This window comes from Phaethon aethereus (genome assembly GCF_964289735.1).
Source record: "Phaethon aethereus genome assembly, chromosome: 2".
NCBI classification, from domain to species: domain Eukaryota; kingdom Metazoa; phylum Chordata; class Aves; order Phaethontiformes; family Phaethontidae; genus Phaethon; species Phaethon aethereus.
Window position 1 is genome coordinate 74,812,700 of NC_138582.1, and position 72,089 is coordinate 74,884,788.

General features: G+C 41.8%; 1 protein-coding gene across 1 annotated transcript; it reads right to left on the reverse strand.

The window, feature by feature from the left end:
• Nucleotides 1-15,936: 15,936 nt before the first annotated feature.
• Nucleotides 15,937-47,465, reverse strand: INO80C (INO80 complex subunit C; the record flags this gene model as incomplete). Its single annotated transcript, XM_082015273.1, has 5 exons — nt 15,937-16,068; nt 21,920-21,987; nt 23,704-23,815; nt 26,724-26,834; nt 47,331-47,465. 5 exons carry the CDS (start codon nt 47,463-47,465, stop codon nt 15,937-15,939), a joined length of 558 nt encoding a protein of 185 aa, XP_081871399.1.
• Nucleotides 47,466-72,089: the final 24,624 nt, after the last annotated feature.

Below are 72,089 nucleotides of genomic sequence, written 5' to 3' on the forward strand. Positions count from 1 at the left end.
TCAAATACCAGTATGAAGAAAAAAAGGGTTAAACACATAGCCCCATTAGACACAAGAAGGTCTCCTTGCAAATTGTTTTATTCTTTGGCAGATATTTATTTAGGCTGGTTCCAGCAAATGATAACATATTTTCTGCTTTGGTGCCCAGTAAATGTATTTTGCTAATAGTTTCCATTCATATTACACTTTGTATTGTCACTGAATTCATTGCACAGATAATGTGTGCTCTTACTAGTTTCTTCTTCTGTCACAATTTTTAAAGAGTTTAATTTATGTAATCTATTACCTGGTAGGCCAAGGAGATTTTGTTTGGGGTTTTAACCAAATCCTCATTTAAAAATGTATAATTTTTCATGATGTAATATTCTAGGATGACCATATAGAACATTGTAGAGGTGGTGATGGAGGGTTTGAAACCAATGTAGGGTGTTTAAACTTCCAGTTGCATGTATATTACACAGTATTTAAGTTGTCTGACCCCCCCATGAAGATTACCTGTGTAAGTAGCAGAGGCAGCCAGGATTCAGCTTTTGTTATTCAATCTCTTTTCAACCCATGAAGTACTCTCAAACAGCTGGTTACATAAGTTGAGGTTTGGCGAGGTTATATTTTTTTCAGTACTTGACTCTCTGCACTGCATATTTTGTCGTTTTTGCCTCACTTTCTGAGGGGTTGCATGTATCATCCTTATTGCTGAAGTTCTGCAGCAGCATGTATATATTGAAGAACAGATATATTAGAATTGTAAATATGTTTTCACGATTAAAAATACAGAGCAAAGAGAGGCTAAAGTAAGAGCCCAATGTACATTTTTAAGTATGCTTATGCAAGTTTAAATAAGTGAAACATAGACTTTTAAACATTAGCTGCACTTGCTGACCTTGTCACAGTATTACTATCGATAGTCAGCACTCAGAGCCAACTACCATTTAAAGACCGGTAACAAGAGTACTGTGTTTCTAGGGGTTCTATTAAAATGAACTGCTCCTTATCTGTTCTGTGAAGTTAAAGAAAACTTTACCGCATACAGCAGTGCTAGCTGTTTATGTACATGCTGCAGAACTTTTCAAATATTTTGAAACCTGTGTGTTATCTGTGTGAAAGCCATTTATATTACATCAAGGTTAAGAAACAACACATTCACCAGTCATAAATGCAGAGTGCAGGCCTTAACATTCAGAATATAGGTGGGTTTTTTCTTTTTTTTTTTTTTGTGACTGGTGGATTTAGACATAACACTTATACTAATGGAAGTTGTGAGTTTAAATATCCTAGGGAGTCTCTAGCATGAGAAGTCACAGAGCTTATGTTACAAAATGAAATATAAAGTTGCCTCAAGCCACAGACAGCAAGCAGTTCGTTTTGATAAGGTTTCTGGAACAGGCTGACAGTTTAGTTCATTGTGACATTGCTATTGCTTGAATTTGGGCATTAATCTTGTTATCTAGTGGATACATCTTAAAATGTGTTTTAAAACTTGTTAGCCTGAGAAGCAGGGTATAGCAAAGTAGGATAAGGGGTTGTGGAGGAGCAAAAGAGGTCCTCTGCCTAAAAGCACATGGTACGTCTCCCCTCCCTCAAGCATTAAACACAAGTTCTTCAGTAACGAAACACTGAGGACAGAAACCTCAGGAGAAAACAGTGTGCCTGGCACAGGCCCCCTGTTTGGCTTTTTCACCAGTTTGGAGGCTTCTCTCTGGGCACAACATCAAAGGGCCTCAACTGCTTCCATCTCATCGTGGTTCTTTGTGGTGGCAAAAAGTGGGTGATACAGGAGGACTTTTAGCTAGGTGAGGCCTGAAGTTCCCAGGAACCGAGAAGATCCCCAGGCTCCTGGACCATCTTGTGCCCTTTACATTCCTGGAGTGCTGTACTTAGCCGGCCACACCATGGTACAGAGCAGACATGACCCATTCATCAAACCAGTAAATATGTGAAATAATATGAGGTACATGCCATATGAAAGTAAGCATCTCTGTGAACCTTCAAGTTGGCATTTGGATTTAAAAGCAATAAACTGAGCCAAACTGAGACCTGTGCATAAAAAAACTCAAAGCACACATGCACATGGCAGGACTCGGAGTAGATGGGCTGAGTAAAACTTCATCTAGACAGGCCTATCTGCAAGTGGAGAAAGAACGCAGGTATTTTAAAGTCTGGACTGCACATGTACAGCCTTATATGAGGTACTTTCTTTTGCAAGAGGAGAGAAGATTGCTGAATCTTCTACATTTGCCTCTCTCCCTATATCCCCTTTCAACGCCTTTTTGATTTTGTTCCTATAGCCCTGGCCTTTGCAGGAATCTGGTTAGGGAATAGAAACCATATTAACATGGGTGACCAGTCACACAGCATATTTGAATCCAGAACAAAAATACTTAGAGATATTTGTACTGTTCAGCAACCCATAGGCAAAAATTGCTTTCACTGAACCTCTTCTCTACATGGTTATAAGAAAAGACTGTAAAAATGTTATCCATTTGTGGTCAGAACAAGTATCAAGTACAATAAATTACTTTTACTGAATACTTCTGTAACTGTAGTTGGCAGTGAATTTGCTTTAACCTCAGAAGAGCGTTGCAAATGAAATCTTTAGCAGAGATGCAAACCAATTGTGCAATACTGGGCTTTCTGTTCCTCACGCCATCGTCTTGCTCACAACCCCAGGTTCACTATGCCTACCGAGACATATATTCTATTGGGGCAGCAGAAAATTTAAGCAGCTTCTAACTGCAGAAGCCAGCATAGCAGCTGAGCTATTTGGGATGAGAGCACCATGCAACAACCGCAGTTCCAGCAGGATTTGGCTCAGGGATCGTGTGGGAAGCCTTTCCACTGCCAGACCAGTGATGAAAAGGAGAGGGGGGGTGAGGGTGACACGAGCTTCAAGCTGTGAATCACCACTTGGGTTGGCCCGGGAGCCCGCGGACGGAAAGGGGAGGGAAGCGACCACTGAATCTGAGCTCCATGGACTTGCCTCCCCGCTAGGAAGAGCTGCGCCTTTTCTTCCCTCTCTGAGATATGCCTTCTCAAACGGCCTACGCCGCCATTAATCGGAGTATCTCCCTCCCGCATCCTAATCAAACAGTGCTGGCACTGCAGAGTCGGTGGTAAGAGCGACTTCTGACATGCTGGCCAAGTCAGGCAGCGGGTTGCTCGCCTCAGGCCTGGCAGGGCGAGGTCTCCATCTAATTTTATTCAGCATAAAATGATTAATGGCAACAAAGCACATGCAGACTGTCCTGAAAAGGAAGGAGCTCCTATCATTGAGAGAGCTTGACTCTCGGGGGGGGGGGGGTTTCCCCCTCAAATACATTTAAAGCATTGACTCTTTCTCTCTTTTTGCTCTCTGGAGCAAAATACCACCAGGTGAAAGATATCAGTGAACACCTTAAAATGTGTGTTACATCAAAAATCAACAAGGGATTAAAAGAACAGCTAAGGAAAAGGAGTTTAAAATCAAAACTGCACGCGTCCCGAGATGTCCCTCATTGTGGCGAGTACATCTTTCCAGCCAGCTGCTTTGGAAGTGATTTCCCACTGCACAGGACAGGTACCCATCCAGCTCTGCGCCAGGCCCAAACGTCCTGCAGCTGGAGTCAGCCGGGTGCGGGGTTTTGGCCGACTCTGCAGTGGAAACGCACATCAGCCACAAAGTGACTTTGAAGTCTGGGTCATGGTTTTCCCCAAATGGGGTACGCGGGGGAGATTTTACCTCTCCCTGTTGTTGGGACCTGGGCTGATTTGTCAAGGAACGCCAGGGAGCTGCACACGCACTCATGGAGTGAACTTTAACAGAGTTTAATTCCAGCGAGGGGCCTGCTTTTCACCCCGTTTCCTGGTCCCTAGGGAAACAAGCGGGGAAAGCAGGACCCTTTGCGGCAGGCTTGACCCCGAGTCGCAGCAGACGGAGCCACCTGTGTCTGTGTCACTGTGCCCGCGTCCAAGGCAAACAGCTCGCTTCCTGGAGTCCCCGGCCGGAGGGGGACGTCGCAGTGTGTCACCGCTTGGAGCGGAAAGCGGACAGTGCCGTGGGGAGCACAGGCAGTGACTGGCTGGCATGCAGGCATTGATCCTGTGAGCTCATGGCAGCAGATGGCTCGTGCCTGGACTTGATGGCAGGAGAGAGGCAGGGAAGCGGGGCGCTGGGGGTGGGGGGGCGGCAGTTTTTTCCCCGGAAACCTATCTGTCTGGCAGATATCAAGCCCAGCATCTGTCTGTCCTGTGAAGTTCAGATAGACGCATTACACCGCTGATTCAGCCCCTGAGCTCCCCAGCTGCTTGGCTGGGGGTGGGTTTGGCGGATAGTCCTGCCTGAGGCTGTTGCAAAAGTTAAAAAGTTATTTTCTCAGCTCTTCTCTTTTCCCCACCCGCTGCCGAAGCACCAAACCTCTGGTTCCTTCCTCAGAAATTAACTAAAGCTTTGCTCCGCTAAAGCTTGGCCATCATGGGGAAAAAAAGGTATAAAAATATAATGATAGATATACGAAGATGGATTTTCTCTCTACAAAATTGGATGGCAGTCACGATTCCTCCCTTTTTTTGTGTGCACACACATTTCCTCTGTGGTGGGGTTCCCATCGCTGCAGTTTTAGGCTGGGGCTGGGCTGGGCCAGCCGGCGGCAGATGAGCTGTCTGGGATGGGAGCTGGCCGTTGCGTCCCCGTTGTATGGAGAGGGAGGGAAGGGGATGACACGCCTCTCTACTTGTCTAAGGCAGCGTATGGGTGGTGATAGATAATGATAAGGCACGCCGAAGAAGTGTCTTAAGTCTTTTCATCACCACTATGGCATGTGCGAAATAGTGGCTTTAATGAGCTACACTGGCCCTGGGTGGAAGGGATGAGGTTTTGCAGTACTTCTGCCTACCCCCTGTTCACCCAACGGGGCTCCCCGCAGGATAACTGGTTTTCAAGGTGTATGAACAGAGATGCCACCACCTTCCTCCAAAGCTCAGTAGCTGGTTGATCGCTTTTTTAGCGTGAGTGTTCAGAAAAATGTTCTTAAACCATGGTGTCTCCAGAGGTTTGTGGTAAGAAAACAATGTTAATTTGCCCAGTCTAGAAGCAGAAAGATGAAAAAAGAGTAAAATACACTGTGCTCTTTGTTCTAAATACCCAGAACTAGTGTCCTTGTTAGAAGCGACATAAATGGCTTTAATGGGGTTTTTCCCCTTATTTATGGAGCAATGCAGTATTGCTGCCACAGCACTGGTGCACTGTGCAGAACAGTCCACCTATTTTCACTTTTTAATGAGCAGTGACTCTAAATTACTGTAGATACTGCATTGGGTGTGCACTCATGTTTTATTGCATTTTCCAAAGGGGAGTGTGTCATATCAGCTTCTAGAAAAGTTCAGGATAGCTGCCTGTGTCATGGAAAAATAAGACTTGATTAACAGAGGATGTAGGAAGCCAAAGTAAATACTAGAAATGTGCAAAGCAGGTAAGGTGGTGTAGATTAGTATCTATGAAGGGATGTGCACATCTGAGAACTTGACATGATTGATTTTACATTGAAAGGGAAGTCATTGTGTTAGTCCATTTTCAGTTGGAGGTCCCTGCTGATGGCATTGGAGCTATTTCTGTGTCCCACTCAACTCAAAATCTCAAATATCATGAAGATTTAGACCTGCATTCAGATCTTTCTTGACTTGCCAATATGGAAGGAGGAGTAATGAGAGAGAAAAAGTGAAACTTTAAAAAGCGTGCCTGTCAGCAAAACGCACCGGTGTGCACACACAGCACCTCTTGGTTGAACCACATACCCAGTGTTTAAAAAAAAAAAAAAAAAATCCCTCCCCATGAAAGGTAGAGGTGATGGTAGCTGGATAACAGGACTGGCTAAAAGGCAGGAGGAGTGCCTTGCAAGCCTGTGAGTCTTGCCTCCGAGCTGCTCTTACCCCTTTTTGTGTTGTTAGTGGGCTGACACACAGCTGCAATAAACATATTGCTGACAAAGCAGCAGGTGAAAAGCTACAGTTATTTAAATCAGTCCCTGAGACACATCCAGTTAACTCAGTTATGCAGAAAGCGTGAATTATCATGTTCTTACTCTGTCATTTGAAGACAAATGTTTTACGGCACAAACCCCATCATTATGTGTACCTATAAAAAAAAAGGGTGGTGTTTTTTTTTTACAGCAATCATGAGACTTTTCGACTTGCTAGGAGGTGGGTCCAACTTGTGGTTAAATCCTGCAGACGATAGTCTTGCTGATCTCAGGATTTTCCAAAGATTAAAACACAGATGTCTGGATTTCTCAAAACCCCATGAAACTTCAAAAACATTAGACCCATTTCACTCTTCCCCAGATATCCGAGATGGCCATAAAACACTTGAGCATCCTGGCAAAATTTCCTGTAATAGACAATCTGTTGAATAGCTTTTAGTGGCTTATTAGCAATTTTGGGGTTTATATTTTAGCAAATGAAATCAAAGTTTATCCCTTAGCTGTTGCTTAACTACAATAAATTATTTATAAGGGGCACCCCCATGTGTGTGCAGGTACAAGAGTTTTTCCCAGTTGTGCTATTTTTATAACAGAGTGCCATTCAAAATGCATACATGAGGGGGGAGTCCTCTATAGAGAGAGAGAGCTATAAAGTCTGAGCCAAGCAAAACAAAGAAATGGCCCAGTAAATCCTGGTGCTCCTGTGACGGTGATTCCCGTGCCATCCCCAGCGCTGCTCACGGGTCTTGCTTCCTACAGGAGCCCGAGGCCAAGACATGGAGGTCGGAACGCTGTGCGGCCCTGGATGTGGGCTCGATGAGAACTGGTGTTAGCTGAATCAAATGGATGTCATTACCCAGAGATAAGCCTGAAGTGATTCTTAAGTTCCTGGCAAAATCTTTCCAATGCATATATTTACAGTAAGGGTTTGTACATATATTTACATTCAGGGTTTGTAGATAAAGTTACAGTGTGGCAAATATACCTAAGCTAGACAAGTTGGCAGGAAAGAGACAGTATTAAGAACAGAAGTGCCCGCATGCCTGCTTGAGTGAAATCTGGAAGGCCTCGGTGTGTATATGCGTCTTTTTCATTTACTTGTTTTACGTTTCTCAAGTGGTAACTGTGAGCCTTGGGTAGCCATACAGTTCGAGAAACAGAAATACGGTTGCTGATGGAAAACACTGTGTGTATTAGGATAGCTGGCTGGCTCCATGGCAAGTCATTTTTGATTTTCTGGTGAACTCATTCCATTTTAAGCTTTCCTTCAATGGCCCTTTTGACAGAAGGACTGCTGAAGAGGATGCTTCTGGGTTTGGCCCACCCTGGGATTTTGATTATCCTTTGCAGAAGGCTGCCTTTTTGGCAACATGGGCCATTAGCTTTCCTCTTGTGGTTTCAGCTTTCCTTCTTGCTTTTCCACTGGGGATTTTTCTTCTGTTTTCAGTAAGCAGTCTCTGCAAATCTCCAGGTGAATTCTACTGATTTTATGTAAACCCCTTCCTTTGATTAACTTGGTTATTTATTTTTCAGTCCTCATTTTTAAGATGAATGTCACAGGGCTGTGGTTGTTTGAGGGGTTTTGGTTGGTTGATTGTTGGGTTTTTTGGAGCAGGGAGGGGAAGTGGGAGGTGGAGGAAATCACATCTCCCAGGGAAGGTGCTGTTACTAATTATGCCTCGGAGGTTATTTCTTGGTGGCTCAGATATAATTACTACTTGATCAAACTTGTATGTACTATTTAGGACAAAATAAAGCCTCTCCTTTCTGTATGACACAAAAACTAAGGTGTTACTTCAAATATTCATTTTTAGGGGGTCAGGAAACTGCATCTGTAATTCTTACATATCCTACAGCCCCAACCTTCTTCCCACAGAAGCCACCTCTGCAGCCTGCCTCCTACCAAAACCTTGCCACCTACACCCAGTACAGAGGTGCAAAGGAGGACTTTTAGGACACCTGTTACTGCTGGATTCTGGTTATGTGTTTTGAGAACTGCTTAGAAATGTATGTTGTAGGACAGGATTTTTAACCTTGTCCAGTATCTTGGATTGAGCTTGTGACCTAAGTCTGGAAAAGCTGGAGGTAGAGAATAGTGTTCAATAGGTCATGAAAGTAATAGAGACGTGACCTGAAAGGCAGAGGAGTTCTGGGAGAATGACAAGAGGGTCCCTGTCAGCCCTTGATTTTTTTTTTTTCCACGGATGCTCATGCTTTCACCACTTCAGATCCAGTACTGGTAACAATACCAGGTACCTTCTGGTGACAAGCAGTGCATGCTATGCGAGCCACTCAGATGACACGGGTGTTGAGTCAAAATCCACCAAGTTGGTAAGACTCATTCCTAAGTCTTCAGAAAGGAGCAGATCTCCAAAAGGGATCCAGGCTGAGTTTAGACAGTCTATGCCCAAACCTGCAGTCCTCCGTATCCTCACACAGCTGCTGACTGGATCCTGGATGGTTACCCAGACATCTGAAGCTCTGCCTTTGAGCGTGCTCAGAGACATGTCAGCCTTGACAGAGCCGAGCAGCTCGGTGCCAGCCTCCTGCCCACAGCAGATGCAGCACCCTTCCAGATCGCACTCTGCAAAAAGGCTATTGTGGGCTATTGCCTTCGTTTGAAATACAGCCAGTACGAGGATGCTGCTGCAGTTCCTGCTCTCCTTATCCAGCCGCCCAGGGGTGAGGATGCTCCCTCCCCACTCTTTGATACGGGCTCAGTCTCCTCTTTCACCCAACAGATTCAAAGCACCTCTCCCATCCTCTGGAGAGCGTCCAAACTACCAGGGCTGTGTAACTGTTTTGCAGTGGGTGCAATCCCATGATTTGTAGAGTTGGAGGGATTAATTGAGAGACTGTTATGTGCAGTGAGCAGAGCATGTGTGTGAAAGGTGGAAGAGCAGGGTTCTGCTGCTTGTTCCAAAAATCATCCACATGACCGATGCATATTTTTTATGAAAGATACAAACAGACCTTGGGAGAGGCTCCGGAGAAGTCTGCGTGTCCCTGTGGGTCTGTATACAGGAAATGTACAGGAAGAATGGCTTTTGCATCCTCTGTCCCTGTGTGATCCTTCAGAAGGACTTCTCAAGGTCAACAGAGAATTTGGCTTCCATTATTAGGTAAATTATAAGAACATGGAGCCAGCCGCTGAAATAAACTGTTTGCAGATGGGGTTCCACAGTGAGGTTCGACGTGCCATTTCCCAAGCGTTCAGGAAGCATGGGACCAAACCAGGGTACTGGCATGGAACATCTCATGCTTTGCTAAAATGGTGGTAATAATTCTCTATTTACAAAGCTCATGGGAAGGGCTCACACAACACTTGAAAGCAGTTGATGGCATTTATTTCTTAGCTCTCTGATTTTGTACAGCCTGGTACAAGAGATGAAGCATGACAAACAAACAAATTCTTGGTTGTTAGAGACCAAAAATATTTGGTTGATTGTGCTTTGCCATCAGCTTCAGTAACAAAAGCCCATTTAATATGAAGAGAACAAGGCTTGTGCCTATTAGCTGCTGTCACTTGTGCACATGAGACTGATGACAGCCATTGACTCCACATCACCAGCTATGACATACCTTCCAGAAAGGCACAATTTGAAGTAGTGAGTTATGCTCTATTTGTGTTCTTTATTCCAAATATAAAACCACCATAATGCCATATATGTTATTTCAGAGGATTAAGGATCACCTACAGAGTATTTTACAAACGATTTCTCTTTGGCGTAGCCTTATATTGTCAGGGCAATTGCTTCTGCATTCCCAGTTCCAGTCCTCTCACCTCACTCTTAGCCCAGCTCTTGTTGAAATTCCTGAGATTTCCTCTTTTCTTAAGGTTGTTACCAGACCCCGCACTGCTTCTGTTGTCCTCCATGCAAGAACTGCTATTCAGGCACGCTCCTAGGGGCTGCTGGCTTTTTCCAGTTGTTTCAAAGTGGGTGCCTGCATTTTGGTCATGAGCTAGAAGGCAGACTCACACCGTGAGATCGCCTGCACGTGTTCATCCCCACCACGTCTGCCTAGCCACCTGATGAAGGATGCAGTTGCAGCAACACAGGGCAGGGAAGGCACACACCGTACAGCCAGCCCTCCACTGTCTCCCTAAGCAGCCATGGCCTGAAGGTTTCATGCAATTAACCGCTCTAATTGCCTGGGTGGAGTTCAGACCGCAGGAGCACTCCTCCGTGTGGGTGGGGTCACTCCTTCATGCCCTTCTGTGAGCACGCAGGGGCCACCAGCATCCAAGTTATCTAAGCTGGAAGATGAGAGAGGATTTGAGCCAACAGACAATTATATTAAAAGATCCCTAATTGTGTCCCTTCTGTGTCGTCTTGACTCATTAGTCGTGAAGCTAATGACTTGACACACAGTATGTAGGCAATGTGTGTGCGTTTAGGGTGTCCTTTTAGAGGCATCTCCTCCTCTAGAGAAGGAGAAACAAGAGAAGCTGTCTTGTAAATCTGTTGTCCCTTGGGATATAAATGGGATCACAGCCAAAACTCAGACATTCCCTGTTACCCTTGCTTACCCAGTGCCCAATGCCCACCAAATATTGACCAAGCAGACCAGGCCTGCATCTCTGCTCTTGAGGGTTTACTGCTGTAGCTTTATCAGAGCTATATGGAGGCACTGAATGTGCATGGATACCAATTTATTTTGGTAGGATGAGACAGGAAACGCTTTCTTCCCATGCATGGATAGGCAGCTGTCTTGAGAAATTCCAAAACCTGATGCTGAGAACTTGCTTGTGTGTGACCTGTGCCGAAACAGAAGTACCCACGCAAGGGGCACCTATTCTCCCTTAACACAAACTATGTTTTGGATTCAAGACTCACAGAGAAAAGGGACAGTGTTCACATGTGCTGTGCGTGGTTAGCGGCTTGTAAATGATTTCTTCACTTGAGAGGAGTAATTTTTGCATCCCAGATGTGGGACATTGGAGAAGACTTCAGATGGTCCATGAACCAGATGCAGTTTTCTGTGGTGCTGTGCTGGGTGTACCGGGGTCAACTAAGAGAGCCACAGCAGTCAGCATGCGGGCACCTGACGGGAACTCTTGCCCAGAGGAGAACATGCTGGCAAACAGGAACCACAGCCGGCCCCAAAACCAACTTATTGTCTAGTCCACTAGTGCTACGATCTTTATGTAGAGAATATTGATTTTAGGCTGCGGTGTCAGGAAAAGCGGTGCTCTGTACTTAACACATGTGATCTCCTAGGTTATAAACCGTGTGCAATTACACAAGCACTACTTACCAGTAGTTTGAACAGTGTTTGTTAGTTGCTGTTGTTGTTGTTATCTCTCCCAAGAGATTACTGCTATTACTGTCTGTAGGTTGTCATTTACAGTAGTGTAATCATCTGAAAAGATTGGATTTGTCAAGCTTCTCAGATAACAGACAACCAAGTCAAGCAATACTTACAGATAGCAAATGGATTTAAACAAAAAGGTTTTGTTACTTGAAGCTGTATTATTTTACGATGTGTCATCATAATGACAAAATACATAATAATGATAAAATACAAAGGGATTTTTAAATTCTAATATTAGTGGTATCAGCACCTTAATGTGACTTTAGTGTTCAGTAACGATACAGATACCGCTCTTCTTGTTTAAAAGAGCACTAAGTCAGGGTTTTTTTCCCAGAACCTGACATAAAGTCTGTGAAACTCGTCTTCTCTGAAGAAAGAAATACTTTGTGAGATTTTGTCTCAAGTACATAAACCACGTACATTGTTAGAGATTATAAGAGGCCTTAAAAACCACTGGTAAATTTTCTAGTAATAAATTATTGTTGTATTAATTTATTAAAGATGACTTAGTCCTTCAGGAAAAAGATTGTAATCATGCAGGGATTTTGAGCATTTTTCTTACAGAGTGGACTTACAAAACCTTTTTAACCTTACACTAGTTAATTTTTACTTTGATATTCTTCACCAGTAAAAAGCTCTCCACTTTGCTTACCTGCATTTCCTTGTGCTTTGGTGGGGTTTGACACTTGCAGGCCTCTGTCAAAGGAGGTCAAGGCACATCTCCCTGCATGTGCCTGCTACTCCTGTCCTCCATGGAAGCCCAAATATAGCAACTCCATAGGGATGCAGAACGCTATGATGGGAGAAAGCAGGTTAATACAGGAAAGCGAAATGCAGGGGATCCGAAATGAGCTGGCCCAAGGCCTTTCTGAATTGAATTTTGCTGCTTTCCAGAACATGGGGCCAAGGCCATTCCCAGCACAGATGCAGCAGAGGGAAGGGCTGGGGCAGGAAGTCTCCCCAGGCACCGACCTGGTGTAGGAAGCAGCAGAGAGTCATCAAGGCGAGCGCCCTGGAGCTCCAGCACCCTGCTCTCCCACCCGCTAGCGAGGGTGCGAAGGATGGAGGCGGCAGCCGCGGCTGCCGAGAGCTTCACTCCTCTCACAGCCCTCGGCACACGCCTTCTCTCGGGAGCAGCTGGCCCTACGGCCCCCCGCAACACGGCCCTGTCCCGGCCGCGGCACGGCGCAGCACCGGGGCTTTGGCCGTACTGGGCGCTTCAGCCTCGGCAGTTTTGCTGCCCCGGGGCCGACGGCCACAGAGGCAATTGCCTGCTTTGTCGGGGCCTTCGAGAGCAAGTAGATCCACCCAAAGCATGAGGTAAATGCAAGCTACTGTAGCCTTTAAAAAAGCCCAGAAAACCCCACAGTAAACGGGAGGCCATCCCCCATCTCCAGTGTTTGCTGGAGCAACAGCCCGTGGGGGCAGGTAGCTGCAGCGGAAAAGAGGAGCTTGAACTCTGGTGAACAACCTCCTTCTTTCTGAGGGATAGGACAGACGAGGCAAGGAAAATACGCTTTCCACCCACCAGAAAGACTAAGGTGAAAAGCGTTGCCAGTTGGACTGTACCTTGCGAGTTGCTGGACAAGCTCACTTCCCAGTAACATCAGTGGGATTTCTGTGGGAGCTTAGCAACTGGGGTGCTGCAAGCTGTTACAGGGGTAATGGAGGGGGTGACAGGGGAACGTATTAATGTAAATGCATGTGAGGCTGAAGCTGTCCGTGGTCTGTAGTAAGTAACGCATCCAGGTGATACTTCACAGGTAGTAACGATTGTACTTGAACAAATTAGTCCTTACCCTGGCTGCTGGCTTTCTGCTTTGCAGATGTGGCAGTACCATTGCTCAAAATACATTCTCCCCAAGTCTGAAATGGTATTTGCTGCTGCTTCTCTTTTCTTCTTTTTTGTCTTCTTTCTAGTTTAGATTCGTTATTTATCTAGGTAACGCTCCGTAAGTCCTTTTAAATATAAATGTACTCCTCAATTTTCACCACTTCTAGAGCTGGCAATAGCTCTTCACTTATCCATATTTTCTCTGACATGCAGCAAGGTAGGTGTTGCTCAGTTCTCTCACAGAAGGCATTGATGAGAACAGCAGGTCCACGTGCTGTTCCCAAAAAGAAACTAGTTGGACTGAACGACATTGTACATGTTGTCTGCTAGATCTTTTCTGTCCTCAGCTTCCTGCTAAAACAAATTCGTTTTGACTGTTCCACATAGTAAAATGTTGTTGATCAATGTAATGCTGAATGGTGCTGGTGGCTGACTCGCCACTCTTGGCTTGACTACTGCAGAGTAAAAGCGAGGTACTACCAACTATAAAAAAAGGGCCTGCAGCTAACAAAGCAAGAAACAAGGAAAGAAAAGGGAATCTAGCAGCCATCATATGGACAGAAAACATTGAGAGAAGAGTCACTAATGTTTTGCCAAATCTAAGCTGTATTTATTTTACTGATGCTGATCGATTCAGTAGGACATGGAGGTTTTGAAAATGGAATGCATAAACACTGCGTGGTAGAAATTAGGCGAGAAGCAACATCTTAATACATGGCACAGGAGTGCGTGGAGCATCTCTGATGGTGAGGGAGCCTGGGTTCCTAAACAGTCATTCCCAAAGAATGTTAAAAATATTTGTGGCAGAGTACAAGCTGGTGAAATATGATTTTCTGAGCTGCTGTCTGCTTATTTAAAGCATAAATGATCTTACAGCATTTCTGTGTGTTTTCTTTTCATATCAATGTTAAGCTTATCTTAGAAACACATCTTCAGTACATGAAGTGAGTTAAAAACATCCATTCTAAAACTCGGCTGCAAAGAGAATGTGACTTGGATGCTTACTGGTGCAAAGAGAGATATCCTGTCTTTTTTTTGTTCTGTGATACAGTTGTAGCATTATCTGGTATCCAGGGCTCTGAAGGATCTATTGTAAGCATGTCAAAGACTTTTTAAATTACTTTGTTTTTGTAAATATTAGATCACAAAAACTGAGGAATGAGTCCCACAGACTTTCATTAAACAATGTGTCCCATTATTGTTTTTCCTGTTCTGGAGTTGAAATTAAACTCTGCATATTTATTCTTTCAATGAAAAAAAAATCTGTTTTAATAATTATCATGTCTACAGAAAAGTGTATTCAAGGTGCAGCTTAGACACTAACTAGTCACCACTGTGTACTGCTTGTGCAGTTGGGAGACAAGAGGTAACTTGCACAAGATCCTGATGTCCATGATGGAGCTTGGGTGAGACAGGACTGCTGTCCCATGATCAGCGTCTCACTTCCTTAGTGACCTGGGCAGTCCAGGACTAACAAGCTATGGGACAAGTCTTCCACGTGGCGGTTTTGCACACACGAAGGGTGCGTTCCCACAGCAAGTGGTAACTCACCTAGCCGCCTTTCTGGCTAACACTCACTGGTTCAGAGAGATAAGGGAGGTAAGTGTCACAGCTACAGGGCAGCTGGTGGAGTATGGGTGTGAAGGCTGTGTGGTTGGAGGCTAGGAATGGCTGAGCCTGAACTTGGAGCCCAGATTAAAACATGACAAGAGTCTAAGGCTGGGACAAAGATGCAGAAGTGGGAAGACAACAAATCAGCAGCTTGCCATAAGAAAGAGGGTGAAAAGAAAGAATGGGCAGAAAACCCCCTTGCCCCTAGACTTAGTTTCAGGAAATCATGGTCATTCTGATGTTGGCATGTACTTTTCATCCCCCTCCAGCAAGAGTCCAAACTCTCCTTCAGTCCCCTTCCTCTAAAGGGTGACAACGTACAGTTGCTATCCGTTATTCTTCTGGTACCTCATGGTGCAACGGTCAGCGTCCTGACCTAGAAGGACTTGCCTTGCTGAAGACCATCTGGGTGTCAGAACATCACTGGACAATGGAATTCCTGCTTTATTTAGCATAATTTTTAAAAAGTTTGGGAAATTAGTACAAAAAAGTACTAATTAGTACTAATATTGTACCAACTAGCAAAGGTAGAAGAATAGTCAGGTTGTGAAATGAACTACTCAAAAACTACAGTGTCATGATTAAGAGTTACCTAGTGATTTGATTTGATCCTGTTATGCATATTAATAAGGATATTTTAAGAACAAGTTTTAGTCCAACTTTATTTATGCTGACAGTTCTTCAATGCAAATACTTGTGTGAAGCTGTTCATTTCCACAGTGCTTAGTATCATAAACAGTCATCACAATAGCAGCACGTGCTAGGTATTTTAACTTCATTTTACAGGTTGAACAAACTTCTTCATAGCCAAGTGGGAAGCGCATCTGCAAAGCAGATTTAGAAGCTGGGATATCTTGGTACCTTTTCCTTAATTCAAATGACTCTTTCTTCTGAGCCAGAGCAGTACATAAAATATATAGGGTGGAGATGAAATTCTGTCTCTACAGAAATTAATATAACTCAGACATTATGGTGCAGATCCGTATTCTAAGGTCTAAGTTATTCTGTTCACCAAACCAAATTGCTTACAAATTGGCAAACTAACAAATATCAGCATTTATCAAAATTAAATCCATATGTTCTTCAAATCCATGTATCACCAACTACTTCCAGATGTAAATATCCATGGAGAGTTTTAAGGAACCTCAGTCCCGCAGTCAGTTTCCATCTTGATTCTCAAAATTAGCACTGTTTGCAAGAGATATACAACAATATTTGGTCTTTTCAGGAAACAATACTTGTTGCTTTCCTTAGAGCCAGGTATCCTGTAACCACATCTGAAGGGAGCATCCGAATATAGGCAAATTCTTCAATAGTACTAAATCTCAGCTTGCTCTGGGGATCTGTGTAATTTGCCTGAAAAAGAAACAATATCAGAGACACTATTCAAAGAATATCTCAAAACAGAACACTAAAAAAAAAGTGTCTAGTTACAAGACCACAAAATAGTGAGTTTCTTTTCCCTGTAACAGCACTGCTGTTCTACCATGTGACCAAAAGTCTGTACCTTTTCTCTCTCCTTGTGTCAGAACTTATGAGAAGTTAACAGACCCCTATAAAATCACATTAGAAATGCATTAACGGAGGGCTAAAATAGTTTCATAGAAAATACAGTGCAAAAGGAATTCCTCAACTCTCTAAACTCACCCTAGCAACTCTGTGCCTTGTGCAGTCTCTCACAAGGCAGCTCTCCAAAGAGTCAGGCTGCTGCCAATAAATTACCCACAAAGAGGCTGAATTATGGGTGCTGTGATAGCTTTGGACTGATTTTCTCTTCCTGCATACAACTTAGCTTTTAATTTACTTTAAAGAGGTTGTGAAAGCAAGGGAGTCTCAGCTTATGGCTCTGTGACTGAACTGATAAGAAGTTTGAACTCAGCATTGTGCTTTGCTATGGATGCCTGCTTTCAGAATAGCCTGGCCAGCTAACCCCGGGCTACGCTCGTATCCTCTGCTGTATTTGGACCCTGGGTGCCTGGGAGCGGTGCCAGTTTCCTTCCATCCTCTCCCCTTCCCTGTTGCTACAGAAACCTTGAGCTTGGATGAGCTCAGGAGGCAGCATGGGAGGCTGGGCTGGAAGAAGGCAGGCTTTAGGGGATCGCCTCTCCACCTGCAGCCTCCAGGACAATCACCACCCATTCAGCACTGGATTACCAAGTGCCCGAAAGTGTCTCCTGTACCTTTCTTTAAGAGGAGATGGTGGCAGGCTCCAAGTCACAGGCACTTGAGATCCCTTAAGGCATTGCTACTTAAAAAGAAAAGGCCAGGAAGAGCTGAGGCATTCCCCCCGCATCCAGACTGTTGAAGCGTAGAGCCTTCTACCATTTTTATGCTGGAAAGGTTCTGTTGACCATAGTAACAATCCTGTTAATCATCTGGCTTGATAAGACTTAGAAGAAAATTAAGTGTTATTTGTAGCTTGTTTCTTTACAAAGAAATGCTACAAGGTTAATTAAATGTAGTCTGCTAACAACCAAGCCATCAATTCATTTTCAAACAAATGGCAAAGTTAGGACATCAGGAGTAAATTTATACCTGCTGTAACCTTGAAGTTACCACTTCATGGCTGCAGCAGGTATAAATTTATTTTTATTTCACACTTTAAATCTGGCCTCATGTATCTAAGAAAAAGCTAACCAAGTAGACTCCTTTTCAAATGTGCATCATTCTGTAATAAACTAGCCAAGCAATATCTGCAATTTGTGTTGCGTATCAATCTACGTTAAAAATATTATGGCAGTTCTTCACCATTCTCATACTGTGTATTGGGCTGTACTGTTTGCACTCACTAATGCATGTTAACTAGCATGTAGTGAGTTTCAGTCATTTATGCCATGACTTCAGTCTGAAAACAAACTTTACCACTACTTCAGCAATAATTAAAACACATTAGAAAAGTGAAGTAAGGTGGTTTTGAAAAGAAAAAACTGTCATGTTTAGAAATGAAGTCAAAGGCCACAGATACATGCTCCACAAATACAATAAATCAGTTATCTCAGTCTATAGTAACAAGGCTGATCCATTTTCAGAAAAGGAAGAGAAATATAAACATTTGAAGGTTTGTCTGTTTTTTTTTTTTTAATCTGCTTTACAATAAATGACTTCGTTTTGCATTTTAATATATCTAAATACTCATCTTGCAAGTTTGGAAGTAATAGTTTTATTTTGCAGTGTCAATAGAGTAGATAATAGCTTTTGAATTCTAGGCTGCCTTACAAATATAAATTAGCTGCTCTGCTTAGACCATTGGTAAATTTAATTCCATTTGTGTTACAGAATCACAGAATCACAGAATCACTAGGTTGGAAAGGACCTTTAAGATCATCAAGTCCAACCATTAATCCAGCACCACCATGTCCCCTAAACCATGTCCTGAAGCGCCACATCCACACGTTTTTTGAACACTTCCAGGGATGGCGACTCCACCACCTCCCTGGGCAGCCTGTTCCAATGCCTGACCACCCTCTCAGTGAAGAAATTTTTCCTAATATCCAATCTAAACCTCCCCTGGCGCAACTTGAGGCCATTTCCTCTTGTCCTATCACTAGTTACTTGGGAGAAGAGACCAACACCCTCGTCGCCACAACCCCCTTTCAGGTAGTTGTAGAGAGCGATAAGGTCTCCCCTCAGCCTCCTCTTCTCCAGACTAAACAACCCCAGTTCCCTCAGCCGCTCCTCATAAGACTTGTGCTCCAGACCCCTCACCAGCTTCGTTGCCCTTCTCTGGACACGTTCCAGCACCTCAACATCCTTCTTGTAGTGAGGGGCCCAAAACTGAACACAGTATTCAAGGTGCGGCCTCACCAGTGCCGAGTACAGGGCCACGATCACTTCCCTACTCCTGCTGGCCACACTATTGCTGATACAGGCCAGGACGCTGTTGGCCTTCTTGGCCACCTGGGCACACTGCTGGCTCATATTCAGCCGGCTGTCAACCAGCACCCCCAGGTCCCTTTCCGCCGGGCTGCTCTCCAGCCATTCCTCCCCAAGCCTGTAGCATTGCATGGGGTTGTTGTGGCCGAAGTGCAGGACCCTGCACTTGGCCTTATTAAACCTCATACAGTTGGCCTCTGCCCATCAATCCAGCCTGTCCAGATCCCTCTGCAGAGCCCTCCTACCCTCCAGCAGATCAACACTCCCACTCAGCTTGGTGTCATCTGCAAACTTACTGAGGGAGCACTCAATTCCCTCATCCAGATCATCAATAACGATATTGAATAAGACCGGCCCCAGAACCGAGCCCTGGGGAACACCACTCGTGACCGGCCGCCAGCCAGATTTAACGCCGTTCACCACAAGTCTCTGGGCTCGGCCATCCAGCCAGTTCCTCACCCAGCGAAGAGTAAACCCGTCTAAGCCAAAGCTTACACACAGAAAGAAAAGAGGATCAGTAGAATTTAACTGTGACAGTTAATACAACTGCAGGTATACTGATGAGAGTGTTTTTTTAATACGCTTCTCTTTTTTTGTACCTGCTAGACCATTTAATTCTTCCCTAAATAGGTAATGCTAAGGAATTTTTTTTACTTTTTTTTTTTCCTCCATGGGAAATCCAGAATTCCCATTTCAAATATAATCTTACACAAATGCTTTCAGATTTTACACAGAAAATAGACATTTTTCTTAGACTAGATTTCTAAAATATTCTATTACCCCACATATCTTCCTACTAGGAAATGATCTTGAAAATAAATTTAGTGCTTCTTATGAAACATTTCTGGCTTAGCAATTTAAAGGACACACTGCCTCAGTTATCTTAATAAAAAAGATTTTTTTAAGCATGTTATTTTTATCATAGTCTGGAGAAACCTTGCAGGCCAGGTAAAATAGGAAACTTGACTCACTATGCAATTAGAGGATGTAAAATAAAGAAAAAAAAGTGGAAAGACAAAAAAAGAAACAAAAGCTGCACTGAATGGATTCATATAGAAAGAGTATTTATACTGAGCTAGAATAGTTAGATCACTGATGGAAAGGAGGAGGAGGCAAAGAAACACGAAGGAACTGAAAGGCAGACTCTTATTTCCTATGGCTAAACTGACCCTTAGCTGGTAGGGACATGGTCTTCACTCTCATCTATAACCTGCCTCATCATCTTGCTATAGGTGCAATGACCGAATAGTTTTGAAATGCATCAAAGGCCACTGCTGGAAATGATTACTTGGTTCCTTGGAGTTGGGGCAGTGGAAGGGACTTATGCCCTTATGCCTCCTGCCCCACATAAGCCCCTCACAGGTCAGAGATGTTACTGCAACGCTAATAGCACCTGATGTGAATGCTACCGATACTTCCAAGGCAACTCTAAGGGGAGAGGATAGGAAACAGATGACCACCATTAAGTGACCCAGTATGGAATTTTTGTTGTCTTGGTGATATCTCTCATTATTATTTCATAGGTCCACCTATCCCCCCTTCCTCCATCCACTGCATCGTTATATAGAGTAGGGGTACTTACGCAAAGTTCCTTATTCAACTGACATCTACTCCTTGTCTGAAAACAAGTTGCTGTTACATGAAAACAATACTCTTACTAAGAGTACAAGACTGCAAGTCTGCGTGGCTGGAGGGAATTATTTCCCCTGGGTTTGTGAGCTGTCCCTTCCATTCGCTGGCTGCCGGTTCATCTGCGAGGGAGGTGTTGCTTTCCCATTCCCTCTTGAACACCAGGGGTTTTCAGCCTCGATCTGAGCAACCCACTCCATTTCCAAATCGTGCTCAATGGCACAGGCTGGAAACATGCCACCTCCTCGGTGCCTTATTTAAATGTGTTACTTAAAAACTTAAAAAGTCAAAGAAAACATATGCTGCCAAATCAAGAACTCAAATGTTAGGATGTGCAGCATTACAGTTGGTGCTGTAGCTATTCTTTGATCGCTTGCACTGTGTATCCACTTTAAGGCAGTCCTTAATTAAGTGCTCACTCATTTTTTCCCAGCAGAGACTTTCACGTAATTCAGTGTACAGAATGCAAAGTGCTGTGTTAAACCTGCATCAACATAACAAATGTGTATATTTACAGGCAACTCTCTGAGTTGATATCAAGCCTATGAGGTGACCTAGTGCCTTATGGATGAGAAACAGATTAAACTGGGGGGACACAGAAATTCTGTCTTAAGGCTATTTGATGTTACAAAGTTTTCATTATTGTAGTTATATAGTGTAACCATTACTTAACCCTTTTTATAGTCCAAAAGATAACATTCTCATTCATTTCAATTGTAATAAATGCATAGGCTTCTGCAAAATAAATCACTGGGAGCTGAAGGTGAAAAGTGAAAGGATATGCTGTTGCTAACACCTGTTTTGTTTTAAGTAAAATTATTCATGTCACGTAGGAACAGTGTCAGCAGCAGATACAAAATTTTTGTTGGGCAGAATTCAATGACTACTCCTGTTTTGTGCCAGCAGAATCTTTGGGGAATTCAGGTGCCAAATTGTAACTACTGAGACTTTTTGGAGCATGTGCAAACCATATCTAAGTCAAATGTGGGGTTTTTTTTTCTTTTCTTTTCCTTTTCTTTTGCTTTTTTCTTTAACAAAACCATGTAAAAGAGCCCATCTGTGACAAACAGGCTATACATCTGCCAAACTCCAACTTCCAGCTCTGAAGCATGGGGGTATTTGAAATTCTCAAAGTCTGTGCCAAGTGCCTGTCTCAGGCCAATTTGTTTGAGGGAAAGTTTGAGAGTAATGATAACAAGATTTTTTTTTTTTTTAACCTGGGCCAAGCAGTATAATTTTGCCTAATCTCATTCTTGGAAATTGCTGGGCCATCTTTTTGAAACTTCCTCTAAAAGATATAATGAAATAAATCAGGCAAACACTCAGTATGGAAAGTTTCAGTCTGTGTGGTTAAAGCTTGGCACAGTTAGGAGTCATGGAGACTGTGGGCTACCAGCTTTCACTGTAACAACCTAAAGAATCCGAAATGATGGTGACCAGTGCAGACTCTATAGCTGGGAGCGTGGTGTGACAGGAGCCACCTGGCAGGACAAGGTATTTAATCTGTCCTGATGTCTATTAACAACCCAAGGATTTTGTGATGTAGGGAAGGTATTTGAGGTCTGGCCCTAAACCATTGGACAACTTTTAAGTGCAAAGCTGAACAGGAACCTCAGCAAGTACATCCTTTACAAAAGTATGCACCAGCTTTATTTCACTGTAGAAAGTGAGGTACCAATTTTGAAGAGAAAAATAAAATACTTACCGGAAGTCCTGAAATGTCCGAATATTTCTTGGCAGGCTTAAAGGAAGGAGGAGCATCAATACTAAAATCTAGAGAGAAACAAAGGGATAAATTCAGTGTGCTATGTATATTTTAAAATGCAAACTCAGAATGTAAATAGGTAACAATACTTCTTTAAAATTCTGCCTTTACTTTCTGAGGTCTCTGTTAACTAGCAGCACTAAGGCAAAGAAATATGAAGCAGAATTACCTCTGAAAACATTTAGCCTGTTAGCACTGCAAATGACAGCCCGATTCTGCTCACCAATCTGAGTTCAGTAAGCAAAACTGCCCTCCCTAAAAGGAAAAATGTGAGCTATTTAAAATGTGTTGATTTCTTCCAAGTCTTAATGACGTCCCTTGCAGTCAGTTATTTGCAAACAATAGCCATTGTCGTATGCGTGCTGTACGTTAAGACCACAAAACACTGTTCAAGATTGCAGCTCTGAAATACTATAATCCAGAAAAGCAAAGTAATCTTTTAAATCAGTTAAATCTTTAAGCATGTACCACTTTAAGGCCAGTCAATGACCTAGAAAATTGTCTGAATGTTTAACTTAAATGATGGAAATTCCTGTTCTTTGGTGCCCTTTAGATAGCAACTCTCATTCATAAACATTTTTAAGATACAGTTGGTATGTTTAAGTAGTTAAATCACAGGGTTTTGATGTTTACAAAAGTTTCTTGTACCTGACTCATTTCTTTCCTCCTCCTGATCTCCCTTGCACCTCATTCAGGTGCTATGATCATTTCAAATGTTCCATCCATATCAAATTTCTAACTCATCATCTCATAATTCAAAAGACACTAATGCCAAAGACAGCTGGTTTTAAATATGCAACTGAATTTCTTTTCCCCCTTCTTAAAAAAATCCTGTAAATTTACTGTTGCAAATGGAACGTAATAGAAATAGCAACATCAGCAGATTGTCAGTTACAATAGCCAGGAACACACAGCAGTCTGCATTTTTCTTTAACAGTTGCGTCTAAAACACTTCAAAAAATGGCAAGCTATTTTTGGATAAAGCACCAAGTCTGACAAAAAGTACATGCATATGCTCACTTGCAAGATGCCTCCACTTGCTTAAGTAAAATCTGAGGATCACATTCTGCCTCCAGCTATGTTCAGTAGTATCCTACTTTATGAATAGACTTGAACTATATCTAGATTAAGACCACTGCTGTAACTCTGCTCCTGTAGATGTACACCAGCTAGCTGCAATCAGGATTGCCAATAGGGTAGTTTCAGCTGTGCTGAACTAAACAGGGGACGTAGGATTTAAATCTCTCAAGAATCTAGGATAAGGAGCTGGATAGGAAGCTTGGGCTGAGGTCTAAGCTACTGCAGGTATGTGGCTTAGCAGAATCTATTTGAAAATAGATCAAATATAGCTAATCAAGCAGCAGCTACCTGTCAGAATGCATTTGGGCATATGCAGGGGAGGAGGCTCCTCAGCAGTGAAGAGATGACAAAAACCTGGTGGGAATAAGGAGTTTCTGACCTGGTTCAGACAAATATATTTCCTTTATTAAACTCTCTCCCCAGATGTATTTGAATTTTGTCACAATACTCCAAATTTTTTTGCTTCCCCCTACTTCCCACTTAGGACTGGTGAGTGTGATTGGACTAGTCTTAAATGTACAACTGGACCCTGTTCAAGTAGGATACTGCACACACTGATGAAATAATTTAGGTTTGTTTTAAAGAAAGTTATTTGTGTGGATTTTATTTTTTATAAATACATGCAAAGCATCTAAGCAGCTTACAGCTAGGATCATTTAGTTGCCATGGCAATGCCCTTTCAGAAGCAAGAATTTGTTTTAGGTTCTTCCAAGTTCTGTTCTTCTTGCCAGCTGCTGCTCCACCAATGCCGGAGTGCTAGAATTAAAAATACGGTGTTTAGAGTAAAAATAAATAAAGAATACTATTTCAGAGCGTGACACTTCTATTTCATAGTCTGTCTGATACGTCTCATCTTGTCATGAACCATTTGTTATCCTCACTTATTTCATCAGCAGGCTAATAAACTGCGCACTTTAATCTTGGCTGCAAGAAAAACAAAGCTTTTTGGACTATGTCAAAGCTACTACGTTTAGAATTAACTGAAGGAAATGGAAATCTGCCTTTTACATGGAAATAGAAAATCAATGTGGTTAGGTTTATCCTGAGATTACAGGATTCTGTATGTACTTCCCATCGTATTAGTACTTACTACTATGAAGTTTTGTCTAAAATTGTGATTACACAGCTAAATTTTCTCTCTCCTTTTTACGGCATATTACAGGTACAGCTCTAGCTCTTGTAAATTATCCGTGACTGTAGAAAACACAACTGATCTTTCAAAATGTAATGAATACTATGAGTAGCTTTCTGGAAATTTTATTTTTCTTTCAAAGGATAGAAGACAGAAGAATAGAAAAAGAGTAATAGGTAGAATGTTGGCTGCCAAGACAATTTTGCATTTTGAAAGGTACACTAATGGAAGGCTTGCCACAGGTACTGCAACAGTAGTTTCAGTTATCAAATGGGATTGCTACGGAGTAATTTATTTATGTCCCTCCAGAGACAGAAGCTGCACAACATACCGTACTACTTCTAAATGATCAAAGGACATAGATTTACAGCTTTACTTCAGAAAAGAAAATGTTCTTACAATTGGGGAGTTGTTGTTATCTCTGTTAATAATTACTACCTGCCACATAGGTCTCATCAAAACTCAGCAAAGTTCTGCAAACACACTTCTTCTGTGATCGGTTTATAAATTAGCCTGTTAAATTGCAGAGAATGATAGGAGGAAGGATTCAATGAGAAACTTTTTTCTGTAGACATAAGATATATTCAGAAAGGATGCTTGTAAGCTGATGATGTATCAGGTTTTGGCAATGGATACCCAATATAGGAAGTACATGCTCTGAGAATAACACCTTAGTAATCTAGAGATCATGGTAAAATAGAGACTGCTGTGAGATGAAAATAGATGTACTACCACATTACTAATTCAAACTCATGACATGAAATTTCCCCCAAATCATTGCATAATGATTTTTTTTTCAGTAGTCTGGTTTCTCAAAAGCAACTATTGAGTTTATATGAACTTATGCCTCAGCCCTCACATACCTGCAATCAAAAGGCAATGACTGCCAAGCACAAATGAACAAAGCTACCTCTGCACTAGTGAAGTTCAGGGAAAGCTGGAGCTGGGACAGGTGGAGCTATTCATTGCTCTACACAACTGACAGAAGGTCTTCTTCCCCTTCCCCATTGCCAAGGGATGCAAAATCCATTCAGGAAGTTTAGAAAAAGGTAATTTCTTCCTTCTTCTCTGCTTTTAAGTTTACCCTCTGCAGTAAGCTAATAGTTCAAACTTGGGCATATTTATGAGAGAGAGACATTATTTGATTTTCTTCCTTTTAAGGCAAATTAGGCTGGAAAGATGCAAAAAGCAATCCAAATAGTTACTACCAGTTCATACTGACAAAAAGCTAGTTAAAACTCAATACATTTCTTCTCAAATGAGTTACTGTATTGGGGAGGACAATTTCATGTTTTTATTATAACTGCCTATTATTTCTGCAGCAGTTGCCAAAGGCCCTGTAAATTTATTATTATTTCAAGCATGCAGACATTAGTATTGCCTTGTTGGAAGAGGTGACATCCCCCTAAGAACTGAAAGATCAGCACAAGGCCTCACGGCTATTTAGGTCCTATATGGAAGCTATATGGAATGCCTCTGGGCACAAATGGAGCTTTTGCAATAAGCCCCATTTCTCAAAAGACGCTGGTGCTCACTGGAGGATTAGAGTGAGCAAAATATACAGTCATTTGAACACCCCTCTCATGACAGAAGTCATCCACAAAGCCGACATAGAGCAACTGGCAACTCAGAGATTAATTTTAGGCTCCTTGCCAAACTTGTGCTTAGTGAGCTGTGTGATGCCCGATTACTCAGGTTTTATGCTGTGAGGTATTGTATCTTATTCATACAGAACGAAATCTGGGATAAAATCCTTCTTTCTAAGTACTGGCTTAGGACCAGCAATCTGAGAAGTTTGCCCGTCTAGAAAGCCAATGAGTTGGCCCTGGCACAGCAAGATAAAAAGATATTAAAAACAAACCTAGCAGTGACAGCATTACTAGCTCTAGTCTTCCTTCACCTTCTCCCCCAATTTAAACCTCCGAGTGTTTTAGCAGCCTGTATTTCGTCAGCTGTCAGAGTTTACATGACTTCTGAATGCCGGCAGGCCAAGCTTCTGGGGAGCACAGAGCGTTTGCTTCTAAATCTAGCAATTACCGGAAGAACAGACACCACGGGTCTGTTAAGAGTTTCAGGGACTGGGAGAGGAGCAAAATGCCAGTTGCTAATGACTCTCTGGCTGATTTCTAGTTCAATTATTTTGCAGCCTGCCTTGTCTAGGAACTGGGAGATGGGATTCCTACATTCACAGAGGTATAAATTATTCCTCTCTAGCTGTGGTAGTTTGTGAGATACCACGTCATAAAACTTGTGCACTTACCTTGATCTAGCAGGTTTTCTGACTCTGTTCCAGAACTTAACATAATCGTTCTGCCTCTGGACGAGTGCCATTTCCATGCCATAATATACTGTGCACTTTGGACCATAGTGTAGCATGGACTTGAGGTGAATTTCTTAAAAATTGCCAACATTTTATTTGGCTGTTAAGCTGACTTTCTTAATATTTACATTAGCAATATGGTTAAATAGAATCCTAGTTAATATTTTATTTGAAGAGTTTAGAATTTCAAATTGTTAAAATAATATACTTACAATGAATTTTGGATCTTTAAATGGTAACGGCTTGACAGTTGTTTCCACTGATCCTGCGCTGGAGTCTGTGTTCAGAAGTTTGTTTTCATTCATGGCCTCCCCACCTGCACTCTGAGGAAAAAAATACAGTCTTACTGCTTGTTACTCTGAGCAAGTTTAACCAGAGACTGAGCTGTCTGCTGTATTACCTACTTGTTGCCTTTTTAGCCTTTCTACCTCTTTTGAATCTTTAAAGATGTTGCATGCCAGCACTGGGGAAGCATGAAACAGAGTATTTGTCAAGCAATTTACAACTGACGCATAAAGCAGAGGAGGGGAAGAGAGTGGCCAAAGCCTACTGAGTAAAAACAGCATCGGGTTTATTTCAGCCTTAATGAAATCCATCTCTGTGAAGTGCAAGACAGCATATGAAACCAGAAACGGCAGAAATGTACATTGGATTTGTTTCAGAATGTTCAGTATTAGAGCATTAACAGGAATATATAAAATTTATAAGAAAATTTTTGTCAAGGTTCTAAAGACTAATTGATTAATTAGTTTACTCTCCATATGTGGTTTCAATCATGCCTGAGTGAGGACTGAGAGGAAAAAAAGATTTTATTATATGTATTATTTTTATATACAAGCCTCACAAAATCTACATCAGTACTAGCTGGTGTTTTCTAGGCTTTTCTTTATGGTTTATTTATTTAGAGGGAAGAGCAGTTGGAGAAGGGGTGTGTGTGACTGGAAAGCTAAAAAAGTTGTGTGGCAGTCTAACCAATTTCTGATAGTTCTGCATGGCTGAGTCTGTGGTAGTTTTTTTAATTTTGTGAGCACCTGTAGTCTCCACACTAGCAGAACTAGACCATGCTACATGCATAAATGTTCCTCGTGAAATCCTGATCGATACTGAAGCCAATGAAAACTTTGCCATTTTGTTTGGCAGTTCAATCAATAGGATTTCATACCTTGACTCTTTTTTCTTGAAGAACAAAAAGCTTGTCTAAAAACTAAATCAACATTTATTGGGCGAGTGGTTAAAATGTTTCTTTACCTTCAGACAGATAATACTTAGAACAAAAAAATGTTTTCCTGTGAAAAACCTGCACTGCAAAACCTTCTGTGTTGATACAATACTCTTTTATGTACAAGAAAAAAGGGCCATTATTATTATTAATGAATTATGGGAGTACCTCTAGAAACTGAGACTATGTAGCAAAGGCCATCATTCAGCATATCCTTCTCCCTGTGATTACAAGGGAAGTGTTTGTATTCTTAACTACATGCTTAAGTAATTACAGGATTAGGAACTAGGCAAGTTGGACTCTTCTTTGGGGAAATACATCAGTTATTCAACAGTGCCTGTTTTTTGCATAGCAAAGAGAGGTCTTAAATATTCAAAGTATGGTATAAAGAAGCATTCAAGTAAAATAGTCATGTTTCTAGTATCTTCTTAAAATAAAATATAAGAATAAAGATGATCTATTTTCAAAACAAAGTCAGTCCTCTGTAAGCTCATGGGACAGGGGATACTGCCATAATAACATCAGTAGAAGCGACACTGAAGTCTGTAGCTTAAACTTGATTCTTCTCTTGCCGAGCACAACATTAAAAGGCAGTGACTGTCACAGAAACAGAAGAAATGCAGATGGATGTTTAGAAACGTGCATTATGTGAGAGTGAGCAGAGAAAATATCTTCAGCAATCCTGAGTAAAGTGGCTTTATACAATGAGTTGCTAGGTTTCAAACTATATTCTTGCACATGCATGCTTCCAGCACTTCAGATTTCAGCAGCAAACATTAAAGTCAATCTTGAGAAAGACAAGGCTTGAGATACAAGATTATTTTTGATGAATAAATTATCTCTGATACTGCTCATTATCAGTGTAAACTCTTTAAGTGGAGGAATCGGGGCTCACAGTTATTCTTCAAAGCATTCTTGCCTTTTATATGGTACCATTTGGTTGGTTTTAAATCCAAACCTACGTTTTTTATTAATCACTTTATCACTTTTGCCCCTTCAGTGATCTTCTCCCAAGTATTCTGTTGTTGATGAAACAGGTTTTGAGTAGCATTTCAACAATATTGCAAAACAGTATCTAGCATTTTGAGACAGAGCAAATAAAAATGGTTTATCAGTAAAGGGAAAGAAGCTTCCTTATACATATAGTCCTTAATTTCTACAGCTGGGTACATTTACATTTGTCACTTACAGTCTTCAGTGGGTTTTTCCATGTGGATTCAGTGCTAATCTTGCTGGTGCATTGGGAAGGAAAGTAAGGAACTGTTCCTGGCAGGACAATTCCTGAATGTAAATTCTACACGTCGTTTCTTTTCCGGACCAACCCCAAAGGGATTTCAGGTATTAGCACTGCTAAGAGTCGGGATAACTCACGTTACATGCCAGATGTTGATTTTGTTTGTGCTAGTATCCCTTGCACAGTGGCAGAGGCAGCAGGATCCGGAGCAGCAGCTGCTTTTCTGGGCCATGCGGACACCCAAGTCACCCTCCAGTCCCACTGAGACGTAACGCCAGCAGGAGCTTCTGGATCTGTCATGGACAACTTGAGAGCAGTGGTTTCCTCTCCAAGGCAAAGGGTGCAGACTGGTGTGCAGGACTGGAAAGCAGGTTGCATACCATAGTGGCATGCAATTGATACCATGATTTCAGAGCCCTGTGATAGACTGGCAAGCAAGACTGAGTACTGTGATCCTAGTTAAATGCTGGGAACTGAGATAAAGGCATACTGTAGAGGCATGCCAATTCCCTCACTCAGAAGCTGCTTGCATGAACATTCTGATTTTTAGCAGTAACAGAGCACTATGGAAGAGAGATACTCAGCTAATATAGCTTCTTTCTGGAAAAACATTAAAGAGTTGAGTAGAAGCACTGCTTCCACAATAAGATGCTACTGCACAGAGGAGTGAACTCCAGCAAGTACAGAGCTTTGAAATGCTTTTTCCCTGCAGCCTGCAGAAGTCCCAGCTGATATCCTCAGCAGTTTTTCAGCCACAAACTGAAAGTGTCTCAACAATCTACAAATCTGTCCAGCCTATGTTTTACAATGTCAGGATTTAAAGCATAAGAAACATAATTTATTTTCAGGTTTGTTTTTTTAAAGGGAGAAGGGAAGGAATGCCAAATGGATTTTAACCAGTATGGATTTACCTTTGTACTGCAAACCCCATCTTTCTTGACCATGAATAATGCAGTGGTAAATACAAAACATTATTTAGAGCCTGAAAGGAGCTTCCTCAGTGAACAGGAATTACTGTGCAGTAAAGGTTATCTTTAACTTTTAACACGAGTTGAACACGTCTCTCAAATGTGCTTGTTTGCTTGGTCGTTTAGTTTGGAAGATACTTCATTCTTCACTGTCATGTGTTGGGGCAAACAAACAGGAATGAATTCAAATCCCCTGTGTAGTCCTGTGAAGCGATGGCAGTCTCGTGAGCACAGCGAGGAAGCGGCTGTCACCAGGGAACATGGACTGCTCAATGTGCGCCGTAACCCTCAGTCACGTGTGGGGCAACTTCCCCTTCCTGCCCAGTTCACAACCAGTCCTCAGCATATTTTCTCTACCCAGACAGTCTCTTTGCTAACTCCCTCACTGCCAGTGTCCTAGGATAATCCCAAATGCTTTGTAGCAAGGCTAGAAAGAAACTGTAACCCTGGGCTGAAACTCTGGAAAGAGTCTTTAAGGCTTCTTTTTAACTGAGCTTGTAATGTAAACATCCTTTATGGGGAGCTCAGTGTACACTTCAAGGAGAGAGACAGTGAAGCAGCTTTTACTGTGCACTTTGTAACTAAACTGTGTCTTTTAAACAGTGGTTTATGTAACTAGGGCTACAGGGAATTTGTGCTACAGCAGTCACTAAGCTAACTGTATTTCTCTGTAGGCTGTTGGGGACTGTAACAGCAAAGGCTTTGGAGTGGCTTTATGTTTACAGGTACATCTGCACTGGCAAATGAAGGTCCATGCTGCACCACTTCTCATATCAGCTCCCTCTCTTCTCCTCCTCCCAGTATCTACACCCTTAGCCAGGTGTAGAGCAACCTTGACTGGAATTGCATGTTTTAAAAGTTGTAGGCAGCAGGTGAAAGGCTTCTTACAGGACCGCTTGTGCAATTTTATTCCCTCTATAAAGTTGCATTTATGTGCTTTAGCTGAATTTTAACTGCAACCACAGTGTGACAGGTTGGCAACCTCCACCCCTCCTGGGATAGACGGGAGCAATAGTGGGGGGTGCGGCTTCTTTTTCGTATTTCTTTTCATAAGACCATCCCTCGAGTATGCAGCGCATCCCAGCTGCGTGGGACACAGTCCCCCCTGTTACATACTAGGACTGGGTGACAGTCACCCAGTGAAGAAGCTGGCTGAGGACTTCACTTGGTTAGGAGACGGCAAAAATTCAAGAGAGCAAAGAACTGCAGCAAACACTCGGGAATCCTCAGAGGTTTGTTGTAAGAGCAGCCAAGTCTGGGGAAGGGAGCGGAGCAAAGCTTTGCTACCTTAACACTGGTTTCTTTTGAATAAAGCCAAACCCCAGGAATGAGCCTAGTTTGGACCCTACTGTATATGCTGTCTGTACTGGGAGAAAACACACATTGGGAGGCTGCTTATTCACATACTAGTTTCCATCTTAGGTTTTGGTAGATCTATTAATTTTTTCAATATATTCTGTTCCAAATTCCCTACCGCAGATGTATTGGTTTTCACATGATTTCCAAAGATTGCTCCATTTGTCTGGTTTTATTTAGGGAGAGGACAAGCAAAACTTGTAGACCATGGAAGCAGAATTCTTTGTTTTGGCTATTTCTAGGTGGAATCAGCATTGTGGGGTTTGGGATGGGTGTCTGTGATGGGACTAAATACCAGGTGCAATTAGCTTATTATGAGAATGCTTGTCTGAATCATCATTCCTTTTTTCTTTTTCCCCAGAGGGGATGAAAACTGCGTAACAGAGTAACTGATTTGCGTTGAAGTATCATTTCTTATCTATTTACTTCTAGATTATATTTGATAGTATTTTTTCATTATTTTAGACTAATAGGATTTGACAAAGTATAAGAAACATAGAAAAATATGAAACATAAAAGTCAAAGACATAAATTTGTTCATTTCTGGCATCCTATCAGTGCATACCATGCATGTCACGGCTTAGGAAAAAAATGGATTTGCACATTACTGAAGGTACACTACAATCATCAGTGGCCATTTCACTAGATGTTACAGGTTTACACGGTAAAACAGAATTTAAAAATAGAAGGTAAACTGAACCATGTGTTGGTAAAGCAAAACTTAAATGCATAAATAAATTCCGTAAGAACTGGAAAGGGACTTCTAGTTTAAGGGAGCAAAAGCAATACTGTAAACATTGATTTTCTCTGTCTGTTTTGTTTTCTGCAAATCATTAGTCAGTTTTAACACAATATTGAGTACAGCAATTGTAGATGAAGCTGATTACATAGGTAGTTTTTTGGTTTGGTTTTGCTTCTGCATTCAGTACTTCTGATACTCTGGCTTTGTCTTAAAGTGATGATTAAGGGGTTGTATGTCGCTATTGAAAAATAAGTGATACGAGGAATCTGGTTCTAAATCAAGCCCTCACACTTGGTGATAACTTTGCCCCAAGCACCGAATTTGGCTTGCTGAGGAACCCACTTGTCTCCAACCTTTGTACGTGAAGCTCAATAAATAGTTTAAATTATTTTTACTTCCTTTTGGCAGCTGATTTGCATAGCCACAATAACACCACAATGACATTCCTAATTTCATTGACACTGTTGTTTTAACTCAGCCTCAGTAGTGGTATTTGTCTACTTATTCCTGTAGTAGGATACTTCTAAAGCAGCAATATCCAACTTGTAGCAACTTACCTAGCTACGTTCTCTGACATCCTGACGAAGTTGTGGCATGCAGCCAGGGAAGAGAATAGTAATTTCTAAAATAGATGGATAATACCTGTATTTTCACAAGCAGTCAATTATAGTGAGCACGAATGCCATGTGGAAACAGAGCACAAATGTCACTATATTACAGCTGCGATGATACGAGCAGACTTTTCAAAATTGGGAGTAGACTTTGAATGTCACCTATTTAACACAGTCACAGCTAATACTGCTCATAGTGGAACATATATTAAGCTGTTTGATTAATATAGTAGCTCTCACTGTATAACAAGCCTGGTATAGGCTCTTGCATATTCTGAATATTTAATTAATTTAACTCTGCATGATGACATAACAGGAGCCATTAAAACTTGAACACTTACACTCTGGCAGGCAAAAATGCAGTTCTGCATTGCTGGGAACAATTCACAGAGAGAGGTGTCAGAATCAGACGTGCTTACGCTCACGTTAAAATGATAGCTAAAAAAATTACTCATCACCAACGTTATTAGCATAGTGTATTTCTGAAAGTAAACTCACTGAAAACTCCATAACAATGTGAGACCGAAGAAATAGCACTCTCTTGGAAAAGATTAACTCTCTCCATGTCTGTGATGATTGATAGAAAGGTTTGCTGGAAAGACTTACTCAGTAACATGTATAAACATGTCTTCCCCATCTGGTTGCATTTTACTAGTTCTTGGATTCAGCAGGAAAAACCTTTTCCCTCTTCCTTTCCACTCGCTAAAATGAAGCCCAGTACAATTTCCCCAATCTTTTCTCTCTTAGAACTCTGGTACATGGTAGCATTTTAGGAACGTCCTCCCTTCACAGGAGGCTCTACCTTATTTTGAGGTAGGACAAAAAAGATTTCAGCTTGAAATTCTTCAAATGGCAGGAAGGAAAAAAACAAATCTTGCATATTCACAGCAAATTTTGTTCCACAGGGTACTGAAAAGCTCAATTTACTAAAAAAACCCCAACAACTGAGTAATAGCCAGCTGAAAACAGGCATTAAGTACAGTGCAGATCAATGCCTTGATTTCAAGCAGCTCGCAAGGTGGGCAACAGCATCACGCATACAGTGTAATTTAAGAGTAAATCCATTTAAGTAAATGGGTTTCATCATTGCCAACTCATCTCAAAAGACAAGGTTCCTGGTGCAGGTTTCTGCTTCCATTGACATCAGATGTAAATCTCCCAAATGCCTGACAACAAAAATATTTTTGTTTAAATTATGGCATTGTCCTCAGATGCTGATGATGCTTTCATTATATAAGGAAAGCTGAGGGAGGGTTGTTAAAAACAAAGATAACAACACAAAGCTTGAACTTAGATTGTTGAATTATTATAATAATAGTTTATAATTCCATGTACATGTCACTAAAAATACTTCAGCTTCTTCTAAGCATTTCCCAGAGGACTTCTGAGTCACATGTCTAACTACTTTTCTGTGCTAGGCTTTCAAAATCTGCCCTTCCTAAAGCAGCAGTTCCTTCGCTCTAACTTACTGAGTATTTCCGCTGAGCATCAAGAGGTAATCAACTATGCTAATTAACTCCAAACATACGACTAAAATTTAGAAATAATCTCGCCTGCTGGGTGTGTAAGAGAGAGGGGAGGTATTTGAAGCAGGACATGGAAAATGTTTCACTTGCACAGGTAAGGATAATACATAGACACATACGCTGTCCAGAAAGCAATCTGTACATCACGCTTTTGAACTTTTACACCACTGTTTTGAGGCGAGTTAAACATCTTATATTCCAACTGCCTTAGAAAGCTGAATAAAATTTTACTCATGCACTGAAAGATTGGACTGTCACAAAGTGATGGATGGCTTTTCTATGCTCTCTGTAGGGCATTTCAATACCATAGACTCCAAGTGCTCTTGATTAAAAGGCGACATTCTCATTAGGGTCCCATCACTGTCTGAGCTTCAAACCATTATCATTCACCTGCACTGGTGCTTCCAGTGACAAAATACTTACCAAAATTTATAAAATACTAATTACTTCAGTCACTTTGATAGAGGTATAAAACACCCTAAAGCAAAGCTCTATTACGCTGTGTGAGGGTTTGAATTCAAAATTAAAAATGCAGCCAAAGGGAGAATAAGACTTTAATTACATTTCCATCTCTCAAACATTTCTTGAAAACCTAGGGGAAAAAGACCTAGCAATTTTGTGACACAAGAACTCCCTTCTTAGTGGTACTGCTCACTTAAGGAAAAAAAAAATCCAGAAAACCTCAAATTTACTTTGTTTTCTTAAAAATTATTAAACTTTCTAACACAGAAAGACACTAACAAGCTTTAATAAAAAGGTCTGATTTCTTCTCAGGAGATTTCAGATGCCAAACATGTTTTTCCATTTAAAAACTTTCAAGCACTATTGATAGAAATCGGTAGTTTTATAACTTACAGATATTTCAAGGAAAAAAGAATTACTATTTTCTATGGGGAAAAGTCTAAAATAAAATGCAATTGGGACACAACTGTGAATAGCTTCACACTATCCCAGAAAAGCTTGGTTTAATTTGCATTTGCCACAAAGCTCCCTTCGGCTTAAATAATTGCAAAGGATCTCTCACTTTTAGATTTCATTTGGTGGATTGGGACTACTCCTTGTTCATAACATTTGACAGTTTTCTTTATTAAGAAAATTGTAACTTGGACAAATTCATGAACTGAATGGCATGCTGAAGCAGCTCTGGAGCTAAAAATTTCAGTATATATGGAATGAAAAAGAATGTGTTAGGTCATACTTTCAGCAAGGGTAAAACTGAGCCCAGCTAACAGAATATTTTGATTCCCCAAGAGGAAAAAAAGTTTTCTAAATTGATGGGCCTTAAGACTGAAAATGGATGGAAGCGTAGTAGCAAAAAAGACTAGATTAAATCATAACTGAATTTTTATAAAAACTGCCAGTACATTCCTTTCTCTATCAGGAAAACTCAGCTCAGTCAAGGACTTCGGCTAAACTGCTTCTTAAAGTTTAAAATGCATCATTTGATACAGAACAGTTAAAGACAAAGTATTTCAGGAGAAAAGACAGGAGGATTACAATATGCTCACGTGCTGTTAACATTGTAAGGCTGCTCAGGGAGCTTATCAAAATCCCTCTGTCGAAAAACAGGCTTCAGCCTAGGTAGGAGAAGGGTCCAAGCCCATTCATCTGCAAGTGACTGAACCAGGGACAAGGAAAGTAAAAAGATACCGGCCTTTACGGCTGACATGGAAGGAATTCCATTCCGCAAAAAATACTCAGTTTCCTGATTCTAGTTTATTCTGTAAAACATTATCCATTTTGACAGGAAACAGTGTTTGAGTAACAAACAAAACCAAAACAACATTTCTTCAAGGAAAAGCAATTAATTAGTTACAAGTAAAGGTAGGGTGTATCAGTCTTCCAGAGCTCCTACTGTATCTATTTTTCTTAGCAAAAATACACCTCAATTAGAATAGTCAAATGTTACATTTGGATGTTATAGACTAACTGGTAAACTGATACAGAAAACAAAACTTTACTTTTGCATTTTCCGTATTTTTTGCACATTTTAGCACTTCCTTCTTTCTGCCTTGTCACTTTAAGTTGATAAAAAGTCTGTTTCTATTACATTTCTGCTAACTACACCTACTGATGCATTAGTAAATACCAGCAGTCGTACTGCAAAGGCTTAGTACTACAGTCTAAACTTACTCAGAAGAAGGTTTTTCCATTTGTGTGCAGGTACTTAGACTGTCATACTCAAACACGATGCCAGAAGGACAAACATTAGGTACAGTGACATATGGAACATTCGACTTCTAAAGCAACCAAGAATAAAAATATTCTTTCTACAAACCTTCAAAAAGTTATCAAAGGCATAACGTATCAGAGAGTAGTAACTGTAGCAGATGCTCTAAAGGACTTTAAAAGAGGTGTCCCGGTTTCAGCTGGGATAGTTAATTTTCTTCCTAGTAGCGGGTATAATGCTGTGGTTTGTATTTAGGATGAGAATAATGTCAATAACACACTGATGTTTAGTTGTAGTGCTTATACTAAGTCAAGGACTTTTCAGCTTCCCATGCTCTGACACTGAGGAGGTGCACAAGAAACTGGGAGGGGGCACGGCCAGGACAGCTGACCAAACTGGCCAAAGGGATATTCCATACCATATAATGTCATGCTCAGTATATAACCGGGGGGGAGTTCGCTGGGAGCACTGTGGCTCGGGAATTGGCTGGGCTTTGGCCAGCAGGTGGTGAGCAACTGTATTGTGCATCACTTGTTTTTGTATAGTCTTATTCTATTATTATTATAATTAGTAATTATTATTAATAATAATAATCTCTTCCCTTGCTGTCCTATTAAGCTGTCTTTATCTCAACCCACGAGTTTTACCTTTTTTTTTTTTGATTCTCCTCCCCATCCTACCAGGTGGAGGGGAGAGGAGTGAGTGAGCGGCTGTGTGGTGCTTAGTTGCCAGCTGGGGTTAAACCATGACAAGAGGACAGGAAAAGAAACTCTACCTTAAGTTTTTAAAAATCTTCAGACTACAAATGTCGTCCTTATTGTTTATCTCGTATTATGGGACAAAAAAAACCTGGCTGTACATGCCCTGAATACTACATACACTTTCCTTCATCTAGCAAACTCAACACCAACTACTCCTGCTTTGAATAGCACACCAGGTCTCCTGTACTGAGCGAAATTGTAAATGCATTATCCCATGGATACCTACATTTAACTGGATAATGAAAAAACCCCTGATGATTGAACCAAAGTAAACATACAGCAAATTCTAATTTAGATGAAAATAAGGTAATATAAGTATCTATTGTAGACTATTTTGAGGCTGCTCAGGAGGAAAAGGGAGGAGAGGTTGTGATGCTAATTTCAAGGCAAATTTCTGAAATATTTCTGCAGAAACATTTTTACAAGTAAGTGGTTGTTTATTCAACTGTCTATGTTCTGTGGCCATACGCTTCACCCTGATACTCTATATTGAAGCTGAGGAACTGCAGCACACCTCAAAAGCTCCAGACAGTTCAGTGTTTTGCATATAAACTTGTATCCCAACTGCCTTTTTGCTGGACTTGAAACAGAACAGAACTATTAAAAGACTTGACTTTTCCACCACATTAGAATTAGTGAAGTTTTGGTATTACATCCACAACTGTAGGTGAGAGGAAAATACAGTACTTAAAATTTTGTAATAGTTTTAACAGTATGTTTTAAGAAGGTTCCCACAGTGAATTGTTTAGCAAATAAAAAAATACCTTTTGGTCAGATGGAAAGAAGGAGGACAGAAAGGGCAATTCTGTGGCTGCAATAAAAGGCAATTCTAGCTCCAACAAATAGGCTGAACAAAAATTAAGGAAAAAATGGAATTTCTGACTTGAGAAAATTTAAGGTTGTTAATGTGAGATTCAAACTAGCATTGTTAGTTCTAGACTATGTAAAGAAAGATAACCAGCTTAAGGAATAAGGCCCTTCCAGCTAACTACTTTGGTTTGAGGAACCTGAACACACTGCGCACATGTCAAGGAAAAATGGCTTTCTGCTATTCCAGTTTGTTGATTTTAAGAGTAAATTTTGCTGTAAGAACGTTGTGCTCTTCCTCCCAGGGAAAAGCAGTTCTACTAAAACATAACCGTTGTAGGTTATGTAGGAAGAATACATACGGTCTAAATGTAGTCATTGAATTTTGGGCTACCCAGCTGAGGTACCCTGACCTGCCTACGGAAGGCATGTACGACTGCTGGTCTAGGGAGAGGGCGCACCCATCTTAATCACATCAATCAGGCGTCTGAATTGAGACACGGTAGCACTGAATCACTGAGGCTGGAAGGGGTCTTGGGAGGTCACTAGCCCACCTCCTGCTCAAAGCGGGGTCAAAACTGACCTCGGACCAGGCTGCTCAGGGCTTTGTCCCAGCAGGTCTTGAACACCTCCAAGAAAAGAGATTACACAGCTCTCTGGGCAACTCTCCGTCTCCCTAGTTAGAAATCAATATCCTATAAAATATAAAATACTGGTTTTATTAACAAAAAGCTCTTTCAGTCATGAGCAGTCATATAACTCACAGTAATTACTGCCCTAATTTCTGCATGTTCCATTTCAGCAGTATTTTGCTGTAGTCTTGATGGTTTCAGGGCATAAATGTAACAAAGTTTCTGGGCAGAGGGGTCATCTTTTATTAAATGTACCTGTTTATCTGGAAAATTAAGACAAGCTTCTGGATGGACTGCATATCAATACACCACTGACTCAATAGAAAGACTTTTTATAGCGCATAACTTTCACACGGTTTCCTACAGGCTTCCTTCTCCTTTCTCCTAGATGATAAATATTTTCGTAACACTCTCTCTCTTCCCTGATTAACATCTCATGTACTCCTGGGATGCCACTAACCTTTTCTTCAAAGATGGTCTACTTGATACCTACCTAACCAAACTCTACACAGTAGTTTCAGATCTGAAAAAAGACTTGTATGCTTGAAAGCTTATTTGATTTTCCGGCTGTAACACTGAAGTGACACTATCCATACCTGTAAACCTTTTGCAGAAACTATTACAGACGTCTTAGCCTTTTTTGCCCTTCTTGTTCTTTCACTAACTCAGAAAAGCATAAATGTGAAGAAGCAGTAAATAAGGCTGTCGTGATAAGCACATTACATCCTTATGAACACAGGGATAAGTAGTGTTAAAAGCACGCCAACACTGTAAGGGCAGAAAAGTAAAAAAACTAACTTGCTTAAAATTGTGTAGAAGGTTTCACCTCTAGGTCTGTGTGTGTTTGCAAGATGTGGTATCTTTTTAAATTATGTCAGATTTCATGTAATTCACGTATTAGGCAGGCGGTGCATTGAAGCACACAGAAGTGTGTATTTTGTCTGTTGAATGAAAATTGAGGACATAAGATACACAACAAATCATTTTTCTCTGCTTAATAAATTATAAAAGGACGGATATGATACTAGAAGTCTCTCTCCATGTGGTAAAACCAAGCAATGGCCTGCAATGCTTTACAGAAGGATTTTTGTTTTAATTCCCAAAAATGCTCCTTATCCACAGCAAGGTCTTATAATCAGCATGGACAATTTCTGTTCCTGAGTCAGCCAGCACACATCCTGGGGCATGATGATTACAAACCATGTAACTACAGATATTCACCCCTCCCAGAATGATGGACTCTACAGTTTAATTACACATTACTCACAAAATAGTTTCCTTCAATCCATTTCAAATTTTTTTCTTGAATTAAGAGTGATGCATTTTTATTACAACATAAATGTGTGAGACCTCCCTGTGAATCAGTCCAGTTCACCAGTGTGGCAGGAGACAATGCAGCTTCCTGGGAGAGGGGGAAGGTTTGGTAAGTTGATCTTCTTACTGAGGACCTCCATCAGTGGCTGAGCAGGTCTGGTGAGTAGTACCAAAGCTGGTGTGATGCAAGAGCATGCAGCTGAGACTTGTGGAGGCGGGTAAGAGTGAAGAAGTCGGGAGAAGACTGGGACTCTTTCCTTACTGATCGTGACAAGAACAGATTGCCCAGTTGTGCCTCTTGAAGTTGCAGGTGTGTTTTGCAGGGAGACAAGACATGCTGTTCATGGATACAAGTCCCGCAGTGAGGGCCAGGTTTATTTCACAACACGGAGCGTCACAACTTCTATGGCTTTCCATAGGTCTAAAGAAATAGCCAATGCCTCCATTCTGTTTCTTGGAATGCTTAAAAAATGTGTTCAAAACCCTCCCAGGCTACCAAATTAATATTTCAATTATTCTTTCTAATCCAAAATGAATACATTTATATAACTATTAATGCCTTGCTAAAGCAAGAACTGAAGTTATTATCTTAAAAGGTCTTTTCCAGTCTAAGTGATTCTATGATTCTATTACCTAACACAAGCATTACACTTTACAAAAATGTGAAAAACAGTCTGACACCTCTTCAAATCTGCAGTATCTACGGTTAAGCTATTCCAAGTTTTCTTTTGTTAATCGGAACCTTTTAATGCATTAAATGGATTCTGAGATCGCTTTTTAGGAGCACTACCTCTCAGACAAAATGTCATGCTAAAGTACATGCATGCACTGTTTTGAGATTGCTCTTTCTCTTTCATAAAATAACCCATCCTATTTTATCTCTTTATGATAGAAGCAGTGAACCAACTTTATTATCTCTCCTAAGTTTCTTGCATGTTTATTATGAATCCTGAAATTAAGTGTGATCATAGTAAGGTTCTCCATTTTCTGTTAGCAAAAGGAAAAATTAAAATTCTCTACTAGGATAAACAGAGAAGGGTAAAAAAAACATGACACCAGCATACTGACACCCATAGTAAAAGTCAATACACATATGCTTTTGCCTTTCTACAACATAGCACATCTGTGTTTACTCTAACTCTAAAATCTAATCACATTTGGTTGGGGGTTAGTAAGTCTCCAAGACTGGCATAGACTGGTTTGGAAATTCACATGCTTTTATGATTACAGATCATCTAAAGCCTTCAGTATGTGATAAATCTCAAGCAAAGTCAATTCTTAGCTCTCAGTTTTGACAGTTTCCCTTTTAATCTAGATTGTTCCATAAAAGAAATTCCCTTTTTTTAACAAAGCTAAACTTAAAACACACATAACTTTTGACAGATTTCTGTACAAAATCTGCTAATTGTCTTTTAATTATCATTTTCTCCTATCAGAGACTGGAAGGATTCTGGTTCTTTAACAGATTTGACTTCAAATGTGCAAGTGACAAAATCTGGCACCTCATGATAATCCTGGCTCTCGTTAGTGGACTGCCTGAAAATAAGCTGGTTTTTGGGAAGAGTGCTTAATATTTCAGCTGTTCACTGCTTTGTTGCACTGCTTTGTGGTCATGTGTTTGAAAGGATTAGGAAATGTAGGCGGTAAACCCGTGAGTGCTTCATACAGAGAACTGAAAGTTTGGGGGATTTTCAGTGCTCTGTGGTCTGGTGACATGCAGTGTGATGCCACAGTACATAACCCGTCTGTGGGATAGCTATCCCAATTTGAACACTACCTGCTAAAACTCTTGTTAAGACATGGCCATTTGGTTTAAACCGTCTGAGTTAGTTTTGTAAGAGCCAAGACTCTCAGGTTAGGGTTGTAAGTGTGCAAGTGGCTCAGCTTCAAGCTGAGCCCACCTCAGCAGTTCTTAAGTAGCAATCGACTGCACCGTATCCTGATATTTATACTTTATCCAATGAAAGTGTCATTTAAATCAGTTTAATTAGGTTTGAGTTAACATCCCCTGGGAGCACATTACATCTTTTAAAGATATTGTTCCAGGCAAGCAGTAGCTTCAGATTGGCACTGCTTCATTGGTTAAATTCATGTATTTTCAGTTACTGTCATAACCTTAAGGGCTAAAAGATGGTTAAAAACAAAAAGTGCAGTCTACAGAATAATGCCATGATAGCTTTTTAATAAACTGGCAAATACATATGTACTAACATCTCCCCACTATCATGCTGTATCAGGGTCCTGCTGTCTCTTCCAGGGCAGGAGGATTGGTAGAAACGCAACTTACTGTATTTCCAACTACAACAGAAAATCGTGCTTTTTTGTTACAGAAAGTCTTATATGGAATAGTGTTATAATAATTAGAGTAAGTTTAGTGTTACACCAATTGGAGTAAGTCTGTAAACAAGATCTGAATTTGTAAGTAAGTAGGTGATTTTTTATTTCAGCCCAGAAAGTTTATTATACTGTGCTGTACTGGAGGGGGTACTTGTCCCAGAACATGGCGAGAGCAGCATGGTGGGCTCAGGAGTTGTAGTGGTACGCACCGATTCTGTAGTTAAACTCATTCTCCCTAACCTCATTTTTCAGGAAATTACAGCCAGATCAAATGGACTCTTTAAAACAAAGTTATTTTAAAATTTATTTGATGGCTCCTACCTACAGTGATAGGCTTGGTAAAATACCACAATAGGAGAATTGATTAAATCTGCTGATGTTTTACAGTCCAATTCCATGCTATTTATGTACTAGTTAAGTACTCTGTCTTTAGCGGACAGATTCTGAACACATAACAGTAACCACGTTAATATGTATATATTTAAGTATTCTTGTTGAACATACAGCTGTCTGTCAGAACGCTAATCTGATGATCTTCAGTTTGCGATATAAAACGTCATTGTTCAGTTACTTTTAAAATAAAAATGGAGTTCTAACTGTATCTTAGAGTCACCCCTTGTATTTTCATGTTGTGCATGACAGGAGCTTATTTAAGAGGACAATAACTTTAAATCATTTTGGCTTTTGTATTTTCCAATATTATTGCATAGCTTCTGTTTTTAAGCATAGAACAAGAAATACAGAAAGTGTGAAGCATACATATGAAAGCTAGTTACATAACGTGAAGGTTGCCAGTAGCACTGCTGCAATATTCACAATTAGAGATAAAATCAATATATTTAATAATTTAACAGTTAAATACCATTGCAGAAGTGGAAGTTCAGTCTTTATTTTCTAAATGGTACCAAGACCTGCTGCTGCTGTGACCACAAGGGAGAGGAAGGAAGCGAAAACAATTCTCTCTATTTCTGTAGTTTACAAGGCAGTTTACGTCAATTCAAAATGTAAGGTGAACCATGATGCAATTCTCAAAGTTGTTTACTATACTTCATCATGCACGTCTGAAGTTGTTTCACGAATAATGTAAGCAAATATGCATTTACCATAATGTTTAGCATATTTCCTCTCTTTAGTTGTCCTCTGACAAAATCAGACACTTTTTTTTTTTGACCCAGATCATTCTCTTATCTCACTGCAAATTCTGTCTTTTAAGCTTGCTAGCTGTCATGGGCAAGCATTTTCTTTCATCAATTATGTCCTGATGTAGAGTACACTCTTTTAAAAGATTTCCGTTGCTGTATAATCTATAAATCTATGGTGTGAACATTAAGAAAGGGGAACTGGTGGCATTTTAAGATCAGTGTCAAGGATTCTATCCCAGGTTAAGTGATAGTAATTAAAAAGACAGGAGACCTGGAGACAAGTCTGCACAAGAGACAGCAATGGAGCTGAACCAGCACAGCAGCCATGGGGAATCGTTGGGCAAGGACATTTAACTGAATGGTGCTATGTAAACCACTGAGCAGCATTGTTTCTGACACATGACTGTTACCAGGTAATATACGTAACAATCCTCAGCATTAAAAATCTGCTGCTGCAGCAAAGACTCAGGTATTTTTCAGTGGCACAGCTGCATGGGAGCAATAATTGTGTAAGGCTAATGAAAGTGATGTAATCAATTTGCAATCATGCTTTCCTGTAAACTCACTTTTAATTTTACATTTGGTAAATACAGGCATTACATCCAAAAAGCATGTCTCCTTCTGTAGATGTGACTGACAAGCCCTATGTGCAATGTGCTTCCAAGACAAACATGACTCAATACCTTTGGGTTGGTAACTCACACAAGCAATGAAGAATGTTTTTGGTAATGTTCCTAAAGCATATCTTAGAGAAAGTAGCAGTTCATTTGCTGGAGAAACATAATCGAAATTGGGTTTATAAAAATCTGTATGCTGTGTGATAACTGTGCCTTCTTGTAGGATACACATAGTTACCCAAACCAGTTGCTATACTTCAGCAAATTTGTTATATAAAAAAAATAACACATTTTTGAAACCTAGAGTCTTACTAGACCATCGTGCCTTTCAGGGCAAGCACTGTCATAGCTACTTGTGACATAAAGCACATGAAAGAAAAACAAACCAGGTGATTTGTGGAACTTACAAAAACCTCTTTTTGTGTAGTTTCGCAGTGATGGAATCACAGATGTGGGTAAGTAAGTTCACAGCTGGCACAATGTGAAGTGTATGTTCATGCAGGCCAGGCACAAGGTTCTCAGCAGAAGTTACCAGTTAATATAACAGGGAGTCCCCAGATCCTAAGTTGACCCCTGCAAGTAGCTATAAACTTCTCAGTAGGGATGCCTTTACCTATAGTTTGCTAGTTAACCAAGGAAATAATTCACTATTTCTCTATCTGTTTCACAATGTCAGTTTACTTAAATTAGAAACCGTCTCATGCTGAGCTGTGGCACAGTGTATTTGGCTTCAGAAAGGCTGAAAATAGGCTGTAAAAGGCTGTTAAAAAATATCAAAGGGGTTAATTCGGAAAGTGAACAGCCACAGGAGTAACAAGTGCTACCTCCAGACCTGTGCTTAAAGTGGTGTATATCGAAGGTGTGTATCTATCGGACTGCCAGATGAATGTTACTTGTTTGGACTTAAAAAATTGAAGTAAAAAAAAAATGCCACAACGATTGGATTCTCAGTATAGAATATATTCAGGAAAAGTATTTAAAATTCATGGATGACCTAGTCCCTGATTAGCTGAGCCGCTTGAAGATTGGCTATAAAATAGAGTGTTATGTGCTTGTTGACTGGCTATATTCTAAATAGCTCAGCACACTAGAATTACTGAGTGTTTCATGGTGTCACAGGTTTCCTTATCCAGAAAAAGTACATTACTCAGCAATTAACTAAGGACTTTACAAGGACTTCTGGAGATTAAGATTAAATAAGGTACTGCACAAGAAAGTGCCCAATGATCAATGTTTCTAACTCAAAAAGTGCAAAGCACCCATTTCATTTCTGTTTGAACTGGCTCACTCCAGAGCTAGTCAGCAACATTGAATGTGATTGCTAGAAGATCAACGAGCTGTTTCTTGTCCCATTCCTGAGGTTACATATTTTCTGAGACTCATTTTTTTCTTTCCCTTATGGGATTGATCTGCGCCGCTGAACTCAGTGAATGCATATGCTGACTTGGACATAGTGTTGAGAAATTACTCCTTTTTCCACTGAAATCACTTGTGAGAAGAATTGCAAAAACTGTTTATCACACACTATCAAAACCCGGTTTGAGTAAGAAATCATGGATCATCTCATAATACTGGAAGCTGTCCACAGGCTTAAGTTTGGTGTGAACTTCAGAAAACAGTTTTAGAGGCTGAAGGGTTTCAGTAAGTTCTTTAAATACAAAAGATTTTACATGCATTTAAATTATATAGAAGTATATAATGTTTTATATCTGCACACACATGTGTACACATGCACAGAGCTGGAAAATCCAGGCTGTTACCTCTAGCAGACCTTGAAAAAGTTGTCAAACGAACGCAGTCATGCCAGGCAGTAATTTTTCCCAGTTACAGCGTGGTTTGTTAGCTACATTAAACACTATGGCTCGTACTCCCTCTTCTAGGAATAAGCCCACCAGAAAAGGAAAAGAAACTACGTAAATGACAGAGGGTGAAAACAAGCATCAGAAGAGCGTCATTCAGAACAAGGAGGGGTTTGTGTCTGTGCTCTTGTGTGTACACAGTGGCTTGCAATTGTCTGGAGAGATCTGCTGAAAAATGCAAAAGTGTTCTCATCTGATGGCTCATATGGAAATAAGCAATCTAACTGGCAGTAGGACATACTTTGCAGCTATGCTACTCTGATAGTTCATGAAATATTGAGAAGAATCATTTGGGGGCAGGAAAGACAACCATTTTTTCAAACCCTTTTTTTGACCACTTTAGCTACTGAAATCCTTCTAAAAGAAGTAATCCAAGACATACTGCATCTGAAGTGTGTACAGATACCATGCACACAGTAACTCTGAGCCTCTTCCGGGGCTTAGTTTTGGAGCACGAGATGCTACCTCATGATGAAGAGGCAGATGTCATCAGCAGAGGTTAGGTCTGTGGAGCTGCACAGTGGTGTCACACAATGCCAAAATAGAGGCTGTGACTGGGGGATTAGCAGGTTAGGAGAAACTCACAGTAAGAGCTTTTCTCCCTCCCCTGACTCTGTTCCCCAAAACTCAGGCTCCGACATTATGTCTTCATTTCACATTTAACTCTTAGGTTCGCTTAGCTCAACTGAGAGGCACCCATAATGCAAAATTATATTTGAGCTGCACACAACAGAACGAGCAGCTGTTAAATTGTGCTCATTTGAGCGCTAGTCCCTCCTCCATAACAGATCAGCTACCTCAAATTAAAATCATCATCATGCACAATCAGAGGTTTGTGCACGTAGGTGTACGTACAGGACTCGGGTACGGCATGTCAATTACAAAGCTACTGAAGGCAGGCATGGAAGAAAAGTTCCAAGTGCAAGATGGCTTGATCAGGAAGTGCCAACACATATATCGCCAGCAGTGAGGTAATTTTAAACACAGCCTCAACTGAATCTCAGTTAAGCTTTGGTTCCTACTTACACACCCAACTAAAGCACAACTATACTGCCGGTCTAGTTGTATACACGGAGGGGGCAAAACCTCCACGCTACACGGGGATGAAAGAGGCCTGAAACTCGGCGTTCAAACGCCCGGAAAGAAACCGCCAGCCCGCGGGCCACGGCAGCCCCTGGCTCAGCGGCAGGCAGCCGGCGGCCAGCCCTTCCCCGGGGCTCGCCTGCTTCCAGCCCGGCCACGCGCGGGACTGGCGAAGAGGGGCCGAGGGAGAGAGGGCGGGCGGGAGGCAGTAGCGGGCCCCGCGGCCGCCGAGGGCAATGGGGCAGGCGGCAGGCCCCGCAGCTGACACACCGCCCCGCTCGCGGGCACGGCACGGCACGGCACGGCACGGCACGACCCAACTGCCCGCCCTCAGACGCACGCGCGCTCCTCGCGCGCTTCCCGCGAGCATGCGCAAAAAGCGGGGAGGGGGGGGTGAAGGTCGTCGCCGCGCATGCGCGTTGGCCGCCCCGCGCCCATTACCTGCGAACCGCCCAGCACTGTCGCCTTCTTTTTCTTGGCGGGGCCGCTGCCAGTGCCCGGGCTCGCCGGGCGCTTCTTGCTACGGGATGGGGCTCCGGCGGGAGAAGAGGCTGCTGTGGGGATCAGACTCGCCATTTCCGCCCCACCCCCCTCCGCGCCCGGGCTGAGCACGACGACGGGGCGGAACCGGCCGAAAGCGATTCCTCCACTTTCCCGCCCCCACCGGGCGCGAGGCAGCCCCAGCGCACGCGCAGTGGCGGCGCCGGCGCTCGCCGGCGGCCCTGCGGGCGGGCATGCGCAGTAGCAGTGGCGCGAGGCGACCCTTCCCCGCTGCCGGGCGCTGTCAGGGAGGCTGTTGGCGAGGGGTGGCGGGGTGGGCGGTTTGGGCTCCTCGGGTAAAGGTTTCCACCGCGGGCTTGTGAGGTCGGTGCTTCAGCAGCTGGGGCGGCGCTCGGACGAAGCAGCCTGCCTCCGCCTGGCTTCCTCCCACCCCCCTCCGGCTTGCGGTAGCCTGGGCCCCTTCCCAGAGGCCTGGCTGTGGCGGCAGAGCCGACCCAGGTGGAGCCCACTGGCGTGTGCCTCGCCTGGCTGCGCGGCCTCGGGCCCGGCCTAGCGCCCCGGTGTGTGGGAGGTGACAAAATGTGGCGAGCTTTGGGTTTGCTAACCGTAGGAAGTGGTTAAGTGTGCAAGGCTGGAAAGGGTGCTGTTGCTGGGTCACGTATATCATAGAGGCTTTTGAGTCCTGCAGTGTGCAGTCATTTGAGAAGTGTAAAACAAAAAGCTGTGTAAGGCTCGACGGAATACAAGCTGTAGTTTGAGAGGTGGGGGACCTAGCCTATGGTGCTGTGTAGGCGGGGAATTGCTGTCTTAAGCCTGCCCAAAGTGGGCTAAAGTTTATGCAGAATGCTTTCAGACCACAGAAGAGTCTGCGAGTCTCAAATGCGTCAGCTTTTTCCAGTTGCCTTGATAAAACATGCAGATGATTTTAATTGCTCCCTTCAGCTCTAAGATCATGAGCTCCAAGAAGCCTGCTGTTAAGTGTTCTATGTTACTGTCCATACTTAAACTGTATAATCTTTCTACATACAAGTTGCAGGGATTTACAGTTGTCATTAAAGTTTTCAGAATATGACTGCAGATAACTGACAGTGAATGTCTTTCTGGGTAATTCATACTGTTAAAAATTTGGTTGCTTCCACCCTGTCTTGTCAGGGCTAGTGACCTGGCCCAGCAATTTTTTCTTTCGTTGGAATGTGGAGTAATTTTGCACCCAAGCAACATAGCAGAATAGATTTGTGGTGGTTTGGACTCTGCTCCAAAGCGTTTTCGCAGTCCTTTTGCTGTCTGTGTTGTTTCATACCCTACCCCAGAGAACTGGTTGGTGGTAATACGGGGTTGGAGACAGTTCTCAAGTTGCCTGATGGCTGATAAAACTGATTTTAGCTTCTTTATGCTTGCATGCACCTGCATTCAACACACTGGTCAACTTATTACCATATTTGTTTGAGCTAGCTCTAGACAATGCCCAACCACTAGGTTTCTAGCTGCAGCTGTATGAGACCCTGCCCCAGTGCATGCCTTGCTTAGAGGCAGGGGTCCAAGAAGTTGATATTCAGGCATAAAAATTAGGTCACGTTTATAGACGGTGCTGTAATGAGGACTGAGTTGGTCACAGTAGGGGTGCCAGGCTGTGCTGTGTAAAACAAAAGCTTTGAAGGTGGCCTGAAAGAGAGTTGAGGACAAAAGCCTGCACTTCCAGGCTGTGTTCCAGGCACCTGTGTATGCAAGTAGAAAATCAGGACAAGATTTGCTTTCCAGGGGCGTAAGCAAGGCCTCGTACAAACATCCAAGCCCCATCTTCTTCCCAACTGTAGTTGCTGTCTTTCTGTCTAAGCATGCAGGCTGCCAGCAGCACTGCAGAGCAGACTGGAAAACATGATTGCATTTGCCCTTAGTGATTGTTTTAGGCTGCTGTGTGCTGTGCAGTGTGTGTTTCTTCTTAGTTCAAAAGTAGCCTCATGTTGCATGCTCAGGAGGGTGGCCTGAGTTTGAAATTAGCAGGGGCACTGGCAATTGTAGGGGAGTCGCATCCCCTGACAAAACCAAATCTGCTTTACTGTATGCTCAAAGCGTTGATCTTGTCTTAGTCAGCCTTTTTTTGTTCCCAGGCCTGGGTCCCATCTCTTTCCCATGCACATGCTGTGTGCTCAGTTCCCAGGCATGCCCAAATAAAAAGAAAGCATACCTTATAATAGGAATGTTTTTAATGAGGGGAGCATCTTTAATGCTACTGCAGAGTAGATGCTGCATGTGAATCATGCAGAGAATTAACGTGCTGCATCAGTGGAAGTTTTTAAGTGGCACTTAGCCAGGCATTTTCTTATCTGTACCCATTTTTATCATTGGTTTACTAAAAACAAAATCAGAAGGTCCGTGTGTATTGCAGCAATATTAAGTAGAATGCAGTTTTACATGGTACCAAATGCTTTACAATTGCAGAAGACCTACAACTCATTGGAAAATAGCAATAATGACAACGTAAATGTTGAGAGTGTCCACAGGGGATGAGTAATAGAATTAGGATGTGGGAGGGGCTGCGGCATTGCAAGGCTGCCTTCTCCCCCCTCATTGAGTGGCTGTCCACACCCAGCCCTGCTGAAAATTAAGAGGCGTTGTTCTGGTGAATAAGTGCAATATATATCTTGCTAGGTTCCTGTTACACACTTAAATGGGCAGTTGCTTTGTCATACGGACGAGGGCTCGCCTGAAGAAGTGCAAATTGCAATTGCTAGTCTGGCTTGGTGTGACGTGTCTCTTCCCGCTGTTCATTTTGATCCTGGCTCGAGGTGAACACTGTTTCCCTCACTAGTACTGCAAGGTCTGTTTTTTTTATATGCTGCCTCGCTAATAAGAAAATTAAATACAGCTCAGCAATAACCCTGCATGCTCTTTGATGTGAGCAGTCACTCACCTGCCTGTTAGTAATAGTCTCAGTGAACTGGGAAGACTCCTTGTACTTTTCTGTATGATAGGTGAGGAAAAAATGCATAAGGACTCTGGAGTCTCCTGAATTAGGGAAGAAGATGTCAGGCTCCTATTGGAGGTTTGTGAGGTGGGGTTTTGGTTTTGTTGTTTGGGGTTTTTTTTTGGGGGGGGGTGTTACCCTTTGACTCGATGAAAATTGACCACTAACAGTAGTTTTCTCATCACGCAAAGGGGATTACTCCAGTTGAGGCATATGAAGCGTAGTGGGTGCCTCACGGTTACGATAATTTAAGATTTTTTTTTTTTTTTTTTTTTTCCTTAATGGAGGGAGAAAGTGATGAGAGAAGAATGTGTTTGGAAAACCAGGAGAAGGATCTTTAGCATGAGCTAGGATAAAGCAGAGCAGAGAGAGCGAGGCCTCTGGCAGCCACACTCTGCCCCTGCGCAGGCTGCATCCGTGAGCTGTGAGGGCCCTGGGACGGCCCTGCCATGCAGGGGGGTCTGCTGTGGGCTGCGAGGTGTGACAGCAGCCACTGGGACAGCAAGGACCCACCTGAACTGGTGGAGGATGCCCTACCGTTATGGGTGTCAGTAACGTGTATCCAGAGTTGCAGGGGCAGCAGATGGAGAAGATCCATAAGCAGAAAAAACAGTTGGGGCAGCATATGCTTTGTCAGAGCTGCTCCCTGCCCCAGCCCCAAGAGCAGCTTCCGAGCAAGCAGAGAGTGTTGCCGGCTCCCTTCTACCGGTACAGGTGAACCAGCCCAGCAAAGCAGCTGATTGCGGTGGGATGCCCTCTGACTGCCATGTTCAGGCTGTGTGGGACCAAAGGCCTTGGATGCTTGTGGACCCAATGCGTTGGTACTCTTCTGCTCCATCAAAAGGAAAAGGCCAGTCTCTGCAACTGTGAATTTATTCTGCTCCAAGCTTTGAAATTAAATCTCTCTCAGTACCTAATTTACATCCCACCTGGCTGTTTAGCTTTCAACATTCCAACTATTCTTACTTCTCTACTACTGGAAAAATGGGCAGGTTAAAAATTAAATTGTCTGTGGCTTCACTCACTGGCCATATTGCAACTTGTAAAATTATTAGGTATCTAAAATGGCACAAGAGAATATACATAATCCTTCTGCATACCACAGAAATAAAATGAAGGTTTTAAAATTGTTACATAAACTCTTTCTGCATTTGTTTTCATATCTACAAAGTAGGGATAACTTTTTGCTAGATGTAGGTTGAACTCTAATGTAGAAAGTTCTGGCAGTTGAGAAATATTTCGTAGTGATGGTTACGTAGTAATTTGTACCATTATGATTTCCTGGCAACAGTATTGGACAACTTTTCTGTTAACTTACCCATCTTCAGCAGCGTTGCACAGATGCAATTTGTGCTATAATTTGTAAGTTTTTAACTCTTTAAAAATACTTAAATTTTATTAAAAAAATCAGCTTTTTTTTCTTTCAGTTGTGTATGTGTCTACTGGGTGTCATTTGCATTTTTATAGAGGGTCTGTAAAAAGAAAGGATTGAAGTTCTTAGCTTCACCGCTTTATCAGGTGAAAAGCAATGGATTCCTGCAGGGTAGCTTGTGAGGTCTGGTGGCATTTTGTACATTATTCTTTAAAAGTACTTGGAGGCTTTGATGACTTTTCGGAGCCTGCATGTGAACTCTTGTGATTTGCATTTGTTCCCTACAATTTGCAGCTGCAGGCACTGCACTAGCTTTGTTTCAATATAATGCTGAATGCCTTTAAAATAGGTATTTGAACTTTGGATTAAGGAGACTAATTCTGCAATATTAAAGGCCTTTTTCTGCACACATCAAATATCTAACTTGCAATCTTCCTGTTAGAAGTTTTGAAAAAGCCATTTCTATATTTTTAGTAACACAAAAAGAGAAGCAGGGTCTTTAGAAATGCCTTTTGTGCCATTTTCCTAGTAGCCTCTCCTTCTTGAAGTTTATTTTAAAATGTGATGAAATCAACACATCAGAAATGAGCAGTAAGAGAAGAGTCCAAGTGCTGTTCTGTGTGCAGTTTAGTTGTACTTCATGTGAATGTTTTGCTGCTACCTCAGTAAAGTTATGTTGGCAGCACACTTGCCATTTATCAGTGTTGTTACCTGAAGTGTGGGCTTCTGACCAAAAATTGTTCGCATGCTATGTCTGGCAAGAGAAATGTAACCCAAAAGTTTGTTTATAAATACAGATTTCGCTATGGTAAAATAGTTCTACACTGGAAAAAAATTGACATGGAGCATTTGATTTTAAGCATTGTTCTGTAGCATTTGATTTTAAACATTATTCTGTTTGGGTACACTGTGAAAGGAAGAAACTGGCCATTGTGCAGTTAATGGAACTCTGTATTCTGTATATCCTGGATAATTATTTATTATGCAATATTTAACATATTTGCCTCCTGTCTCAAAAGTTTTATGAATTAATTTGTCATATTAGATTTAATCTTATTCTTTTGAAAGTGAAAATGGGTTAAGAATTTCCCTATTTAGTTTGCATTCAGATTCTGATGAATGTTTTCTGCAGTTATTCATGTGAACAAGTTCTTGATTTCTGAAATGCTCAGCTGAGAAAGATAAAAATGTCATGATACTCATTTGCATAATCTTTAATGCAGTAACCACCTTGAAAATGCTGTAGGTTTGTAGACTGAAAAAAATGTGGATTAACTGAGTAAGTAATCTGATTTATGAACATAAGATCTTGGTGGGATGGCAAATAGTTTGTGAGAAATCTGGAGACTGAGTGTGGTCATATAATTAATTTATTAATAAATCTAAATAAAGGATAAATCCACAGACATAAAAATGTCCCACTGAATTCATTAACAGAACAGGGGTTGAATTCACTGAATAAATTTCTCACAGGGATTAGCTCATACATCTCTGCTTGTTAGAGCAAATCTTCTAGTGCAATAGCACCTTTAGCTCTAGAGTAATTTTGCATTTGCTTGTAGATTAAGGCTGTGGTGTTTTTATCGCAATTAGATATAAATTTGGGTAAGTTAATATTGCCAACAGTATCTCTAAGTGTTGGTGGGCCATCTGTGAATGTTATCTGCTCTGCTGACTATTATTTTCGTGATGCAAAAAAAATAAAGAACAAAAGATGAAAATGCAAAATGTAACCTATAGGTGACGTCTGCTTGATAACATCTTGACTTTGGTGGTTATTTGTCAGCCTCACTTTTTTTTTTTTCCCCCCCAAATGCAGACTAGGAATTCTGGTGCTAGATAAACTATAGATGAACTACTGGTGGGTGCAGAACTAGTCAGACTGCACCCAGTGTCTTAGCCAAGGTCTGTGAGAGTCTCTGCTGAGTTGCCACTGTGCAAGCCAGATGATGGGATAGACAAAAAAAACCCCAACTAACTACATTTGCAGATGATACCAAGCCAGGAGGAAACTGTAGCTGGAGGATAGAATTAGAATTTAGAGACAAGTTTGTTGGTTTGTTTCTTTTTTAATATATATATAAAAATAAATCGGCACAGACAAGCACAAATTCATAATTTATTTTTACAGCCAATGATCTTTAAGAGTCTGATCAGTTGACCCTGGGAAATCTGTAGGGACTGTGTGAGGTGACCAAGAGAAGGAGATTGATACTGCTTAGCATCAGTGTAATTTTTGTGAAATTCTCCCAAAGATCATCTCTTTTTGGGGGAAAAGTCTTCTACAAGACAGAGGGGAAAAAAAGAAAATTATTGGAACAACATAAATCACAGGCTGGGGTAAAAATGAGTGGATAACAGTTGCAGCAGAAGGCGTCGCAGAGCCTGGGTGAATTATGAGCTGAATGTGAATCAGCGGCATTGCAGTGCCTCAAAACACACACGTCACCCAAGCAGGAAGCCTGCAAGGCACCGGCTGTGTAATCCTTTCACTTGTCAAAGCATTGGTTAGGCTCAATTTGAACGCTATGTCTAGCTTTGGGCATTACGCTTCTGGACTCTCTCCAAATCTTTCCTGTCTGTCTTGAGGAGAGCAAGAGGATGCTCTGAGGTCTAGGAAGCGTGAGCTGTGAAGAGTGATGGGGAGTTTGGGTTACGTGTGTGGCACGGGGAGAAGGGGGCTAGAGGAGATTTCTGCAGGAAAGGAAGAACTGTTCTCTCTGCCCGTTGTAGATGAACTCAATTTGCTGAGCAGTAAATTGACCACCAATAAACTGGCCATTCTTTATACACTAATGGCACTCCACGCGTGGGGTTTTTTGTACTAGTAATGACCCTACAAAAAGAATCTGTTTTATTACTTTCTGTGATGCACTCAGGTGGGTAATATGTACAGGAATTTTGGAATTTGGCAGGGTTGGTGTTTGTTTTTTTTGGTTTTCTTTCAATGATTAGTTGACTGCGTTTTGAGAGGCCTTGAGTTTTCTTTCTAGGTTTTGGTAGATAAGTCCAAGGATATGAAAGGCTGCTGTACCAGGGAGGGACCATCTCTCTCTGTGTCTGTAACAATGAAGAAATAAAGGTATTAACTTTGCAGCAAGGAGGATTCAGGTTATATTACAAAGAGCTTTGTGCACAAAAGGTCAGCTTTGCACTAGAATAGCTTGCTTTTGAAGGTTTAGAAAAACAGGTTAGACATCTGCCACAAAAGATCACGCACAACTGATTCTACCAAGAGACAGGCGAGTAGATTGGATGACCTCTCAAGCATTTTTCCAGTTCTGTTTTCTGTGAGTCTGTCAATTCCATCATTATTCATAAAAGGCATGTGCTTTCACACAGAGAAGTGAGAATGAGAGGCTGGCCGTACGAGGTCAGACTGTTTAACTCAGTACACTGCCCTCAGTGGGAGCTGAAAGCGGATGTGCGGGGAAGACGGTACAAACAGGGCAACTACACAAGAGGATACTTGTTCTGTTGATGGTTTCTGTGTATTTAGTAGCTCTTGGTAGATTCCTCCCTAGGAAGACAGGTTGAGACAGTTGGGGTTCTTCAGCCTGGAGAAGAGAAGGCTCCAGGGAGACCTTATTGCAGCCTTTCAGTACTTAAAGGGGGCTTTTAAGAAAGATGGGGACAGACTTTTTAGCAGGGCTTGTTGCAATAGGACAAGGGGTGATGTTTTTAAACTAAAAGAGGGCAGACTTCGATTAGATAGAAGGAAGAATTTTTTCCCTTTGAGGGTGGTGAAACCCTGGCACAGGTTGCCCAGAGAGGTGGTAGATGCTCATCCCTGGAAACCTTTAAGGTCAGGCTGGACGGGGCTCTGAGCAACCTGATCTAGTTGAAGATGTCCCTGCTCACTGCAGGGGGGTTGGACTAGATGACCTTTAAAGGCCCCTTCCAACCCAAACTATTTTATAATTCCAGTTCTATGAGTTTGTACAGTGCCCCTTGAACAAGCCTGCACCCTTGGTGTTCATGGTATCCCACAACCAGAAATTCTTGCAGCTGAATCATGTGTGAAGACCCACGTCTTTCTCTTGGTTTTGAACCTGACTCACTTCTAACTTTATTTTATGCTTTTTGGCTCGTGGGTTTTTTTTCTTTTGGAGAGACATTGAAGACCCATCCTCTCCATTGCCACTAAAGAGTTTATAGACCTTTAGCGTATTCAGTCTTAAACATTTATGTTTCTAGACTCAAGAGTTATAGCTTACTTAGCTGTTTCTTATATTGAAGATGATGCTTAGATTCTCCTTGTTGCTCTGTTTGGAACATTTTCATCTGTATTGCATATTCTCTGAGATGGAGGGAACAGATTACACACAGTATTTAAGATGCAGGCACTCCATAGGTTGCAAAGAGATGTTCTCTGTTCTATTATTAATTCCTTTACAATAGTTGTTTTTCTTTTTTTGACCGCTGTTGAGCACTAGGCTTATGTTTCCATAATTTGTCTGTCATGACCTCAAGGTCTCTCTTCCTGAGTAATACTGATCAACTTGTATATTTGAAATTTGGACAGCTTTACTCTCCTGTGTATCTTTTTATGTTTATCTATATTGAAATTCCTGTTCTGGTTTATTGCTTAATTATTAAGGCACACAAGGTCTGTACGTAGTTATTCGTTACGCACCCTCACCTTCACTACCCGAAATAATGAAGTAACATCAGCAACTTTTGTCACCTTGCTACACCCCTTTTCTAGCTCGCTTGTAAGTACAATTAGCAGCACGAGTCCCAGGACAGATCTCTATGAGGACTATTTACTTCCCTAACTCTTTTAGGTGATTACATCCTATTTTTTGATAAGTTCTTTACCTGTGCAAGAGCCTTCATTATTTTGGGGTAGGTGCTTGGGTTCCTTAAGCCTTCTGGAAATCTAGGTAGATTGTATCAACTGGATTTCCACTGTCCATATACTTGTAGACATCTTCAGAAAATATGACAGTAGTAGTGAAAAATGTGATTCTCTTTTACATGAGAAACTATTCTTTTCACTAAATACAAATTTGTTGGTTTAATCACAGTATTATGTTCCTAGTTCTGACACATAGACTTGCTGTGCTTTTCAGTGCTCAGAATACAATTATTTCATCATCTGTGTCTTCATTTTTGTAATACTGGAATTTTAAATGGATGCATTTTGCCACTTGAAGAAAGATTTTGATGGAGAACATTGTTAACAATGTGTTGTTGAGTATGTCATGTTATGCAGTAAAAAATTTGCAAATCAATTTGAATCTTTTCAATAGGCATGATTAGTATTTAAACAAACTAGATTTTTTTTTCCAGCACTGTTTATTGTTGTGTTATTGCTGAAATTATTGACAAAAATTAGGTGTTTCAGCCTGTTGTAGTGTCTTTTTTATTTCCTAATTTGTAGTTGAACATGGCTCAGCAAACTTGAGGGAGAAGAAAAAGTAGCTTCAGGTCAGGGTTATGCTCTGCTGGTCATGGCCATTGCTCTGAGTTAGGCAAAGGGCTGAGTTTACTTGCTTGCGGTTAGGTGGATATATACGGCCCTTTGCAAATGAGGAATTTTGCTCATTATTTCATTGGGTGAGCAAGCTAAGATCTCTGCTCCTTTAATGGAGAGGAGCCCATCATTAAAAATGTAATGCACGTTTTTGTGTAATTAAAAATGGTGCATCTGAGTACTTTTCAAGGTTTTTCCCTTCCCCCAATTCCTTCCTTCCTCCAGCACACTTCTGGCATGGGGGTGTGTTGCTTCCTGTAGCAAATATTAAGGGCTGATATGAACACAAGATACTGTCTTTATCACCTTTCATCTTTTATGATTAAAAGCAAATGTTTTCTTGCATGATTTTGATTTAAAAAAAACCCCAAACCTAGAAATATTTAAATTCCTCCAGGTTCCAAGGAATCTGTGTTCTCCAGCTAAGGATCCAAGAATGCATATAATTATACCTAATAATTTCACCACTGTCAGATTAGATTGATTTTAAGTCACTTTTGTGCAGATTAGATTCAACTCAGGTGCTCAAAGTGAAAGGAGGTGCCTTAATCTGCAGTGACGTTCTGTCTCTCCCAATTAGCAAGTTCTAAGAGATGTTAGATAATGCAAGTTTGACGGTGTGAAGCATTTTTCTTCTCCCACGGACTTTAGTAAAGTTAAGGAGGTTTAGACCTTCAGAAGCAACTGTCGGCAAATTAAGTGTTGGGCCTACCAAAAAAGCATGAAAAACTAGTGGAAATTAAGAATATTCCTGACAGATTTAAAGGATGAGGACAAATGATGGGAGTTTAAACTGAGATTTTGAGGAAGACTTTTTAAAAAAATTAAATATCTGTAATGTAAGCCTGTAATCTACGCATCTTTGTGCAATCAAAATATGTCTTTCAAAATTTTGATTGGCATATTGACATTTATAGTATGTATAAGTTTGCACGTAGTGGTTTATCTAATGCTGCGTAACCTTGTTGTCTGACGTATGTGTTTCTGTGTAGTGTTGAAGGTCACGCACCTATTCCTTCAAACTGCATGCGGTCAGACCATAATTTTAATTATTTTCAAAGCAATAGTACGTTAGCATTACAGAAGTGAACAGTGAAGGATAAAGTACTGAAAAAAGAAGTGCAAAGAAATGACATTGCAATGTGTGCGTGTCTTCTGATTTGGCAGAATTAATGCTGCCAAGGCTTTGCTGTAGCTCAAAGTATATGTTTATTGCTTAATTATCTCAGTTACTGAATATGCTTATTGCATAATCTGGGGAAGCAGTAATTGAGTCCATTACTGTAGATAAACAATTGCCAATTTATAGTACTTCAGAAAAAAAAATCTTGACTGTAAACAGATGTTACAAAATCTAAAATATTGATGCTCTCTTACTTTTACCATGATGAAATCTTAAGTGATTTTCCTAATGTGTGCTCTGCCAATGCTTGTTGAAAATTGCCAGTATTTTCTTTTTATTTCTTGGAGAAAGGAGCCTACTCCAGTTATATTAAAATATTTTTTTCCTTTTCACACTTGCCTTAATTTTTGGATGAGCTATTAATTTTTGTTGTTTGTTTGTTTGTTTAATATCGGTATTAGCTAATGTCAAGAAGCCAATTCGTTTTAACAAGTTAAGAAGATTGGCTTTTGATTAAATGAGAGCAATATGGGATGTAATTTTAACTGATGGAGCAATGATGATTTTGTAGGCATGTAGGAAGTTTTCAGTCTCCTGCTTAAAAAGATATAATAGGTTCATCCTATTTCATGAATGTTTGCATAAATCCCAATTTAGTGTTAAAAGAAAAACCAAACCTGGTAGGAGCTCAATATTAATACCAGAAAGTAGTTTGAAAAGCATGGTGAGATGTAATGGTTTTCCCGCAGATCATAATCTCTCGTAATTTTTAGGCTTAAGTCCTTATATCTTGCCAGAATATAACCCACCTGTATGAACAACTTTCTGTCTTCTAACCACCCCCTTGCTTTGTTAGTTTATCTATTCTCATATTACAACCGATGCTATAGAGCAGTGATAGACTGGATTTTAATATATATATGAATACAGAGAGATTTGAATATGTATTTGTGTAACTGGAAGTCACAGACATACATACATATATATATGAAAAAGATAAAACTTTGATATACATATATAGAAGTGTGTGTGTATGAGCATATGTGAAAAGCACTCCAGAGGGCTCTCCTGCTATCATTAAAGTTTTGCTGTTGAGTATAGTAAGAATGAGTACACGCCTCCTGTTACGCAGAATTATTCTCCCAGTCTCAGGGGGCAATTTTGTGTCTTATGTCTGCAAAATGAAACTGATCTCACAAATACTTAGCTCAGAAGTGTTCATTTAATCTTGGAAGTAGTCCCACTGAATTTAATGAGCCCTTAGATGGTGAATTCTTTGGGGCTTTTATTTTCCTTTGTGCCTTATTCAGTGGTAAGCGCAATCTCCATTAGCTTTTACGTTAACATCTACTGTTACTTACAGCAAAATGCTTTTAGGTTTTGGCTTGAAAATGGTAATTCAAACACATAGGCACAAAATTTCTGACGCAAAAGACAACAATTAAATTCGAATTATTCCAAAATTACAGATGAAGAATCTGACTTGGCTTTGTGAAATTTCAAAAGCTACATTTTCGAGTGCTGCTGCAAGGGTTGTCTGATTTGGCCTTAATTGGAAAAAGAGTCTTACAACCATTGGGATTTTTGAGAGAAAGGACTGTAGACCTCAGATAGTAAACACTCCAATCTGCTGATGACCACTGATAGTCAAGGTAACTCTGGCTTCTGTGTAGCTGGGAGTAACTGTAGAAAACCACAGTTTTCGTTAACTCTGACGTTGACAGCCAAAGGTGTCTGACAGTTACCCACTGGGGTCCTCTGAAATCCATTCCAGTCAACATCTTTCCAACTGCCTGCATTGGCTCTGGATGAGCCTTCTCTTCTGCATGCTTCCCAAATCACGTTCCTAAAATAAGCTTCCTGCAGGCTGGATTTGCTCAGTAGAATGGATGTGGTCTGACTATATATTTATTAATAAGCTATACGTAAAGCACAAACTCATTTCAGATAATTGGCACATAATTTTTTTTTTTTCTTCCTAGATGGTTTCAATCTTTAGTTTCAGAGCAGAGGACAATTCAACATAGCCAGCAGGGAAATTCTAAACTTTGTAAGTTTATAAACTTTGTAAGCTTTTTGATTTAGTTAGAACAGCATTTCTATTCTGGTGGTGTAAAACAATGTCCCGCACTGACCAGAGCTCAGTATGAGGCTTACAGTGCATGACCATATTCCTTCAGCAGCATGCTTTGAAAGAATTAGTGGCAAATTGTGCATGGCTTTTTACGTATTTTTATCTTGAGGGTTACGCTGTGAGCATCTGTTTATTTTCTCTTTTGAGAAAAGAGAGGTAGGAAATGGGAGGAAGAGGGAGCAGTAATAAATACAAATGTAGGCAATAAAACCAGACTAGTCTATCATTACTATGAGAAAATTAGGTGAGATGAGTTGATTTGTGTATTGGTTTTCACTTTAAAGCTGTGTTTGAAAGGCACATTACCTACTGCATTGGTTTTCATGTTAAAAAATGGTATTCTGGCTCAGCGGTGCTGTCAAGAAGTACAATATGTCCCACCTCATTAAGTACCATCTTTTTTCCTCTCCATCTGTCTAGAACAGCAGGAAAACTAGTTTTCAAATAGAAAAATAATCAGTTTTGTAAATTTCCTTTCTTCACCTCTGTATCTGTATTCATCTAAAAATTCAATCACATTTCCAGGGAAGTGCCTCCAGAACAGCAGTCCTAATAATAAAGGTGCCACTCAGCACATCAGGGCCTGTTGTGTGGGATGTAGCAAGGTGAGCAACTATGTGAGCCCAAACAAAAAAATATATTGGACACATGAGGGGAGGAAAATCTGCCTATTTAATAGAAATGTAAACTGTGGTTGATTGACAGCACAGCTAGAAGAAATTTGGAAAGGGAGGCATTTCCTCCTCTGTTTGAGTATGTGACCAAGAGGTTCATCACTGTGTGGGTGTTAGAAGTGCAGCACTTCATGCCTAAAAAGCATGGTTTATATGGAAGTAAGTAACTGTGCCATACCAAGAGAAATGCCCTGGAGGTTGTTATTCGTTTCATTACAGACCGTACTGTTCATGTTAAGGGCCTGATCCGCTGTAACAAAAGCGCAACTTTGCCAACAGAGCCACTTGCCACTTGCTTAACTGAGTAGACAGCAGCAGGCTGCAGATGCTGGCTTTACTGTTGGAACTAAGAGAAAAGCAACTCCAAAAGCCAGGAAGAAAAGGCAAAAAACATCAAAACATTGGCTATGTTTTCAGGTAATTGCTTTCATCGCTGTTCAGCTTTTGGGAATTCCAGCATTCTTCAGGTTAAAGTGGTTCTCCTGATGGGACGCGTATCAGTGCTGTCTCCTTATTCTTTACAGCAGCCGCTCAGAGGTCCTGCAAGAAATCAATTTTAAGCCTGTATTGTCTTTCTGAAGAATACTCCCAAAGACTGCATGAGGGGCTCTGATTAAACCTGTTTCTTTCAGGGGCCTCAGATCATACTGATGCTACATGATTCATGCATACATGATTCAACTAGTTGGAGTAGTGATACTGAATGAATAAAACAGTGTTAACTTCAAAAGGTCACTCCTTTGGAAAGTCAGAGAGAGACTGGCTATGGGCAGGAGTGGGCTGCACATAAGGCTGAAGTCCCACATCAAAGGTTGGGTAGAAAATTGTATTTTGTAGCTGAGGTAATACCAGAGGATGTGTAACTGTGTGAATGAGTATTGTTTGCAATACAAAAAGCTGTTTTTAAAAAGTAAATAAATACAGGCTTAGAAAAAAGCAAATAACCTAGCAGAATTTATTCCCTGCATCCTAAAATATTTACATCTTTAGTTCTATTGTAGACACAAAGGTAGGAGACCCTAGTGTGTAACAAAAGAAATAAGCATGCAAATCAATTGCAGACAACAGATATCAGTTACCAGTTTGCCACTAGGTGATGTTTAACAATCTGAGACTAATGAAAGGAATTTTCAGGGAGAATAATTTACTGTGTTCTGGGCTATGCATGTGCTAAGGATGATGTCATACCCTGAAAGAATAACTATGCAGACCATAAATACTCTTTCAGCTGGAGAAATTTAACACTTACTTTGCAAGACAGGAGTGTGTCTTTGAAGAAATCACTTTTCATCCAAAGCCTTCTCTTTGTCCAAAGAAGGATATTTCAAATCAAAAAGCAAGCTTTACTGTTGAAACTGTGGCTAAACAGTGATATGCTGCAGTGAAAAGTGAGACGCGTGTAACTGAATAGGAGCGTGTCTTAATACTGAAGCACAGGAATGGGAGAGGAGGTAAGACCTTGAATCCTTTTGGCACTATGTCACTGACTTGCTTTGCAACCTCAGGCAAGACCCCAGTTTGCCTCTCAAAAAGCAAGGGTAACCTTACTTTCATTACAGGGTCCCATGAAGTTTAGTTAGGATTTGGTGTGGCGTCTCCTGGCCTTGGTGTTAAGCGTAGCTGTTTGTATAACAAGAACGGGACCGAGACAGTTGCGTCAGCAAAAGCTGCGAGAACCTCAGGTAAAAAAACGTGGTGGATGTACAACGTGTTCACTTACCTAAGACTTGCGCTAATGGAACTGCCAGCGATCCCAATATTTAATAATACTCAGATCTTGTGTGCGTTCAGGTAACTGGACAAAGAGCAAGATTTTGTTTAGCTGCAAAGATGCAACTTTACAACAATATTTTGGAAATGACGATACTGTGCTTTACTCTTGACTCTGACAGAAGTGATTAGCCAAGATGCTGTGGAAATGCCCCAGAATTAGTATGGGGCAACTGGAATGCAGTTTATAACCCCCAGCAGATACGGTTACCTTCCGTGCCCACTGCCACACCCTGCGTCTTGCTGTTGACTTCGTCAGACTGACGGGTCCACACAAAGGTTCGAAAAGGAAATGTCGCGTTCCTGTGCTGTCTTCGACTTTCTCCCATCAGCTCTTTTCCCTAGCAGGCTTCAAGATCCCACTGGGACTTGTGGTGTTTGGGCATTGTATTAAGCACTTTATCTAAGCTCTCTGAAATACCGACTTGCTGAGCTCTCTGCTCACACACATCTGCTGCTCGCGTACGCTGGAAAGCTTGTAGACTTTTCCCTTTTGCATTATGGGAAACCATCTCAGAAATGGCACTCTGGAGACGTAAAGCTTTTTTTAGAAAGGACTGGAGGAAAAGAAAATAGATTCATTAAAATTAAATACAAGAATTTACTTTAATGCTGCTGTGCTGGTTGTAGACTATATGCTCCAACTTTTTATCATCTCCTAAGTGTATAGCTCACTGCTTACACAGTCTCTGTGCTTGTTACATTTGACCAAAGAATCTTTCTGTACTGTCTACCTCTGCCAGGACTTCTGAGCATATATCCAAAAAATAACGTGGCTTATTTTTAATTTGACAACATAATATTGTGGCGGGGCTGGGGGAGAAGGAGGGGAGGTTTCTCTGGCTGTGTTGTGTAATAGGGATGAAAACATAGTCTTTCTCCTGGATCCAGAAGATTACTCTCCATGTAGAACTATTTGCACTGCGTAAAGGAAGAATTAAAAAATGCAGGCAAGCTGCAAGGTGGGAAGGAGAAGTAGATCAACAGTTCAGGCAGATCATCTTTATTTTGTCTGTTCCAAGCAGTGCTGCTTTGGCTGTGGCAGCTGCTGTAGCTCTAGGGCAGAAACAGCAGCTGCCAAATACTACCTTGAGGTGCTGGATTTTTTTTTTTTTCCTCTCTAATACCTCCGTACTGGGCTCCTGCTCAGCCACACTGTACTTGTTCCTGGTGCAGGATTTAGGAATCGGGCAGTAAGCATTAAAAGAGCTTCAGATGGAGTGATTTTTTTTTTTTATTAACCTTGCCTAAAATCAGTGCAACCCTGGAAGGAAGGCAGTGAATGTACTAATATCAAAGATCACTGCTACACAGCAAGCCAGAAGAAGACTTGTTATAACGCCCTTATTACTCAAATGTATCCTAGGTGAAATATTTTATACTTGCATATACTTCAAGATTGTGGGGTAGAAGGATTTAAGAATAAGACCAGAGCTGTAAGAATGTTACACAATTTCATAAAATTTGTAAATTGTTAACAAAGAAGTCTGAGTGATGGATTATTCCTTGGTTTTACAGAAAAGCTTCTTTATGCTTTGGATAAATTATTTGACCCTACACATGTCATCCACTGGTTCCAGAAATCAAAACCCTAAGGAAAGAATTCCTGTGATCTTGGCCAGAAAGGGAGGAACTGAGTTAAGACACAGAGGTGATACTTGCCTTTTGCTTCTGCCAGCAGTCCCCATGTCCACAAAGCTCACCTGCAGCAATTAAGCATTGCCACATTAAACACACACTTGAGTGGAGACCTAGCTGGGGATGATCTACAGGATTATTGCCTCTGCAGGTTATAGAAAATAAGCGAACTGCAAATCACCTTTGTACTGAAAAGAGAAACTAAACCCAAGGTCAGCTGGAAGCTGAGGAGGTGCCACCATGTGTTTATAGTGGCCCTTGTAATCTTTTCCTGGGTACCCACTTTGTGGGGTGTCAGAGAGAGGATATGAAGCTAGACAGACCTTAGGTCTAACCCAAACCATCAATTCTTGCAGGAGTAGCTCATGTGCAATGTCATTTAGGTAAATGGTAAATGTAATTAAATCACTGAATTGCAGTGGGTGTTGAGCATTTTAAAACTTAATTGGGCAATAAAGCTGGAATCTAGATTATGGGTGGAGTCCTTTGACTGGAAGTACGTGTGGGAATGCTACTCGATGCACACTTTACTGTAGGAACACCAGACTAATGGGAAAACCTACCAAATACTTATTAAGGGCTTGTCCTACCTGAAAAGTGAGTGGTAAGTAGTGCATTTTTTACCACATCAGTCCGCTTCCTTTACATGCAGGTAATGTCTTCTGATGCTTGTAACTAAAAAGAAATGTTCTCGCTTGCTTTCTGCTGCTTATGCTTCGCAAGCCATATGTACAAACAGTGCTTTTCTAACACAACTGTTTATTAAGTTCCAATCATTGCCTCCACTACAGACTTGCTGAAGGCAAATGGACTATTCAGTTGTCACTGAAGGCATAATTTAATGATCTCTACACTGATGAATTCAGCCTTTTTGTTGTGGTTTATATAGGATGTGTGGAGCAGACGGTATTTTACAGACCTGTCTGTGGGAAGCCCGCTTCCTCTTCTGTATAGGTAAACGGCGCCTATTTAATGTAGAAGCCCTGGAGGTACAAAGCTGAAGTCCTCGGGTGCCACTTTTACAGTCCCTATTCAGAAGGTACCTTCTCCTTCAAGCAGTTGGTTTCCAAGTGGCCTCCAGCATCCTCTACAAAATTGCCTTGTTTCACATTTGGCAAAAAATTACATTGCTGACCCACTGTGTTAACAGTGATGGTAAATAGTGAAGGATAGATGGAAGCATTTGGGTGAGAAATCTGTGACAGGCTTTTATGTGAAAACATTTAGTATCTGCTCTCGCTTTAATCACTTACTGTTTCTAAGTCAGTGACAAAAACAACCTGCTGAAATAAGAACACTGGGATCCCATCTGCAGGGAGAACGAATGGTGTTAGACAGACCTTACTGTTGTGTAGACACAACAGTAGATCAGGCAAAGATATTAGTTGCTAGTTTTACTGTTGTTTTTAAGACTGCTTGAGAAAAGTTGCTTTAACCAGGCTTGTGAACTTTCAAATGGCTACATAAAATTATATCTTGTCTTTCTTTATCCAGAACATAAAGCTACTCTGGTAAAAATAAAATAGAGACTTCATCTTTTACAGGTTTACTATACCTTTATGTTGCCCTCAGGCCACTTCTATTTTTCTTGGGAGAAAGCTTATTCATATTTCTTCCAGAACAGGACCAGTCACTTTAGCTTTGTAAAGGCTAGAGCTGTTTGTGATAAATCCTTCAGTCCTTTTGGTCACGTGTATATTTGAACGAAGTATAATAGTTATTTTTCTTTTGTGGCTTAAACAGCCACATTTTGTAGTTGTGGATATTCTTGCTGGATTAAGTGTTTTGTAATATATTGAAACACGTCGTTGCTGTGCCAGAAATATCGTAGAAACACAGTGCTCTTCTTATTTCTAAGTTCTACTACAAGAAAAAAGTACCAAAACAAATGATGACATATGGAATAACAACAGGCTATGTAAGAATGATGAATATGCTCCAGGTTTAATGTAGATGGAAATGGAAGCACTTTCATACCTGCCAAAACCTTTCAACAATGTTTTGAAAACCGGTGTTTACACTCTTTGAAATATTTTTATCTAGAAGCAAACTTGGTTTAAATCATCTTGGACCTCTGACAACCAAAATGACAAATATACCAGCATGCTCTGATGTTGTCCTAAAGCTTGTTTTCAATGGAAGAGTTAACAGAAGTGAAAATTAAGGACTGGGATTTGAGAAAGCAGCTCCCGATGAGGAACTAACTCTGAAAATGTTAGCCTCCGGTGGTTTACTCCAGTAGGAGAAGTATAGTATCAGGCAAGATTAATTTTAGGAATATTGAAAAAAAGAATGTGCAAGAGTCGCCAACAGCATTCTCTTTTACCAAACGTTTTCCTTAATGATTCATGGTCTCCTGCAACTCTTGACCCTTCTGTGGTACAATATTGCCACAAAGGTGGCAGTAGCACAGTGTGGCTGCTGGACAGCTTGCATATGGTACCAAATGATTCAATAATTATTAGGCTGCCAACCTAGCATGGTATCCATAGGGCTAGGCTTACCCAGTACTCTGGGTTTCTCTGTCTTTAACTTTCTCCTCAGATACAGGACAGTGTCCTACTTCTAGTCCAATAGAGGGGAAGGAATGGGGTGAAGGAGACCTGTTTTCCTTCCTACTTCTCCCCAGCAAAGGAGCAAAGAGGACAAGAGCTGTGCACTCATGGGTTCAGGGAGCTTCTATGGGGAGAGCACTGGGACCCTTGTACCTGGGAGATGGGAAGGTCCTCTACCCTCCCTTCTGGGGTACCAGCACAGCTCCCAGCTGTCCCCTCCTCCTACCCTTACAAGTGAGGTGAGATCAGATCAGCTGATCTGAACATCAGGTTCAGGAACGAAAGACAAGTTCTCCTGGTGCTCTCTCTTTCTTACTTGCCATTTGCCCCAAAGGGTATTTTTTTTGTTATCAAGAAATATATAATTTTCTTATCAACAAAAATTCACCCAGTGCAGCTGCAGCGCTCTCAGAGCAAATCAGTGGTAGAGGTGAGGAGTACAGGGATTACCTGCTCCTGTTTGCTTGGTTTGAGCAAATGAACTTTCCCCATCTTTATTCATTGCATGTCACTGGAAGAAAATGGAGGACCTACAGCGCATTGTTCTTGCCTGGGCTGGAGGGAAAAAAAGAAGTTGCATTTAATAGACAGAAGTCTTGGATTCTGGAGTAGAAGCTGTGCTTGACTACATCTCAGATGACACTCCAATTCAGGAAAAGTGGTGAAAGGACATCTGTTGGCAAATTGCCTTTTTGGGTTATTGAGAGCAGCAAGCTGAAAAGCAGAGGAGATGAGGATACGTGGGATCCCAGCTGACCACGAGAAATCAAATCGCACTCTTTTAAAGAAAACTGATTACCAGACATATTAAGCTTTAATCTTATTTGCAGTTAGTAGCCCCAAAGAGAATGCTTTGTTGGAGACCGTCCAAGAACAGCTATTGTAGACAGCTTGTAAAACAAAGACAATGTGATGGAAATAATGCAAATACAGTTCAACATTTGCTATAATGAAGTTAGTTTATGATGCCCTTTGTAACAACCTCAACAATAAATGCCAATTTCTTCATTGGCAATTAGCTCTGGTGGGACAAACACTCCCCCAAAGTTGATGTGAAGACAGTATTTACATATTTCTTTCTTTTTACAAAGCGGGTTATATCTGGCATGTAAATATACCTTTTATTTCTAAGGTTTTCTTTTCAAAACACCACCTAAACACTGAATGGGCGCAAAATGACCTCCATTAAGGTACTGCTGGTTTGCATTTGGTTCACATTGGATGCTGCTTCAGATTCCAATGCAGCAAATTGCCAAACCCTGACACAGTAACCTGCTTCAGCTGGAGAACATTTTAATCCATGTTCTGCAAAGATTCTTTGGCAAGGCTGCTCCTGGCAGATGTCCTCATGACACTAAGCAGTGCTGCTGACATGAATTACGGTTCCACCTACCCTGTCTGTGGGATCTGGCCCCTGCTGCCTCTGTTTACCTTGCAGGTAGCCTGAGCTTCAGTTCCTCATCTGCCCTGAACCTGGCAGCTTTGGGATTTGCCTTGGTCAATGCACCTCTCTGCAGCTGTAGGTGGGCTGCACGTGTAGGATGGAGACCTGCGCAGGCAGCTCTGCCTGTTAGTGCCTGCTGCAGTGCCAGTTACACAGGAGGTTCCCCTCTGCAGTGTACTAGCCGTTTGCCCCAGACCTGGCGTTTCGTGGCGTTCAGGGCACATCAGAGGAGTGGCGCAGCTTGGACAAACATGTAACCAAAGCAAGAAAAATCCCTTTTTTGTTGTTATTTTTCCCCTTCCAGGCATTCTGCAGTACGTATGTTAGAGTAGTTCGAGAGTCTTGTGTAATTGGAGGGATAGCATTGCCTATAATTACAAACCATTAGAAAGATTTAAAAAATCTATTAATTTGTTTTCATGACTTGAAGATGTACATATTTTAAAAGATCCCTCCAATAATAATTTTACAAACTTGACTTAGAAGTGCTCCACAATCCATAAACCTGAGTCTTGATATACTTCCCTTAATACAAACACCATAAACTTAGTTCTTGAATTATAGACTACATTTTTGAATGTACACTTACTCCAAAATTACATCTTTTTATCTACATGGTTTAGTGAATTCATATCACTTCTTAAAGTGTCTTTGGCTGTATCTAGATGTCTCACGCTGACTTCTTCTTTTCATGAAATTGATAACATTTTTGCTAAGTGAGCTTCCTGGACTCAGTTGCAATGCAATAGAACAGATAATTGAGGTGTCATAAAGACATTCCACCGGAGGGATTTGGGAAGCGTCCTACGGCATCATCAATCATAACGGAACAAGTGTTAAGCTGCTTGCATACAACACACCATTATGGCTAAACATTTTTAGCGTAAATTGAAAACACACATTTTTGGCGTAGGAAAGCCCGATACTTCTTATATTATCTGCCTGTGTATAAGCACACACATATTCAATCCCCCGCCTGTAAGTGCTAAACGAAGGCAGCTCTATAGTTCTTGCAGTGGTGTGCACGACCTCTCCCCACAGGGAAGCTGCCTGTCATAGGACACAGTCCCCAGTGGAGGGGTCAGCTGAGCAATAAGCAAAGCTCAAGCGTTTAAGTTGTTTAAGCACACAAGGAATCCCATTCAGCTCATTGAAGGTGAACATATGTGCGAGTCCTGCACTGGGTGAAGAATGCCTCCTTGTCCTACTGTTTATGCATTTGGCTACCTTGGTATTTTCACATGTATGTTTACACTGTCACCCGACTACAATTTTAAGCATTTTTCAAAATTTTTTTTTCAAACTATTGCAGTCAACATTAGTCAAAGACACTTTTAGTCTAATCCTCATCTTACCCTGGCAAGATGTCTCCTTTCCTCAGGAATCCATTGTCCACTTTTGACTCTTCTCAGTGAGGGGAGAACAGGCAGATGGAGCCCAAGGGCAACCGCCGTGCTGCTGCTGGCAAGTTCCTGCTTCAACAGGCTCGGCCTGAAGTATCTTCTTTAATGCTTGCAAAAGTAGGCAAGTGTACGGCTGCCAAAGTATGCATACATCAAAATACATGGAGAAACAGGGTTCTGTATGCTCTCTGCCAAGCAAACGATGTCCTCGTCCCTAGCAGATCCGCGAGGCTACAGGATTCTGAACTCGCTGGTTTTGTCTGAAGAAGTATCCCAGATGAACGGCTGGGAAACCTAGGTGCCTTTTAAAAAGGCCTAAATTACTTTTGAGGGAGGCAGGGGCAAGTAGCACCTGCACATGTGGCAAAGAGCGTAAAAAAATCAATCTTATGGTGATTATTAAAAAAAAATAAAATAAAACAAAATAAAACCACCATAGGGCTGGTGGCAGCTGTAAGCATGTGGTGGGTAAAGAACTAGAACCAGGCGGTGTCTGAACAGGAAGACCTTTAAAGAGAGAACTAAACAGAAGCACCATCAAAATTCCCCACAAAATCGGGGGCCATCAGTATGACAGTGTTTGGCACTCACCTAACTTTGTCTGCACACCTTTGGGGTTTTTTTTGCCCCTTTCCCTGTTTAAATTCCATTTAGAATATAGGGATTCTGCCAAGGAACTTGTTAAGTATCTTTATTATGAGCACAGCATGGTTTTGGGGTTCTGTAAACAAATACCTCTTTAAAGTTATACATCATTTCAGAGGCTGAGATTCACTCGTCAAGGAAACGCAAGTTTCTTTGCTGAAACTTTGCAACTTAAGACTTTTTAAAGAGGGCGTACAAAACTTTGATCCATAAACTTTAAAAAGCTGAATTTAAGAGTAGGGAAAGATAAAACACTTCCCAGAATTCAAGTGTCAAAATTTATTTTGTGAGGTTTTTGATGTCATTTTCTCGCTGTATTGAATAAACCTGGTGCACAACCATTGTGCTGGCGCACACGCCTGGCACCTCGATGCTGCAGTGGGGCCTGTACCCACGGCCCCGTGGCCTTGCGCAGGGGTCGCTGCCAAGAGGAGGCTTGTTACAGCCCGATGACCCAACGCGACACTTCTTTCAGCCGTGGGTCCTCAAATCGCCGCCGGCGCGCCACGTTGGCGGCCCGCTAGCTACGCCAACGCCGCCCGCGGCCCAGCGGGCAGCTGGGAACTGCCGTTGCCGGCGGCCCCCATCAGAAGGCGCGGGAAGGACGGTGCGGTCGGTGACGCAGCTTCTTGCGCGTCCTCGCAGACCAGACCGACTCCTCAGGCGCACGTGACGGCGGGTGCAGCAGGCACGAGCGCGGCAGGCGCAGCGCCACACCCGCGAACTTACTACAGGCCCTCTCACGCCGACACGACGCCGCAAACCCTGCGCGCGGCCACGCGCTGACAGCCGGCAGTACCGCACGCCGAGCCCCTCCTTCAGAGGGCTGGGGAGGGGGGGGGCGGCGCGGCGCCTTTGACTGGGACCGGCCAAAGCCAACAGCCCCCGCGGGGGAAGGACGGGTACGGAGAGCACCGGCGCCCGCCTGCCGCGCTGCGCCAGGGAAGGCCGCGGCGGGATTCCCGCCCCGCGGTGCCGGCCTAGCGCTCTTCAGCACGCGCGGCGCCCCCCATCCCTCCCCACATCCGGGGTAGCGGTGGGGCGGGGAGGGCGGGCTCCGCCCAGGGGGCGCGGGCGTGCGGGGGACGTGTCCGCGCGCCGGGCAATCACCGCCCCTTTCCCTGCGCCCGCCCCCCGCGCCCCCGCCCCCGCGCCGGTGATGGAGGCGCGGCGCTGAGGAGGGCTTGGGCGCCAGCGGCGCGCGCGGGAGAGCGAGCGAGCTGTAGCGGGCGGGGGCGCCGGCGGCAGCGCGGCGCGCGGAGGACGGGGCATGCGGAGCGGGTGCCGCCAGGGGCTGCAGCCGCGGGCTCCCAGGCGCTGAGGGAGGCGGCGGCGGCGGCGGCTCCGCCGCGGGGCTCTGTGTGGCCGCGCCCGGAGCGCGGTCTCCCGGCAGCTGCAAGGAAGAGGGGGGCCGAGGCGGCGGCGGTGGTGGCGGCGCGGCGCTCCTTCCCCGGCCTCGGGGCGAGGCGGCGAGCGGAGGTGCCGGTTGCCCGTGGC